The sequence below is a fragment of the Lampetra fluviatilis genome, chromosome 25 (assembly GCF_964198595.1).
Source record: "Lampetra fluviatilis chromosome 25, kcLamFluv1.1, whole genome shotgun sequence".
Classification (NCBI taxonomy): domain Eukaryota; kingdom Metazoa; phylum Chordata; class Hyperoartia; order Petromyzontiformes; family Petromyzontidae; genus Lampetra; species Lampetra fluviatilis.
The window spans coordinates 6,776,682-6,833,462 of NC_136299.1; the positions used below are offsets into that span (position 1 = coordinate 6,776,682).

Below are 56,781 nucleotides of genomic sequence, written 5' to 3' on the forward strand. Positions count from 1 at the left end.
ACACACACAAAGACAAAGATCCCCCATATAGCCATAACAGACTGTTGGGGAGAGTGGTGTTAGCGAGCACCTATGAAGGCCGGCACGGCACACGAGTGGGTGGCCAACACCACGCCCGGCCGCCTTTTTCTCCCCAGTGGTGAAGTTTACACACTACACCAGGTACTCATTTGAGGCTGAGTCGACCTATGGGAGGCCCAGGACCGGTTCAGATAGTCGTTCCTGGCGTTGGTGGCCGTGAGCGGGAATCGAACCTCAGGTCGCCGGGTTTGTAGCACAGCGCGCTAACCGCTACGCCACCGCTCCCCCGCACACAGGCACGCGCACCCACGCGAAAACAAGGACAGGCACTCGAAGAACTACACACGCGCTAAGTGAGGAGGGCACCATAGGAGGTGGGGTATCATCACCATCACCCATTGTAGATACCGCGACCCTCACGCACTGCAGCTCGGGGCGCCAGAACAAAGGGGCATTTGGGATACTCACCGATCGTAATTAAGGTCGCGATTTCCCACCAGATACAAAGTTCAAAAACAATGCAATACTGTATAGACGATATAAAAGTTCACTAACACAAACTCATCCATCCGCTTTACTCAATCATTCATCCACTCATTCATCTACTCACCAATCCATTCATCATTCCTCACCCAACCACTCATTCGCTCTTTTATTTAACTCAACCTCAACATCATCTATTATTGATAACGCACCTTCCACCCAATGCATGTCGGGACGCCAGCTTAAAGGGGCATTTGGGATAATAACTCGGTGAGAGCAGAGGCAAAATAAAAGTTAATAGACAATGCAGCATAGGCAATTTACACAACACACCAGCATGAAAAATGCTCATACCGGTTTTCTTGTATTATCTTAAGCGCTTCGAACAAAGGGGCTCTATGAATATCACGTAACATATCGGACAACGGACCATTTAATGGAACAGTAGGGTTTACAGGAGTTGCTTAGAACAATATTGTTGGGCCGATCATGGGGAGGGGGGCTGGGTTTGAGGCCCGGGGCAAACCCCAGTGTGTGTGCCCCCCGACGCCTTCAAACTAAACTGGTAGGTATTACTTCTGACACCGTGACGTTGAAACGCGAGCCCCCCCCTCCCAAGCGCGGGGCCCGGGACGGTCGCGCCGATTCGCCGTAACCTAGAAACGGCTCTGTACACATGACTAATACACAACTAGAACTATGTACAATGTAAATCTAGCGAGCGTTCAAATATACTGTGAATACGTTAAGCACGCCACTAGTGAGAGGAACTCGCACATGCCATATGCAATGGCATTTTAAACACGGCATCAAAGGGGAAATGGGTAACCCTGCAAAGCCGCCATTCACTCACTCACTCACCTACTCACTCACCCCCTAACTCACCCCCTAACTCACCCTCTCACTCGTCCACTCACTCACCCACCCACTCACCTACTCACTCACCCACCAACTCACTTACTCACCCACTAACTCACCCACTAACTCACCCACTAACTCACCCACTCACTCGCTCACTTACTCATACACCCACTCCCTCACTCACCTACCCGCTCACCCACCCAAAAACTTACTCAGTCGGAATGCGCCCGAACTCGACAGATCCGGGAAGCTAAGCAGGGTTGAGCCTGGATGATGCGCGAATGGGTGTGGAGCGCCGTGCACAATGAGACAGACACAGCAGTGTGCGATGATGTGGGCAGCAGAGGGCAGCGCAGTAAACACCCCCCCCCCCTCCGTGTCCCATATCTTTATCCACAATAGTGGTGCGGGGTATGGCGTGGTGGTGGTGGGGGGGGGATTCTTTGATCCACCAGCGGATTGACACCAACGCTTTGTGTGGTTGTTGTTACCCTCATCTCAGCCAGCCGATCCCATTGCACCCTGGGTCTGTCCCGTGACCTCGTGCCAGCGGGCGTTCGACACTCCACGCGTGTGGCACTTAAAAGTGCACCTGGCCTGGCACCACAAGCGTCGTGGTGACGTCTCGGCCACTTAGTGGTGAATGGCGGTTGTTGTTAAGCCAAAAAGCCCGGAGCGGTGCGGTATAAACCACACACACACACGTGGTGGCTTTTGATTGATGCGTAACAACAATGTGAGTTGGTGGCAGGATACGGGAATGAAAACATCTCACAGTTTGTACACTTCTCATAAGGCTAGCAGCAACAGCAGCAGCAGCAGGATGGCAGTCTTCGTGCGTGGTGACGCCGAGTGGATCTCATGCGTCAGGTGAAAGAAGAAGCCGTGAAGACAAGTGACAGCAGCAATATGCAGCAGGGCAGTGTGAGGCAGAGGTCGCAAACGAGTTTTGATTCCTTATCCGTACCCGTACCCGGCCGCACCAGGGTCGCAAATGGGTACCCGTACCCATACCCGGCCGGGTACAGGTAGCCGTATCGTACCCGTACCCTGCCCGAAATGAGTGACAAACGGTGACTCACCAGTGACTCACGGCCTACCCGTACCCGTACCCGGCCGCACCAGGGTCGCAAACGGCTACCCGTACCCGGCCGGGTACGGGTAGCCGGGTATAGGGTAGGGTACGGGTATCGGGTACCCGGTTGCGACCTCTGGTGTGAGGAGATGAGAGTCAATCAACACACTTCAGAGTATACTTTGATAGTGCCGCTGTCTTTGAGCTGTGTACGCCTTTTGGCGTCCTCTGGTCGAGCACCAATTGGGTCGAGGCTCAAAAGAAAGCCGTCCCTTGGTGTGGACCAATCAGTTTCAAGGACAATGCCACAGATATTATCATCGTGTGTTTTTGGTTGCATTTGACTGCAAGCATTGTGGTTAATGCAGACATGAATCCTTGTAAAAAGGTTTCAGTTTTGTTGCCAGAAAAAAGGGGAAAACCCCTATTATTATAATAATACTTTAGAGTACTCTACTGCAGTTCGCCCCGCGAAGGTAACCTCGGTGGATTCGTGGAATGGTTGCGATTTTTTTTTTTGTCCGGCGGCTGCTTTCATCCAGCAGTGGACTGAACATGGCTGACGGATTGCACCGCATAAAACAACAACGCACGCGTGGACGTCGCGATGTGCGTGGGCGAATCGAGACGCGAGGAAGGCGTTACCCTCATCCGTCTCACCGAGCCCCAACTCTACCCACTGACCCTGACCTGCGATCACCAACGCCAACTCGCTAAACCTCGCCCCTCACATCCCTCGCCCCTCGAATCCCTCGCCCGTCTCCTCGAGCCCGGTCCTCGACTCTTTACCCTCGACAACCCCGGCGCTTTGCGGTGTCCCGAGAGACGCGCAACCGTCACGAATGCCCAGTGGTTCACGGGTACACATACACCGCACACACACACCCCACACACACCGCACACACACACACCCCACACACACCCGACACCCCACACACACCCACACACCGCACACACACTCCCACACCCCACACACACACCCCACACACACCCACCCCACACACACACCCCACACACTCACACACACCCCACACACCCACACACCCCACACACACCCCACATCCTCACACACACACACACCCCACACACACACCCCCCACACACACCCACATACACCCACACACCCTCACACTCCACACATCCTCACACACCCCACACACACCCCACACACCCCACACACACCCCACACACACACACCCCACACATCCACACACCCTCACACTCCACACATCCTCACACACCCCACACACACACACCCCACACACACCCACATACACCCACCCACACATCCACACACCCTCACACTCCACACACACCCACACACACACCCACACACACACCCCACACACACGACGCGCACACCCCACACACACTCACACACCCCACACAACCTACACACACCACACACACACAGAGCCACACACACACACATAGAGCCACACACACAGAGCCACTCACACACAGAGCCACTCACACACAGAGAGCCACCACCGCTTTAGACACAATTGGGGGGGGGGGGGCTTTCCCATGTTTCTGCGGTAAATCGCACGAGATGAACAACAATGATGGCGCCGAAGGTAACCTTGGCTGGGAGTCGAACCCTCCACCTTTATACTTCCTCCTCGCTGGCTGGCACCGTGCCAAGTTCCCCATCGCCTGCTTTTGCGCGCAGTAAAACACCGTGGCGGTATAAATAGCACGCCCACTGTACCAAACCCACTGTGCCTCTTCTGCACAAAACGAGCCGAAACAGACAAAAGGGGCCCGTGTCATCAACAGGAAAATATATTATAGGCGACGTTTCGGGCAACGGTCCGCATTCTCTGCTATGTTTACACGCCGCACCGAGTCTTTCCCAATGGTCGAGGCGAACCCCATTTACGCACTGAGACCCCCTCCCGCCCCAGCAGCAGCTCTGGACTGGTTCAGACATCCCTTGTCCACTGATCCAGTTCGCCGTGACAAGGGCCAAGGGGTCAATCGAAATCGGGTCACCGCCATCAACGCAGGCAACGCAACGCACAGGCGCGCGTGGCACACAAGGAACACACAAAAGATCAAAGTTCCCCCCGTGTAGCCCTGCACGGGCTGTTGGGGAAAGTTCTGTTCGTGAGCACACGCATCACAAGGGGGTTGGGGCAGCACCACGCCCGGCCGCCTTTGTCTCCCCGGACCAGATACTAGTCATTTTTAGGCGGAGTTGACCTATGGGGAGGCCCACTACCGGCTCATGTTTATCGGTCGTGGGCGGGAATCGAACTCGGGTGGCCGGGTTCGTAGAGCAGTACGCTATCCACTCCACTACCGCTCTAGGTCCTGGGTCTCCCATAGGTTGACTCAGCCTTAAATGAGTACCGTACCTACATTGAGTGAGGGGTGTATGCATTAGAAATGCAGGAGAGAAAGGTGGCCGGGCGTGGTGCTGGCCACACCCGCCCTCTCGTGTGCCGTGCCGGCCTTCACAGGAAATCGCCAACAGCACACGTGGACACGCACACACACAGCTGCACAGAAGAGGGCAGTTACACGAAACGTCGTATATTATCCGTGTTTAATAATCTGTTCAGTGTTTTTGACATTTGTGTTTTTGCACCACTGGCAACGAAGCATCATCAGCAGCAGCTCATTTGTATCTGGTGAAGTTTCATTGACCTTGGGGCCAGGGTCAGGATAAACCAGCCCGTTCTCGACCCGTCCGGACAAACGTTGCTGGGTAAATTCCGCGACTGACGGAGACAATGCAACGACGTATGACGACGTAGAGTTTGAATACAAGTGTGACAGTTTTGAGTTGAACAGGGAGAGAGGTCTCCGTTTAGGTAAACCGGAGTAACGCCTTCCAATAACATCATTAGCTGGCAGGAAGCGTGGAGTGTTTCACAGGCCAGATGTTGCTGATGATAACACCACCCAGAACAGTCAAAGCTAGACGAGATTAACTATTGGCTCCTTGACGCAGAGGGGTAGATATGTTGTTTTTTTGCGTTAGTGTATCTTTTCGCAACCTCCTACTTTTCACGGTGCGAAATAAGTTCAACAGACATACTGTACATACATCACCACGTGCGCGCGTATTAAATAGTGAATGAGGCCTGCAGACATCTGCGAAGCGATGCTAGCCGAATAACTTAAACATCAAGCGAGTCTACCGCGTATGCACAACAATGAATCAGCTTATAGACAGCGTGGACAGAGACGACCTGAAACGGGGAGCTGCCCCTCCTCTACCGCCCCCCCCCCCACTTCTCCTCCTGCCCAATAGCGAGGGTTTCCCAACTTCCATAGCTCACCAGCCCGCACCACGGCGTGTCAGACACTCCGAGTTCACCAATCTAGTGCAAATCCGTACGAAACGTGCAGCATAGCCGAGGTCGTCACACGCGGCACGCGTCTGATGATTGAAATACAATCGGGCGCTCGCTGCTTCACGCGCGACAAGCTAAAAGGCAAAGGTCACCCCAATGGAATTGTAACAGACTGTGGGGGGCAAGTGCTGTTAGCGAGCACCTAACAAGGCCGGCACTGCACAAGCTGGTGGTGGTGTGGCCAGCACCGCGCCCGACCGCCTTTGGCTCCCCAACGATGGTGATTACACCGAACGCAGGACACGGGGTCCGCAGTGCAGTGCGCCAACCACTGTGCCACCGCTCCCACAACACACGCACACAAGGTATCTGTCTCTCTTAATTCGAATCGGTGCTCTCTACGTCACACGGGGACGAGTTTAGCAATCATCAGGCGCGTGCAGCCTACAACGACTTATTTAGCATTTCCGTTCCACAGTTCCCTCTCTTTTTGTTGCCGAGCAGTCGCCCACAGTTACTCAAATTTAATTTGACCACATCCTAAGTTGGACACCAGAGGACTACGCTGTAGTTCTTGAGAAACTGTCGATGGTTTTTGCGCAATGCGCAGAGGCCGCATTCTGTATCTGCACGTGACTGCGTGTTTGTTTGAAATGTACGGGGTATGTCCACGGCGTGATGTCACAGCACTCAGGCAGAGAGGCAGAGTGCGTCTCCAGGGAGCCGGACGGACGAGAGCTGGAATGGTAGTCGAGAGGAACAACCTTTGACGGCCACAACAAACACCTGCTCATTCGAGACCCAAACATCACAACCTCCTGGATTCCACAGTCCTCCTTTAAGAAGAAGACGTCGGTGGTGGAACCATCATCCGCGTCAGAACATCACCAGCAGGCCGATGCGCACATCTCCTCCGTGAATGCAAAATTAAAGATGCAGTCGAGCGATTGTGGCCATGCAACCGACGCAATGGACCGTGCAGTAAACCCACAGTGGTGCGCGCTCCTTCAACGGATCTAGGAGGAGATACATTGAAACGACACCACACAAAGTCTCTCTCTCTCTGCTGAAGTCCTCTCGTCATGGCCAGCAGCAGAAAGACCTCGACTTTGGCGTCGAGCTCCTAAACCACAACATTGCTGCTGCTGCTGCTGCCATCATCACAATGCAATAATGGAGCCGCAACGTTAACAACAAGACAGTAAATAATCGATTATGGAATCAACTCGCTCCCTGGCCCCAACCAGCCTCATCAGAACAAATATTTGAATCGCGTTGAGCGAGGATTGTTGCACGTCTACAAGCGAATGCGACAACGTAGCTACAGTTAAAGTATGTACACGGTTAACATTTTATGTAACTTGGCAAATATCCTTGAACCGTCATCTTTCAGAGCCCGATCCCCTTACTTGCCCCGATGATGTTTTTTACATACATTCAATGATAAAAAAAACAGTAAAATAATGTCGCCAGAGCATCACCGAGTCTCAAGGCCGCATTCTCAGGAGGGTTCTGCCGCACTCGAATGATTGTCCGCTTCTCGCACTAGAAAACCCATCGCGGTGCAGCTTGCGAGGGTTCACCAGAGGAGGCGCAGCTCCGTAGTCGAGAGCAAAGATGGGGTCCTCCAGCAACCCGCATGCTCGACTGCCATCGTCACCTGGGTGTACGGGGGGGGGGGGTCGCCACCTTTTGGGTACAAAACTCGTCAGGGGAGGGCGGGAGGGAAGACGAATCACGGGAAGAAGAATATCTCACGGATCCTCTGCAGGAGGGGAGCGCCGCGTGGATGGAGACGCCATCTTGGCCGAAGTCATCGTGGCGGCACGGCCTCTTCAATGCTCCCCATCCCTCCGCCAGGTATCCCGCAGCTGGTGCACAGCAGTGACACGAACGGCGACCTCCGTGACCCTGGCCCAGCAGTGTCCACTGCCTCTTCTGAGCTCGTCGCTTCCCCTTGGCCGCCAGACTCATGCCCTTGCGCGGTGCGTCATCGTCCTCATCGTTATTGATATTATTACGCAACTGACAAACACGGGGCCGTGCCAATTCCCGGGAAGTCTGACCGAGCTCCCAGGGGACGGCGAGAGAACGATCCTGGGGGGGAAAGCCGGGACAGGCGGCAACCCGACTACTTAAGCAACAAACTGCTCCGGCACGTTCTCGTCGATGTTCATCAGGTCGTTGTAGTTAATGTGCAGTCGGCCCTCCTGCAGCTCCCTGAGGACATGTTCAGCCATGTGGTCGTCGTCCGCCTCGAACGGCAGAACGTCCTCGAGCAGCGCGAGGTCCATCGCGGCGCGAGCGGCCTCCTCTTCCACCGCCACCTCCGCGGACGGCACCGGCATGGCCACGCCGGCGGGAGCCGGGTCGAGCGTGAGCCGCAAGGTGGCGAGGTCGCCCGCCAGCACGGAGCTCACGGGGCCCGTGTTCTGGGCGAAGATCTCGTCGATCTGCGCCACCTGGTCGTCCGTGAAGGGGGCCTCCGGTGGCGGGGCCACCTGCAGAATGCGGCCCTGGGACATGGTGACGTTGAGGATGGTGTTGGTGGACGTCACCGTGCAGCCCGGGCCGATGAACAGATCCGGGGGGCTCGGGGTTGAGATCGGGGGGCTCGGGGTGGACGAGGAGGTGGCGGTGACGCCGCCGGCTCTGCGCGGATTCAGGCCTCGGGAGGAACTGAGTCTCTTGGAGTAGCGCGTTGCGGGCGTGGAGGGCTTCGTGGGAGCGGCGATGGGGGCCGTCGGGGCGGGGGGCCCCGATGCACCTTCATGCAACGACACGACATCCACAGTTCTTACTCTTGCAGTTATATACAAAGATCCACCGTATAGCCTTTAACAGACTGTTGGGACAAGTGCTGTTAGCGAGCACCTATTAAGACCGGCATGGCACATGGGTTAGTGGGTGGCCAACACAATGCCCGTCCGCCTTTGTCTCCCTAGTGGCGATGTTTACACACTGCACTCGGTACTAATTTGAGGCTGAGTCGACCTAGAGGAGGCCCAGGACTGGTTCAGATAGTCGTCACTGGTATTGGCCGTGAGCGGGAATCGAACTCGGGTCGCCGGGTTAGTAACGCAGCGCGCTAACCGCTGCACCACCGCTCCCCACAAGTTATACACACACGCGCACGAACACGCACACACACAAACGTACCCACAAACGTACGTGTGTGCACACGTACACACGCACACACACAAACGTACCCACAAACGTACGTGTGTGCACACGTACACACGCACACACACAAACGTACCCACAAACGTACGTGTGTGCACACGTACACACGCACACACACAAACGTACCCACAAACGTACGTGTGTGCACACGTACACACGCACACACACAAATGTACACAAGAGTGGATGTGGGGGTACGCGCGGGTGGGGGGTACGCGCGTGGGTGTGGGGGGTACGCGGTGGTACCTGCGTGCATCGATCCGGAGTTCACAAACTCTTGCAGCTGGTAAGGCGTCTGTTTTCGTTTGCGCTCAACTCCAAACGCGTCTGTAGTGGGAAGAACAGAAGACAATAATTTTCTCTCTTTTAAAAATTAAATAATGTATTCCTTGGGCAACGGATGAGTGTTTGTTTGTACACACACAGGCCCGGCTGTTGTGAACCTTCTAGGAGGCGCAGTCGCGAACATAAAGGGGCAGAGAGGGCGCTACCTCAGCGCTGCCCACGCCAAGTGGGGCACACAGATCGCACGCGGCGACGAGGTGGGTTGTGACGAGGTGGGCGATGGTGAGGGAGGTGGTGGCGAGGTGGGCGATGGTGAGGGAGGTGGTGGCGAGGTGGGCGATGGTGAGGGAGGTGGTGGCGAGGTGGGCGATGGTGAGGGAGGTGGTGGCGAGGTGGGCGATGGTGAGGAAGGTGGTGGCGAGGTGGGCGATGGTGAGGGAGGTGGTGGCGAGGTGGGCGATGGTGAGGGAGGTGGTGGCGAGGTGGGCGATGGCGAGGTGGGTTGTGACGAGGTGGGCGATGGTGAGGGAGGTGGTGGCGAGGTGGGCGATGGTGAGGGAGGTGGTGGCGAGGTGGGTTGTGACGAGGTGGGCGATGGTGAGGGAGGTGGTGGCGAGGTGGGCGATGGTGAGGGAGGTGGTGGCGAGGTGGGCGATGGTGAGGAAGTTGGTAACGAGGTGGGTGGTGACGAGGTGGGTGACGAAATGGTCACCGCGCGGAACCAAAATCAACGCGGAAAAAAACAAACGGTGATCGCAGAGTCGCGCACCGTCCAGCTCGGGCTTGTACAGGAAGCTGTGCGGGTCGCTCTGCTGCTGATCCGAGGGGCGCCAGAGGTAGACGGAGACCTTGACTGGGGCGCAGATGCCCTGGTCGTGGAAGGCTGGTGTCTTGAAGACGATGGCCACCTGCTTGTGGACGTCGCCCGTCGAGAAGATGCCCTCGGCCTGCCAGCCGGCCAGCGAGAAGATCACCCGGATGTCATCTGTGCGGCGATGGCGGGGTCGTGGATGGGAGTGGAGGAGGTCGACGGGGGAGTGGAGGGAGGGGGACAGGGGAGCAGGGGAGTTGGGGGGAGAAAGGGGGTAAGGGAATGGATGGGACTGTTTTGAGGATCGCTGTAGCGGAGCGCAGTTGGCCCAAAGCGCCCAGCAACAAACAGCACTGTTGTAATAGATAAGGGGGTGTAAGAACACGTTTGCTGATTTGAGCGAGGTTACCGTTGTAAGTGTGGTGAGTGAGTGTGTGGGTGCGTCAGTGTGTGGATGAGTGCATCAGTGAGTGTGTGGGTGAGTGTGTGAGTGTGTGGGTGAGTGCGTCAGTGAGTGTGTGGGTGAGTATGTGAGTGTGTGGGTGAGTATGTGAGTGTGTGGGTGAGTGCGTGAGTGTGTGGGCGAGTGTGGTCGAACGTAGTATGGGATGAGACGAGACGGGCAGTGTGGTGCAGCAGTTCCCAATGCACTCTGATCTCCATGCCTCCTCCTCAACACATCTCCTCACCGGGTTCCAATTCCTCACCTTTCTGAACCTTCTCGCAGAACAGCATCACCTCGTCTCCTCCGTGCACGCTGCCGTAAGTTTTGTTCATGCGCGTGATCTTCAGTTGAGACGTGCACGTCGCCTCTACGGGGGGAGTCAAGGGTGAGATGCAGGATACACGCGGGTGAGACGCGGGTGAGACGCGGGTGAGACGCGGGTGAGACGCGGGTGAGACGCGGGTGAGACGCGGGTGAGACGCGGGTGAGACGAGGGTGAGACGCGGGTGAGACGCGGGTGAGACGCGGGTGAGACGAGGGTGAGACGCGGGTGAGACGCGGGCGAGACGCGGGTGAGACACGGGATACACGCGGGTGAGACGCGGGCGAGACGTGGGTGAGACGCGGGATACACGCGAGTGAGACGTGGGATACACGTGGGTGAGACGTGGGTGAGACGTGGGTGAGACGCGGGTGAGACGTGGGCCAGACGCAGGTGAGACGCGGGTGAGACGCGGGTGAGACACGGGTGAGACGTGGGTGAGACGCGGGATACACGTGGGTGAGACGTGGGATACACGAGGGTGAGACGCGGGTGAGACGCGGGTGAGACGCGGGTGAGACGCGGGTGAGACGCGGGTGAGACGCGGGCGAGACGCGGGTGAGACACGGGATACACGCGGGTGAGACGCGGGCGAGACGTGGGTGAGACGCGGGATACACGCGAGTGAGACGTGGGATACACGTGGGTGAGACGTGGGTGAGACGTGGGTGAGACGCGGGTGAGACGTGGGCCAGACGCAGGTGAGACGCGGGTGAGACGCGGGTGAGACACGGGTGAGACGCGGGTGAGACGCGGGATACACGTGGGTGAGACGTGGGATACACGAGGGTGAGACGCGGGTGAGACGCGGGTGAGACGCGGGTGAGACGCGGGTGAGACGCGGGTGAGACGCGGGTGAGACGCGGGTGAGACGTGGGATACACGAGGGTGAGACGCGGGTGAGACGCGGGTGAGACGTGGGTGAGACGCGGGTGAGACGCGGGATACACGAGGGTGAGACGTGGGTGAGACGTGGGTGAGACGCGGGGTACACGCGGGTGAGACGTGGGTGAGACGCGGGTGAGACGCGGGGTACACGTGGGATATACGTGGGTGAGACGTGGGTGAGACGCGGGTGAGACGCGGGATACACGCGGGTGAGACGTGGGTGAGACGCGGGTGAGATGTGGGTACCCGCGGGATACACGCGGGTGAGACGCGGGGTTAGGTGTGGGTGAGGCCCCTCACTCTTGTCGAAGATGATCTCGGAGAGGACCGGGGGCAGAATCTGGTTGCTGGGCAGCAGCTTTGCCTGGAAGCAGAGCCTCACGGCCGTGAGGTCCATCTCCTCGGGACGCAGCACCACCCGATCCGACACTGCGGAGGGAGGGTGTGCGGGCGGAATGAATGAATGGGGGAATGAGTGAGTGGGTGCATGAATTAGTAAAGTGTGTGAAGGAATGAATGAGTGAATGCATGAGTGGATGGGCGAATTAATACATTCGTGGGTGGTGAATGAATGGGTGGGTGAATTAGTGAATAAATAAGTGGATCAATGAATGAATGAGAGAGTGATGATGATCACCTTTGAAGGGGTTAATTTTTCTGATCTTATCTTCAGCCGAGCGCTGCACCATCAACTTCTTCACGCATTGAATCCCAACGTTGATAAGCCTGGACCGGCACCACATCATCACCATTATCATCATCACCAGCATCATAATCACCATAATTAGTATAATAACCATTATTAGCATAATCATCATCTTTAGCATAATCATCATCAAATACTACCATAATCATTAGAATCATCATCACATGTGGATAACACTACTGTGCTTGCAGGGATTTTCATGGTGAAGATGATGGTGGTGGTTATGGATGGTGATGACGACGCTGATTGTGGCGATGATGATGATGATGTTGGTGTTTGCTGGTGACACTGATGACTATAATGCTGCTGGTGGGGGGATGATGATGATGATGATGTTGACTCACTTCACGGTCGTGCGGCCCTGGACCACGATCTGCTTGAAGATGCCATCTTCGCAATCGCGGCCCACGAGGCTGTAGGGGTGCGGTCGGTGGGGAGCGTCGCGCATCACCAGGCAAACTTGCACCTCGGCCTTGCCCGTCAAGTTCACCAGCTGCCATCAACCACCACCAACATCAGTGGCATCACAGCATGAGCATTACAAAATCATGCACACACACGAATAAGTACAAAAACGATGATCGTCATCATCGCAACATCATCACAACATCACATCATCATCACTGCAACATCTTCACTTAAGATTGCTTTCCTTCCCCGCACCTCCGATTAGCACGGTTGGCTACGCACGGTGCGAAAGAAGTTCAACATCACTACATCATCACTACAACATCATCACTACAACATCATCACTACAATATCACCACCGGCCTAATAATCCGATGACGCGATGATTACCGTAGATCGCGTGCCCACCACCTCACTGCCTCATCCTCGTGACACCACCCCACCCCCCTCCCCATCGCGTAACCCCCACCCCCCCCCCGCGTGTCCGTACCCGCACGCTGGGGTAGGTTTTGTCGCGGTCCGTAGAGCTGGCGCCGAGCAGGGAGCCCGCGCACGTGCCCTCGGACGGGTAGCGGAACCTCATGCCCCGCGCCTCGGGCTGCTCGACCACCTCCAGAAAGGGGGCGGCAGGGCCGCGACCTGGGGGAGGGTTGTGGAGGGGAGAAGTCGGTGAGATGTGGGGGAGGCGGGGTGGGGGGGGGGACCCCCTCTATCCACGCATGGTTGAGGTGGGGAGGGGGGCACGTACGTCCATGATTCCTCTGAGCGCGCCGTATAGCGTGGAAGCTACACACGCGATCACAAAGATCCCCCCCCCCCCCCGCATATCCTCAACACTGTTTTGAGGCAAGTGTGATGGTAGTGAGTAGCAGCACCTCTATCTCACACTCAACTCATAGGCAGGGCTACATTTCAGCCAGAGCTGCCCTGGGCTGAGCTTCGGAAAATATCCCCCATGGAGATTTGGGAGTACGCACCGTGGACATACAGCCCTTTGTCACTCCACTGCTGGATGCCCCCCCCCCCATTCCTCTAGATTGCACAGACAGGCACTCGGAGATTAATTATATTTGTTGACGCGGGTGAGAAACATCGAGCCTTAACCATGACCCGCGGGAGGGGCCTTGGTAAAAATAAAAATAAGGAAGTTACAGCAAAGAATAAATCACAACATTGCAGACACTTGAGTGGCGAAGTCACTGGAAAAGAACATTGAGACGGTGCACCACCGGCCACTCGGGTGTCACCGTCAGCAGGGGACGTGCGCGTGTATCATCGACACTGCAGCACTCAGTCGCACCGGGCCACCGTCAGCCACACGCGGCGGGGGATGTCGCTTAGTGCGGATCAGAAATACAACGGCCACGTGGCGCGGGGGTTCGCTAATAACCACGTGTGCGAGAGAAGTGGGGGGGGGGAAGAGATATTTAATTGAGGAAGGAAATGGAAAGAGGCTAGCAACACGAGATTACGTCTCACCGTCGCCAGATTTCGCCGTGGGTGACATTCGGGAGAAGCGAGAGAAACGTTATGATGAGATCGGGCCGACCCGCTCGAACTTGGCTTCTGTTAATAAAAGAAAAAGCCTCATCGGTTTCCTCCTCCAGTCTAAAATAACTATTCTGAGGTCACAAGAGGTAATGATGAGCCGATCTGTTATGGAGGCCAGAATGGATTTCGTCGCCCCGCGAGTTGCTTCGTCAAAGCCGAGCGGAGATGGCGACGAGTCTCGGAGGACGTCCGCCGCCGATGGGAGACGGAGCGATGTGAAATCGGCTCGTGTGCGGCTGCCCGCTGCGTGGGATTCTCAGAAAGTCGTCGCGCGATGGCGACCTGATGGCGGAGGCTAGGCGGGAGAGCCTCCTTCATCCAGCGGTGGATTGGACGTTAGAAGTCGTCTCGTGTGTCCCGTTAGAAGTCGTAGTAGTAACGCCGGTGGTCCCTGTGTCTCTCATTCACCCTCCCCAGTCACAACACGTGCTGCCGACCTGCTCTGTGTATTTGCCACGGGGAATATGGCCCCAAAAAGCGCAAGTTTCACATGAGTATTATTCCACCATTGGAACCTCCTTTGCCAGAAGCAACCCCGAGCTCTCATACTCTGATGGTAAGCAACCCCAAGCTCTCATACTCTGATGGTGCATTGTGTTTGAGTTGTGCGTCTTTTGGTGTCATCTGGTCCAACACCATGTGAGACTAGGCTCTAAGGAAAGCTGTCTCGGGTGTGGACCAATCAATTTCAAGGACAGTGCATACATTATCAGAGTTGTGTTTTTTGTTTGCATTCCGACTGCAGGTATTGTAGTCAATGCAAAGATGACTCATTGTAAAAAAAGGTTTCAGTTTTGTTGCCAGATAAAAGGGTAAAAAAACAATTATCATGAGTATTATTATCTGGGCCCACATCGCAATGGCCCACGTGGCGATCCCAACACAAAATCAACGTCAATTCAGATCGAGGTGACTGAATCACAAATAATATGAATGGGTCGCTTTTGTTTTATTAAAGCAAATTGCATCTCAAAACGCTTCACATTTTGATCCACTACACCACACACACCAACAGCCTAAAATCAAAAACATGAACTGCATTTAAAAAAAAGTGGTTAAGAATAAGTAGACCCACAGATGAATAAAATAAAAAGCGGCAAAGGAGGGCACGGAAGTGAACAAAGCATGGACGAGGTGGGGGCTACGTGAAACAAGAGACGTTTTCACTGGACATAAACACAGACCAAAGACAAAAATCCCCCCCATATAGCCTCAACAGGCTGTTGTGGCAAGTGCTGATCGCACTAATGAAGGCACGGCACACGAGGGGGTAGGTGGCCAGGACCATGCCCGGCCGCCTTTGTCTCCCTCGTGGCGATGTTCACACATCGCACCGGGTACTCATTTTAGGCCGAGTTGACCTAGTGGAGATACAAGATGTTGGCATGCCTGACCGTGAGTGTGAATTGAACTTGGGTGGCCGGGTTTCGTAGCACAGCACGCAAACTGCTGCACTATATACACAAACACACATACAACAGCTGCGCAACCACTCCCCACATAAATAAATGTCACTACCATCATCATCAGTACAGTCATGGTAAACGCACCTGCTGGACGAAAACTCTCGCTCACCGTGCGATACGATATACAGTAATCCAGTTGCACCTCCGATTCGCACGATTGGCTTCGTACAGTGTCAAATTAGTTGAACATACAAAAGCTTCCTGCACGTGCCGCGAAATGTCGGACATCCTGTCGGTTGTACAGGAGGCGGGACAGCCTAAATGAGCACATTGTGGGAGAGAGATAAGGCAGCACAATCGCGCCAAATCCAGCACGTTTAAAGTCTTTTTTTTATTTGACCAGGTAAGGCCCACTGAGCATTCAGAAGCGACCTGGCTATTAATGATGGCTCAACGAAGTGCATTATCAGGTGTCAATTTTTAGCAGCCAAATATTCTAAACGCATGTTTCTAAATGTGGAGGGCAAAACTGTAAGGACCAGGAGAAAAATCCACGCGACAAACGATTATAGACACACGCAAACTACAAATATATAGCAGGCGTCGGGTTCGGGATCGAACTCACGACTTCGTGTATACCAGGCGAGGTAGTTAATATCTCGCCACCGTGGCGTCCTCGGTGGTGATGTGGCGATGCTGCTGCATTGCCAGTGTTGCAAAAGCAGTCAACAACACCAAAAAAACACACTCGACACATTCCGTGTCAATTAATTTTCCATAATTTAAAACATTTTGCACGTGCTGTGAAGGGCCATTGTCCGAAACGTCGCCTATTATTAATGAATGTGTTGAGTGGTGTTTTTGTGGACATTTTCGGAGCAGAGTCAGACCAGGTGACTCACTTTTCTCTAGGTCAGTGGCCGGCAACCGAAATAATGTGCCATTTTTGTTGAATTTGGTAAAAAAATTAAATATATATTCCAAAAGGCACAATGCATGTGAATACGAAGCAGTCCTTAAAGAGCCACGTGCGCCTCCGGACCTGCAGGTTGCCGAGCCCTGCCATATGGCCATTCATTCGTAGGGGACATGAGAAAAATATTGACCGAGTATTGTATTGTAAAAACAAAGGCATATGCCGTACATACATCAGCGGGGAATGCATTGCAGGTTTCCCTCGCTTTGTGCGATTTCTTGGAGCTGCGGCTAATCGATTTCTACCAAAAATTCGCGTTTGAATCCACTCCCCATGCGGCTATGCGGTCGGCCGTGGAACAACATTTTGTGAACCGTGTGTGTGTGTCCTGCGTGTGTGTCCTACGTGTGTGTGTCCTGCGTGTGTGTCCTGCGTGTGTGTCCTGCGTGTGTGTCCTGTGTGTGTGTGTCCTGTGTGTGTGTGTGTCCTGCGTGTGTGTCCTGTGTGTGTGTGTCCTGTGTGTGTGTGTCCTGCGTGTGTGTGTCCTGCGTGTGTGTCCTGTGTGTGTGTCCTGTGTGTGTGTGTCCTGTGTGTGTGTGTCCTGCGTGTGTGTCCTGTGTGTGTGTGTCCTGCGTGTGTGTCCTGTGTGTGTGTGTCCTGTGTGTGTGCCCTGTGTGTGTGTGTCCTGCGTGTGTGTCCTGTGTGTGTGTCCTGTGTGTGTGTGTCCTGCGTGTGTGTCCTGTGTGTGTGTGTCCTGTGTGTGTGTGTCCTGCGTGTGTGTCCTGCGTGTGTGTCCTGTGTGTGTGTCCTGTGTGTGTGTGTCCTGTGTGTGTGTGTCCTGCGTGTGTGTCCTGTGTGTGTGTGTCCTGCGTGTGTGTCCTGCGTGTGTACCCCGTGTACAATGTGTGCGCTACTCGGCAGGCTTCTGACCTCCTCGCGTGGTTTCGCTTTTTTGCGTCCTTTTGTTTTGAAACGCATCTACTACCCCTACCACGAAACCAAGCGAGGGTAACCTGTATTCACCCTCTCAGCTTGGCTGACCACACGCGGTCATTGCACTCTCAGGTCCCGTTGAAATGAACGGAAATGAAGCGTTGCAGTGATAACTTAGCAAAGAGAAGCCGCGTAATGGCTGGGCAGAGGTCGCGTGGGCATCGTTCGGCGAACGATTGCAGAGACGGCGGCGGTATCCGTTGGAAGGTCACGGATGCCCAGGGACACGCGGACACACCGGTGGTCTCGAGTCGAGTGAACCCGGAGCAGGCGATATTGAAGGCGCTCCGGGATCAATACCGAGGCGACGCGGGCAGTGATTTTGTAAATCTGAACTTGAAGATTTTTAAAAATGGAAAAGTCGCACGTGGACGCATTGTTGACGTAGAGGCTGTTGTCGAAGAGTGAAAAGTGCGCAAAGCAGCAGGAAGTTTGAGACGCACGCGGGGAATGAGATTGTGGGACTCAGAAAGAGGACACGCGCGGGTTTATTGCATCATCCAAACTATGAAGCGAGTGGCTGGTCACGAATAACAAGAACCACAGCCACCTCGAAGTGACTGCCAAAGGATGGAATGCGCTTCCGCCGTGGAGATGGAACGATGCGAAAGCAGCCCGCAAGGGTCGCGAGAGGCCGGTGACGGCATGGGGAGGAGGTATTTCATCCAGCAGTGGATGGGTCATGGCTGATGACATTGACGGAACGCGACTGAGCGCAATGAATCCGTGAAATGGACGCAGACGGCGATGAGAGCCACAATGGCGGCGCGACTCTGCGAGCCATCCCTTTCACTTCCTCCAGCCATGACCCATCCCCTCCCCCACAGCACCGTGGTACCCCCACGACTGCCCCCAGCTGCAATCCCCTACAACTCCCCCCAGCTCTCTCGGGAATCGACGAACTCGGGTCGCCGGGTTCGTAGCGCATCGCGCCAAGCGCTAAACAATCGCTCCCCACAAACACTCACCCCTCCACGACCCTACGGAAAACGCCTTTAACCACGACAACCCGGTGTTGAACCTCGCGTGAGACGAGGGAGCCGGACTTTGATGCCTAAGCAGCTGCAGCCATGTCTCCTCCCTCGGATGAATCGCAACTCTAGGATAGAAACCTCGGCGTGGTGCCCCCCGCTCCCCCCCAGCTGCCCCCCCCAGCTGCCCCCCCCTCCTTCGGCCAATGTTGTTCCTCTTAAAGCTGCACGGGGTTAATTAAAAAAAAAATTTTGAAAGAGAGAGACATTGAACGTACTTCGTAAACCTACTGTACAGGGTGGTCCAGACCGATATAGCTCAGTGGGCATTACCCGGTCAAATACAAAGAGTTTAGTTTTCAATATAAAAGGCGACGTTTCGGGTAATGGCCCCTTCTTCATAGCACATAAACAGAGAGGCCGGTAGAGATACAGAGGGGGTCACATGAGCTGGAGGTCTGCGCGTGTCTACACCACGGGGCCCGATTAATGTGTGTCGTGCACCCTCCTCCAGCCGACGCGGGATGAACGAACTCGTCACGTGGTTCCTGCATTGTAGCAGCAGCAGCACCGCCCGTGCTCTGCTGGGCAGCGATCTCGCAACATTTAACAAAACAAAAACATTTACAAATGGGTACAAATGGCCTGATCAGGATCACATTTTAATAACGTTATATTATGACCGTTTTTTTTTTGGTAAATATGCACATTGACTATTTTACCAGGTAAGGCCCTATGCAGCTCTTTTTTTCAGAAGCGACCTGGGCTTGTCACAAATGACAGCTCAACGACGTGGTTTGCCACGTGGAAATGTACAGCAGCCAAATAATATAAACGCACGCTTCTAAACGTAGAGAAAAAATAACCGCAGGATCCGTATGAATATTTACACACTAATAGTAGCTATTGAGTACCAAACGGACCCCTTCAATGATCACATTTACTGAAAATCCTCATTTGCATGAAAAGTAAAGTCACAAAATGTTGCCAGCTCATTGCATTACGGAAATACCATTTCTCTGGCCTCCCTGTCCACGTACTCTGCAGAAGGGTCATTACCCGAAGCGTCGCCTCTATTATACCTTTGCCTCCGTTTTAAGGCCATACACGTGTAGGGGTGTTACGGAGGAGCTGTATGTGTAGGGGTGTTAGAGAGAGAGCCGTTATGCATGGCAGCTTATGGGAAACAAACACAGTGGGCGGGGCTACGTGAGTGCACGGGGGGGGGGGGTGCTCTCAACGACGTCCGCACCAGGCAGCCCGGGGCCCCACCCCTCAGCGGGGGTGGAGTATAAAGGGGGATGTGTCAGAGGGCTCGGGGCAGAATGTTTAAGTAAACTCTTGAAGACCGAAGACTGCCTAGCTAGAGCCCTGGACTCCCCTGGGACGCCGCCCTTGTCAGGGCCGCGCAGGACCGAGCCAGCGGCGTGGTCCCGTGAACCAGAGCCAGGACTCTGGGACTCCGGGTACCGTAGCCCGACTGACCAGTGTCGGGCCAGACAGCCTCCCCTAGCCCAGTATTTGGAGGATTAGGAGGCAGGCTAGGGGTAGCTAGCCGTGTGTTCCCAGCTATCCGGGTGAGGGGGCCGATACCCCCTCCAGTACTGTATGTCCCCAGTGACTGTTGTGAAATAAATACGTGTGCCTCTACTCGGGTGTCCACACGTCCTCAACGGTACTACACACGTGTCATTATTGAGGCTAGTGTCGAGTTTTCGTTCCACCTTCACGGTTTTATTTCGCAGGTAAAACAGGTTTGCGCGGTATCGTGCGGTTACATTCAAATAATCACCGCACCTGTCGGGCAGCACCACGTGATGCTGGTAATTAGACCCCCCCCCCACTTCTCTCCCGCCCCCCCCTCCCCGCCCGCAAGTGGCGTCTCGATAACGCCTCTCAGGACGCAAAGGCGAATTTCATTCACAGTACACACCACGCAATTCAACACAAAACCCCAACCAGAGCTCAACACGCTCGTCAATGAGAAGAACACTATCCTCTCTGTGCGAGTGCATCCTTGGAATGATATGCAGTCAAGTTATCTAGAAATAGGCGAGGTTTCTGCCAACGGCCCTTCTTGTTGTTTGACTTGCATCCCACTGGGATTTTTGCACACAGCGTTGGTGTACGGTGTTTTTTCTGCAATATTTTGCTGTCTTTTCTTGGATTTTCTGTTTGCACTTAGTCACATATTCACTTTAAGATGTTTTTTGTTCATGTTTTTGTTTTTTGTTTGTTGCGGTTGCACCCGATTCAAGAGCCGAATGGCTCAGAGGGCTATACCTAATAAATGAACTTGAACTTGAACTTCATCGCACACAATAAATGGAGAGGCCAGGAGAGAGAAAGAGGGCGCGGGTAGGAAGAGTTTTGAGAGTGCAATCGTTGATTCTCGCGGGTGATGTTCTCGAGGGTGCGTGGCGATGGATGCAATTGCACCGTGGAACCAGGTGTCGGAGGGGCCTAAGGTTCAGGGCTGGTGAGGGCAGTGGGGAGAGGGCATACTGCCCACGTTGTGTTGAGTCCCTCGGGAGCCATGCGAAAATGCGGTGAGCCACATGTGCCGAGTCAGTGGCGCTTAGGGTGGCGTCCAACGGCTCTGGCACGAGCGGACCGTGATAATCATTCTCCCTTCTAACATAAACGCTGCTGGCTATGATGAATGTTCTTTGAAATTTCATAAATTCTTGTTAACGATGTTTTGGTAGTTAATACGAGTTTGTTTAGGAGCAACCTGCACATTCTTTGAGACGTGACTTACCGTCCGTGTCAACCAGCCAGGCAAACCTTTTGTTGAATGCTCTATAGGATAAAATTGAGGTCTAAGTACGCATGTTGAACTTCGTTCGCAATGCTCATAGCCAACCATACTAATCGGAGTTGCGGGAGAAGAACGACAACAAACTAAGCACACAAAAGCAGTTCTAAAGAAATGAGTTTTCAATCTAGATTTAAAAGTGTTCGAGTGGTTTTTTTAATATCGGGAGGAAGAGCGTTCCAGACGACCGCAGAAGCGCGAGCCAAAACGCTGCTGCGAGGTTGACGGGAGTTCGCGTGATGATGGTTTATGCTCCTTGACGAGATCGGCCAAGTTGTTGTGGCGGTTCATTTGCGGCAAGCACTCTTGTCGTGTGTGAATGAGCGCGACCTCACAATGTGTTCGCTCAGCGACCGGAAGCCAATGCAGCCCGGCGAGCACCGGACGCACACGGTCAGATCTTGCAGGACACGTCACGACACGTGCCAAGGAATGTTGCTACTGACGATGATATTTATCCGTGGTGAGTGTAGCCCTGCACCTTGCAGTATAGAAATGGACCTTACCCCGAAGTGTTACGATCGGGTTTCTCTGGACCGCAGCGGTGGGGCAATTGCTCTGAACCCGGCGTCCTGTGGTTAGATTCCCAGCCAGGGCGAAACACGAGTGGAGCGTGAGTCATATCTGATCCGTTCATAGACAAGCTCGTCCTCCCTTCCCACCCCTATCCACCTTCAGCAACCCGCACTGACCAGCGTGGTGAAGTATGGTCAAGCAACTCCAATTAATGACACCACGAGAAGAGGCCTTCATCCAGCAGTGGAATCACAGAGAGTTGCAAATCAATAGCATGAGAAAATAACGTGTCGGGCAATGGCACCTCTTCATGAATCATCGGTGTGTGATAAAGAAGGGCCATTGCCTGAAACGTCGCCTGTTATATTTTCCCCCTTTTAAGAGCCACAGTGGTATTGACACTATGTGTTGAGTTATTAATTTTGCTTGTGCAACACTGGCAACACAGCATCAGCAGCATCGCCACAACCACCGTATAACTATAATAGGTTGAACATTTGTCTTAGTTTGATTGTTTTATTCTCGTTCATCATTGCACTTAATGTCCATCTCATCGTAAAGTCGTCGCACCGTCGCGTTGCGCTCCACGTCTTCGCGTCCCAGGTCTCCCTCGCGAGGAGACGAACTCGTCTGGGGGAGGGCGGGGGGGGGGACAATGATCCTTCAATGAGGGGGGGGGCGGGGGGTGAAGTTCTCCAAACAATTGTTATGATCGCTTACACTGTTGTTGAAAACGTATCACATGCTGGTTGTCAAGGGGGCCCCAACTCGTAGCTTTGGCCACCAGGGGGGCGGGGGGGGGGCAAGGTACCCCCCTGCCTCCCACGCTCATTACCCGACTGCCTCCCACGTATTCCTCCGCCACGATGGGAGGGAAGGGGGTGACGGAAGGAGTGGGGGGGGGGCCCTACGGTAGTTACTGTACCACGGCGAGCACGCTGCAACTTCCAATCCATCGTCAAAGCAGTCACCGCGTTCTATCGGCCTCAGCGCCACACTCCACAGGAGGCGAACCACTGGGTTCGCAGGCATGGGGGGGGGGGTATTTGTCTGTGTGTGATCGTCTAGCGCAGTGGTTCTTCACTTTTACTGCAGCCTTGCACCCCTTTGCTTCTGAATCGTTACGAAAAAAATGCAATGTTAATAAATACATCGGTTTGATGAAATGAAGTATTTGTACTGACGTGCTCGTGCTTAATTTGTATTTCGATGATTTACCTTTAAAAAAGACTAAATCTGGCCATGTCTCGTACCCCCAGAAAGGGCGTCTCGTACCTACAAGGGGGTGCGTGCACCCCCTGTGGGTGCGTGCACCCCAGGTTAAGGACCACTGCTCGAGCATGAGGCTCCGAGCAGCAGCAGCAGGTGTGGAACTCTCCACCGAGCCGGACCTGCGAGGAAAGCCATTCCACCGCATCCGCGATCCCATTGTCCGGGACATAATGTGGAAACATTGTCAATTTCCCACGCCCTCGCATCACCCAACTAAACCTTGACATCGTACGGATCTCTCGCCCTTTAAGAACACGAGTAGAACTCACATCACTCGGCCGCTCACTCAGCTGTAGTCCTTCTAGAACACGAGTAGAAGTCACATCACTCGGTCACTCACTCAGCTGTAGTCCTTCTAGAACACGAGTAGAACTCACATCACTCGGTCACTCACTCAGCTGTAGCCCTTCTAGAACACGAGTAGAACTCACATCACTCGGTCACTCACTCAGCTCTAGCCCTTCTAGAACACGAGTAGAACTCACATCACCCGGTCACTCACTCACCTCTAGCCCTTCTAGAACACGAGTAGAACTCACATCACTCGGTCACTCACTCACCTCCAGCCCTTCTAGAACACGAGTAGAACTCACATCACTCGGTCACTCACTCACCTCTAGCCCTTCTAGAACACGAGTAGAACTCACATCACTCGGTCACTCACTCAGCTGTAGCCCTTCTAGAACACGAGTAGAACTCACATCACTCGGTCACTCACTCACCTCCAGCCCTTCTAGAACACGAGTAGAACTCACATCACTCGGTCACTCACTCACCTCCAGCCCTTCTAGAACACGAGTAGAACTCACATCACTCGGTCACTCACTCACCTCTAGCCCTTCTAGAACACGAGTAGAACTCACATCACTCGGTCACTCACTCAGCTGTAGTCCTTCTAGAACACGAGTAGAACTCACATCACTCGGTCACTCACTCACCTCTAGCCCTTCTAGAACACGAGTAGAACTCACATCACTCGGTCACTCACTCAGCTGTAGCCCTTCTAGAACACGAGTAGAACTCACATCACTCGGTCACTCACTCACCTCCAGCCCTTCTAGAACACGAGTAGAACTCACATCACTCGGTCACTCACTCACCTCTAGCCCTTCTAGAACACGAGTAGAACTCACATCACTCGGTCACTCACTCACCTCTAGCCCTTCTAGAACACGAGTAGAACTCACATCACTCGGTCACTCACTCACCTCTAGCCCTTCTAGAACACGAGTAGAACTCACATCACTCGGTCACTCACTCACCTCTAGCCCTTCTAGAACACGAGTAGAACTCACATCACTCGGTCACTCACTCACCTCTCGCCCTTCTAGAACACGAGTAGAGCTCACATCGGTAGCTCCCTCGGCGTTATAACCCTTCGAGAACATTAAAATTGACAAGACACGCATAAACTTTCTAGCCCTTCTTGAAAATCCCAAATTTGGCATTGCTCACTCAGCTCGCCCTTCGACATACAGCACGATTAGAGCGTGCATCGGCCGCTAACGCGCGTGTTGGTTCAGTAGAGAGCTGAGTTCTATCAATCAACACGGTTGGTGTTTACACAGTGGAACTCAAAGCTACAACCGTCGCCAACGCTCACCCGAGGTATGCTAACACATATACGATCAGTAGTAGTAAGCAGCAGCTGCTGCTGCAGTGTGCCCATATCGAGAGCCTCCACAACTACGATTCGTGCACAACCACAACCATGATCTCGCCCACCTCGTCTTGCTTCACTCATCTTTTTCCATGTCCCATCTCATCCTCTTCTTCTCTCTCTCTCTCTGTCCTTCGTTATCCCTGTGTCCAATCCCGTTTCCGAACTTTCTCCCTCCTTGCACCCCTCCACTGGAATCAACTTTCCCTGTACATCGAGCAACACTGCATATAGACTCTACACTGCACATAGACTCAGCACTGCCCATAGACTCAACACTGCACCATAGACTCAGCACTGCCCATAGACTCAACACTGCCCATAGACTCAACACTGCCCATAGACTCAACACTGCCCATCGACTCCACACTGTCCATAGACTCAACATACACTCCACACTGCCCATAGACTCAGCACTGTACCATAGACACAACACTGCACCATAGACACAACACTGCACCATAGACACAACACTGCACCATAGACACAACACTGCCCATAGACACAACACTGCACCATAGACTCAACACTGCCCATAGACTCTACACTGCCCATAGACTCAACACTGCCCATAGACTCTACACTGCCCATAGACTCTACACTGCCCATATACTCAACACTGCCCATAGACTCTACACTGCCCATATACTCAGCACTGCCCATAGACTCAGCACTGCCCATAGACTCAAAACTGCCGACAGACTCAAAACTGACCATAGACTAAACCCCACATAGACTCTACACTGCCCATAGACTCAACACTGCACCATAGACTAGACACTGCCCATAGACTCTACACTGCCCATAGGACTCAACGCTGCCAAAAGACTCAACACTGCCGACAGACTCAACACTGCCCATAGACTAAACCCGGACATTGACTCAACACTGCCCCTGTCCGTGAAGCAGTCCCCTTCCTGAACCTCCTTCCGTTCCTCTCTTAAATCCTCACCTATTCTCCATTTCCCATTCCCTTCCTCTTCCCCCCTCGCCCCTCCACTCCGTTTCGTCACCCCCCTACCGTTCCGTGACCCCCACATGCCCTCCCTGGCCATCTCTCTCGTTTTGTTACCGCTTTTGAACTCTGTTATAGAGAGCCACCGCCTTGAACCGAGAGCACCGCGCGCTCTATAAATATATATCAATATATCAATTGTATTGGTTATCATTGACATTGGTAAGGCGCATTTCATCCGTGAATGTGCAAAGCATGCTTTTTTTTAACGAGCGTGCAGAGACAAATGTGTGAAGGAGACGTAGCGTCTATTTTAATATCGATAAAGAAGGCCGCAGAGTTAGGCTGACGGACCAAGTTGCTACCTGCCATGAACCTTTTGATATACACGATACATGCGTACGCTGTGGGGAGGGGCCATTGCCCGAAACGTCGCCTATTTAAATATATTTTGAAGGCCACAAACACAGCGGTTATTGACGAACGTGTCGAGTTTTTCAGGTGTGATTGGACACTCGCCCTCGAGACATCGTCGACCAACACAATGGGAACGAAAGCGGAAAGAACATGTTGACAGCGCCAGACACGGAGAGGGGTTCGTGTGAGTGAGTGTGCAGCGGTTAGCGCGCTGCGCTACGAACCCGGCGACCCGAGTTCGATTCCCGCTCACGGCCAACACCAGTGACGATTATCCGAACCGGTCCTGGGCCTCCTCCTAGGTCAACCCAGCCTCAGATGAGTACCTGGTGCGGTGTGTAAACATCGCCACTGGGGAGACAAAGGCGGTCGGGCGTGGTGCTGGCCACCCACCCCCTCGTGTATCGTTCCGGCCTTCATAGGTGCTCGCTAACAGCACTTGCCTGTTAAGGCGGTCAAGGCTATATGGGATAATCTCTATCTTTGTACAGCACGTTGAACTTCCTTCGCACCGTACGTAGCCAACCGTGCTCATCGGAGGTGCGGGAACGCGTGCGGTAGAGGAGAAGTGCTGGAGCCAGCGAGCGACAGACATCGCCGCATTGACGGCTGAGACGACGGCTGGGGGCTCCCGGTGTAACAGGCTAAAATAACCCCTGCCCCGATTAAACCCGGGTATAGTTTGGCCCAGGCCAGAGTATACCCGGGGGGATAAAGTGTCCTCGGCTAAACGATACCCACCGGGGGTTTAAACTAGACTGGGCCAGACCATACCCCTACAAGCCAGACTATGCCCCATGTGAAAGTTCTAAGGCAATTATCCATACAGAGAACAGCCGACAACGAACTTCAATCGATATCTAAAAAGCGTATCAATGGAAGTAAGAATCTCAATTTGATCAATTGAAGCATTTTTAGGGTTAGGGTTATTATTAAAGTTTTTCTGGTTTAAGCAATCAAAGTCTATGTGTTTACAATTTTAAATAAAATGTTGGAAAAATGTAGTAATTCATGTGTATATCGCTCAACACGATTACTATCATGGTGGTATGATTTGGCCTTGAGGGGTATAATTTGGCCTAGGCCATAATATACCCCAGAGTATAAATTGTCCTGGGCCATAATATACCCAGATATAATCTAGCCTAGGCCGTTTTAACCCCGGGTATACTACGGCCTGTGGATATACTACGGCCTGTGGATATACTACGGCCGGTGACACCGGATCTCGATAACGCTGCAGGGAGCAAAGCCATAGACCGCCGGTCATTCCGCCTGCCCGGGCGCCGGGTTTGTGCCACTCGCGGAATGGATAAAAAAAAAATTTACAATCGTCCCTCCAAACAAAAAATATATTTTACTTTCTCATACTCGCTCGTGTTCGGTTTTGGACCGTTACATATCTCGTTTGTTAGTTGTGTCATATTCCCGAAGGACCCTGCTGTACTTAATCGCTGCAATACTGTAGTCATGTTGTTTTGTCTCTGTGCTGATGCTGCTGCTGTGCTCACGCAGCACCACGAATCTCCTGTGTAAAATATCCGGGTAACTGGGCTACTAAACGGGACCCTCATCCTTGTGTAACAAATCAAATAAATGTAAACTTCTGCATGATAATGCATTTGGACACGGCGAATCGTTTAGTTCAACTGTGTTTGTTACACGGATGACCCAATGTAACCAGTTTCCCGGTTATTTTACACGGGGGATTCGTGGTGCGAATTGTACGTCATGTTTATATCTATGTTGGACTTATATTCTTGGTTCTTTCGGTAAAGCCACGTAGAAGGGAAATAATAAAATATTAAAAATATAAAAAATACAATTCTCAGGACGGCTGCTTGCGTTGTGGCTGAAACGTCGTGAGAATTATTTTATTATGTTTTCTTTTTATTATTTTATTACTTCCCTTCTACGTGACTTTACCGAAAGAACCAAGAAGAAGAATTCTCACGACATTTCGACTGCAACACAAGCAATCATCATCAGGTGTGAAATCCACAATTTTCGTGCTGTCGAAACGTCGTGAGAATTTTATTGTTGTATATTTTTATTATTTTATTATTTCCCTTCTACGTGACTTTACCGAAAGAACCAAGCATATGAATCCCTGCAGTCACGACAGCTTTAAATAAAATGTATGTTGGACTTCTTTCGCACCGAGCATAAAGCCAACCTCGCCAATTGGAGTTTCGGAGTTGAGCACCTCACAGATAAGCAGCATCTGAGTTGCAGCTCCAATAGCCGATCGCAGTCGGCCGTCGCGACCATGAGGTTCTGATTGTTATGATGGCAACAGCACAGGACGCCAGAGAGAGAGGGAGAAACTCCCTTCCTCGTGGGAGTCGAGGAGGAAGTCGACGGACCCTGGACTGCAAGGAAGTCTGCGGTTACGGCGAGAGTGTATGAACTAATCTCCATCTGTGGCATCTGTGTGGGGTAGACGAGTGTTGATGCACCTCCCCAACCTCTCACTTCCAAACTCGTACTCGTTGGTTTCCTCCCACGTCTACGAACTCCCGATATAATCGGTTGGAAATATTTTCATCTACAGTATAAGTAGTTTCGTAAAGAACGCTGCTGTATATGTAAACCCTGAAGATTGCTTTTTTTAACTTTCACAAACGCCTGCATTTTGGAAAAGGACACAAAAAGCTGCCCTATATATTCTAACACAATTTGAGAACCAAAAAAAAGTGGATTTTAGTTTTTTTCGAACGAGTCGAGTTCTTGCTCCGACTCCATAGACACTCAACCAGGGGCGGCCCTCAGACTAGATGCCAGCAAGTGGCAGGTAGGGCCCTAGGGAGAACCACGCAATCGGTGACCCCCAAACCCCCCAAACCCCAAGGTCAGATCTAGGCTGAGCTTCTTGGTAACTGGTAAACACTCATTGTTTTTTTCGGTAAAGTCACGTATGTAGAAATAAAATACAACTAAATAAAATACAATAAAATAAATCACGACGTTTCGAACGCAACACAAGCGATCATCATCAGGTGGAAATGGGGTAAAACACAAAGCAAGGGAACACACAGGGGGACATCACGCACATAGCGCATATAGAACGGCAAATTGCACGGAGGCAAAAACAACAATAAGATCGGAGACGAGAATTATTAACTGGGAAACATTTTGCCCCTATTTTCGGTGTAATGTTTTTTATTCGTATTTTTTTTTTAAGCAGAGGCATACTTAGTCGGATTGTCTCTCCGTCCAACCAATACATTCTCAGAAATGTTGAGAAATGAATTATATCTTATTGGTTCTTTCGGTAAAGTCACGTAGGAAATAATAGACCTGTTCTTCACCTGAGGACGGCTGCTTGCGTTGTGGCCGAAACGTCGTGAGAATGATTTTATTATGGTTTATTTTTATTATTTGATTATTTCCATTCTACGTGACTTTACCGAAAGAACCAAGAAGATGAATCCCTGCAGTCACGAAAGCTTTAAATCGAAATTTAAATGAATTATAATTCATTTTCCCTCGGGAATTGAAATAATGACATCTTCGTTATTTTATTTGTATGTTTTTTATTTGTATTTTTCCCACGAATTTGGCGCCCCACTTATCTTGGCGCACGATGCGACCGCCTTACGGTAGTTCGCCTATAGTCCTATACGGACGGGGCCGCCCGCCCCTGGACTCAACACAACCGCGACTCGAACACAGCCAACTCAACGTCCCGACGGGAACACGAGAGAAACTGGGGCGAGCAAGTTTGGAGTTAGGAATCTTTGCTCTCAAGACACCAGGGCAGACCCACCCTCCCAACAACCTGTTATGGCGCACACACAAAGACCCTCTGTGTAGCCTTAACAGACTGTTGGGGCAAAATGCTGTTACGGAGGACCTATGGAGGCTGGCGCGGCACACATCGAAACGTTTTTTGGTTTGGCCATGTTTGTTTGTTGTAGAACGGAGTTAGACTGATGGCCTTAATCTAAGTTGTCTTGTGGTTGTTGTTGTTTTTTGACTTACATCCCACTGGGAATTTTGTACACAGCGTTGGTGTACGGTGCTTTTTGTGGAATATTTTGCTGTCTTTTCTTGGATTTTCTGTTTGCACATAGTCACTTTAAGATGTTTTCTTGTTCATGTTTTTGTTCTTTGTTTGTTGCAGTTGCACCCGATTCAAGAGCCGAATGGCTCACAGGGCTAGACATAATAAATTAAACTGAGAAACATGAGGAGGAAAGTGTGGCAAGGACAGCACCCGGCTGGCTGCCTTTGTCTCCCAAGTGGGAGAAAAAGGCGGGTGGACGTGCCGCATCTGGGACTTATTTGAGGCTAAGTCTATCTAGGGGAGGCCCACGACCTGGTTCAGATAATCGTGACCGATGTTGGTGGCCGTGAGCGGAAACCGAACTCGGGTCACCGAATACTTAGCGCGGCGGGCTGCCGGCCCCCACGCTCGCACACAGAAACATCAGCGTATGGTTTTATAAACGCGGAACCTTCCATTGTCCATACGTGGACATGGTAAACATTAAGGCCCTGCAATAGCTCCATGCACCCGAGGATGGTCCAAATTAAACACTCATCGTGTAAACGCAGCTTTCCTCATCCTTCATGAGGACAAACATCGTCTTTTGTTTCCGTGGGACCCGATGGAGTTTAGCCTCGGCTTCTGGACAATAGTCCCATTTGCTGTCACCCCCCCCCCCTCGTAACCCCCCCCCAAGCCCAGCCCTGGTGGTTGAGCAGGTGTTCGATAAGAGCTTCGCAAGCCCAGGGTTGAGAAGTCATTGCGGGCCTCCTGGCTGCTGTCCAGTCTCACGTGTCACCCTGCACCAGCTTCCCGCAGCTGCTCCACAATTCACGGTGTGGGCACGTGGCCCACGATCGCTGTCCTGGAAGCCTCCAAACATCGGCCCCTTGGATAGACTCACAACCACTGTGGTGGTCTGCGCTCCTTCAACGGAGGAAACAAGCCACACGAATTTCGATTTAAAGCTTTCGTGACTGCAGGGATTCATCTTCTTGGTTCTTTCGGTAAAGTCACGTAGAATGGAAATAATAAAAATAAAACATAATATAAGAATATAATAAAATAATATTCTTTTATAATGTTTTATTTTATTATTTCATTATTTCCATTCTACGTGACTTTACCGAAAGAACCAAGAAGAAGCCACACGAACTCTCTCTCTCTCTGCTGCTGAAGCCCGCTCGTCGTGGCGAGCAGCAAGCAAGGACCTCGACAATGGCATCGCGATCCTGAACCAAAACATCGCTGCTGCTGCTGCTGCTGCAATCGCTGCCGTCATCAAACAATTCAAGAACAGAATATCAATTCTGCGAACGTCTCAAGATGTTGTTATTAATAGTTGTGCTCGCTTGCGCACCGCTGCCAACGCGGAATCGCCAAATGCGGAATTGATGATGATGCTGGTGATGTTGTTGTTGGTAATGTTTCTGCCAGAGAGGAGATGGGAAGAAGGCTCCATTACACGGCCTTATGCGTGAACTGTTGGCTATCTGGAGTTAGAGAGACAAACCCACGCCTTGGCAACCATCCAACATTCTATCTCATACAGCCACAACACACGTCTTGCACAACGAAAAGCAGCTTCCATGCCTCCTCGTATCTCTTCTATCGCCACTATGGCTGCAGGGTTCTGGTGGTTCATGTTGTTTATGTCGTTTATTGTGAAAATTCCGTCACAGTTTCTATGATCACTGTTTCATTGCTTTAATGGCTTTATTTTGGTGATTTCGAAAACGTTTTTGGTTTGGCCATGTTTGTTTGTTGTAGTACGGAGTTAGAATGATGCCTTAATCTAAGTTGTCTTGTGCTTGTTGTTGTTGTTTGACTTATATCCCACTGGGATTTTTGCACACAGCGTTGCTGTACGGTGCTTTTTCTGCAATATATTGCTGTCTTTTCTTGGATTTTCTGTTTGCACTTAGTCACATATTCACTTTAAGATGTTTTCTTGTTCATGTTTTTTTTGTTTGTTGCGGTTGCACCCGATTCAAGAGCCGAATGGCTCCCAGGGCTATACCAAATCAATTAACTTGTACCGCGACAAACACCGTATGCCCCCACGTTGCGTTCGACCACCACCAACAACAACAACGCGGGTCACACAGCACGCCCCCTGATGTTTTCCTTGCATCTTAAGTCGCCTCTTCCCCCCCACCCAACTTCTTCGTTGTGCCATCTCGCAAAAAAAAACACTCAAAAGCGCACGCGGATTGCCCCATTCGAGATAACTCGTTTTGTGGCGCTATTAGACGCCGGACGGCTTTGCATTTTTGGAACGGCAGGAACATGCTCAGCAACCGCGAGATAGAGGTAATAAATAAATAAAATAAAACCGTGCATGCTCTATCCACTGCTGGATGAAATCGCTCAAGTCCGTCCTATCTCACACGGCTCGACGATGATGTCACAACGCAATCTGGCCCGTGGCGGCATCGTCGTTGTACCTCCCTCGGCTCGAATCCACAGTACCGTCTCCCAAAATCAAAACACGTGGGACCTGCCACGGCAGGCAACGTGCAGGGGAGGGGGTGGGACGCGAACTCCCCGTTACTCACCGGCCATCGCGGCAGCACGAGGAGGCGACGTCTTTGCGCCGGTGGTGTCACGAGTTGGAATAATCGCGCGCACGCAAGCGGCACGCGCACGACTTGACGACGATGAGCGTCACTGTCACCGTCAACACGCGCGCTGGTTTTATACAACATCCAGACCCCCCCCCCCGACGCAACTCCGCCTTGAACAAGGCCCCCCCCCCACTAAACCCCTCCCATTTCCCGGAAAACGGAGGGATTCCCCTCCGTGACATCAGCTCGCTCTGCGCCCACGTCAGCCCCGTGGCGGGCTCGCTTCGTCGAGAGGGGTGGGTGAGGCTGGGGGGGTGGCACGCGCGCCTGGCACTCGGGGCCTGGCACGTGGCGGGGATGGCTGACGGGCGCCACCGCGTGGGGCAGTGGACGCGAACATTGACGGACGAACGAGGGGGGGAGGGTTGCACTGATATGGATGGAATTTACAATTGGTGGGGGGGTGTGTGGGGGGTAAATTAAATACAAACTCGATCACTCGAACGTATACACCCGTACGTGTGCGTAGTGTGCACGGTGATCGAATTCCAATTAGAGATCGCCAAATATAGTGCAACATTGAAAACGTATTTCTTTCGAAGTGCGTTTTGTGTTTAATTGGTTTTCCTTCCGCCCCGCACCTCCAATTAGCACGGCTGGTTACGTACGGTGCGAAGGAAGGTCAGCACACGTACATACCATAGTCATCAGCATCAGCCATGGTACAATCCACCGCTGGACGAAGGCTTCCTCCCCAAGCCGTTGCGATTTCACGATCCTGAGATGGAACGATCCACCCAGCACCTGGAACGCGAGCTGGTTGAAGCGCTCCATCTCGCCCGGCCGACGTTCTCTCGAGTGCGTTGCATTCCTCGGCTGCCGCTCCGCATGTGGCTCTCGACCACAGTCCCCTTGTGGTAGCGACGGGTCCCTTTCAAGCCCCACTTCACCTCTCCCAAGTGCGTTCCCTCATCCACGTGTTAACGTTTCCTTCTCTCGATGCACACGCAGCCGCTCCGCGCTTCAATGCGCGCTTTTCATCTCGGTTCCACGTTCTGCTGTTGTTGCTGCTGTTGTTGCTGTTGCTGCTGTTGCTGCTGCTGTTGTTGCTGCTGCTGCTAATGGGGCCTGCCGTGATTGACAATCGCCTAACGCCCATCCGTCCGGCCCTCTGCGGTGCTGCGTAGATCGGACGCGAGCCGAGAGCGCGCGCGTGGCCTTACGTTCCAGTTGCGCGAGGCGCGGTGTCAATCCCCTTCGTGTTCTAAAATTACCCCACCGTCGCTGTGGCTGGTGAGTGGGAGGGAGGGAGGGAGAGATGGGGAGAGATTGCCTCACTCCTGAAAGCCGACTGCAGCAAAACGCCGGGGGAAGTCCCACAACTGTGCTGTGCCCCGGCGGCATTTGTTGTTTGTTTTGAACGGCGCGAACCTGACGTCAACCATGTGTCCATCTCTAACCCCAACCAAGGCTCTATCTAGGCTAACCATAAACCGAAGATAGCCAGACCCCTAGCCATAACTATAGCAATAGCCTGAACCTTGAACCATAACCATATCAATAGCCAGACCCCGTGACATAACCTTAGTAATAGCCCGAACCTCTAACCATACCCCTAGCATCGCTCGAACCCCTAGCCATAACCATAATTATAACCATAGCCAAAACCTTAAACCTAGCCCTAACCATAAACCTAACGCGAAATCAAACATCTAACTCGAATCCTATCCCGAGCTCTAGTCCAAACCCTAACCCAAAAACACTGAACATAGCTGCTGCATGAGCCCTCACTTTGGACCCAATCTGAACTCTAGAACCCGAACTCTACTGACTCTACCCGAATCCTACCTCAGCTGGAGCCCGGCGCGTGCTTAGCTCAGCAAAGGTTTGTGCACAAAGACAAAGATCCCCCGTATAACATTTAACAGGCCGTTGGTGGAAGTGCTGTTAGCAAGCACCTATAAAGGCCGGCGCGGCAAATGATGAAGTTGGTGGCCAACACTGCGCCCGGCCGCCTTTGCCTCCCCGGTGCTGATGTTTGCACAGACGACATCCCTGTCGCACCTCAAGGTGAACAGCGAATGGCTCTGACTCCTGGTCACGCAACTTTGCCCGGGACTGTCCACCGTCATGAAGGTCATTCAAGATTGGAGATCAAAGGGTCAGGGACTCCGAAAGCACAACGAATAATAGTATTTGGTTCTTTCGGTAAAGTCACGTAGGTAGAACAATAAGAAATAACCTCTTGTTGTAACAGCTTTTTCGCTGGTTCAGCAGTTCCACTGCTGGATTATATTTTCCGCCTGAGGACGACCGCCTGTGTTGCGATCGAAACGTCGTGATATATTATTTTTTGTTTTATTTTATTTATCTACCTACGTGACTTTACCGAAAGAACTAAAGAGCATGACTTCCTGCAATCACTAAAGCTTCAAATCAAGATTCACAACGAATAACTTGGAGCCCTTGCGCGTTGATGGTATCATAGACCTTGACCAGGTCAATAAAGCAGACATGTAGGTCCTGGTGAAATTATCTATCCCTCTGCGTAGCAGACGGACAGAGAATATGGTGTCCGTGCAGTACTGAAATCACATTGGGGCTCAGCCAGCCTATCAGCGTGCTGCCTGGCAAGGGGGGCGATGTTGAATAATCCATGCCAAAACTTTTCCCTGCACACTGAAGAGGAAGATGTCCCAATATTTGTTACAATGAGTATACGGTGCCTCGTGTTACAGAGATGAACCACCGGGGCATCCTTCCAATCTTGCGGAACCCGTCCTGTAGTCATGTAGGGCAGCCTCTACAAAATCGCCAGCTTACCTCTGCAGTTCGCTTTGGAGATCGCCTCTACCCGGCACCTTTACCTGGTCTCAGGTTCCGGATTGCCCCTCGTACTTCAACAGATGGCACATCAGTAGGTCACTCACAGGGGGTGGCTACTTCCTTCACTATTTGAGGCACAAGAGCAGGGTCAACCCCACCTTGCCCATTGATCTTTTTTGGGCTGAGGGATTTCCCCACACCCCCAAGGCTTCACAAAAATGCTCAGCGGACCTGCAGGCCTTTTCTTAGGGGGTCGGAGATCGGGTCACCGCTCTTTCCCATTCGGTAATAGGCGCTGCAAGTTACGTTTTGATGGAATTAAGGAGTGATTTGTGATCGGGAGCTGCTGAGGCAATTCCTATTTCCTCAGCAGCGAGCGTTCGGACATTGCGCGTGGCCAACCTTCAGTGGTTTATTCTTCTGGCTCTGCCAAACGGGTGGAGGGGGGTGAACAGGGGACGTCATAGGCGCTTGCCACCCAAGGAGTGCCGAGTTTGATCTTCACATCGTTGGGAATTGAATTGAAGGTGGCGGGGGTCACCAGCCCCGCGCACCCGTCCACAGAACCTCGTTGGCCACTGTGGCAGCTGCGAGCGCCATGAGGGTAACAGCTGCCTGGCCTCGGCCTTCTACCCCCCCCCCGCTCTTCCCCGAGTGGCATTGTCTATAACCACCTCAGCGTTGTCACCGATTGGCAACCGCCGAGGAGGTGAGGGTTGTTTTGCCAGTCCCAACTTCCCACACGCCACTCGCAAAGACAAAGGTCCCCCATATAACCGTTAACAGACTGTCGGGGCAAGTGCTGTTAGCGAGTAGCACTTTTGAAGGTCGGCACGGCACACGATGGGGGTGGGTGGCCAGCACCACGCCCGGCTGCTTTTGTCTCCCTCGTGGTATGTAAATGTATACCTGGTGATGTTTACGCACAACACCAGGTATACATTTGAGGCCGAGTCGACATAGGGGAGGCCCAGAACCGGTTCAACATAATCGCCAATGGTTTTGTTGGCCGTGAAGCGACAATCGACCTCGAGACGCCGGGTTTGTTTGTGGCGCAGCGCGCTAAGCGCAGCACCACCGCTCCCCGCACGCGCGCTCACTCACGTATACCAGGTGACTCAGTATTCCGAGTACTCTATCAGCGCAGGTGTGCACAGACGCCGACACGGGGAGGGGGGGGGGGCTTCACCGCGCTTCGCACGAAAGAGAACAATGAGGGAGGGTGAATGATGCTCAGGTAGAAACACCTGGGGGCTGTCGGGGCTGCGCGCTATACCGAGAACCAACGCCAAGCCCTTCCCACCCCGCTCTTTCGGGGGATGCCCCGCATCGCTCCCCAGTGACCGCCCCAGTCCCACCCAACGCAGCCGCGCAGTCTGTGTTGGGGGGGACCTCAGTGGATCGGCCTGTCGGCCTGCCTGCCACGGCGCTATTACTACCCAGCAGAGGTGTTTGGCAAGGGCACGCGTTTAAGCGAGCAACACTCGGGGCGGGTTTCGATCTCTATCGGGTCTCATCGGCATGCGGAGGTCGGCATTGTCGAAAAACACGCGCCTGCTCATGGATTTACCGAGGCGTTGTGGGCGAGAGGGCTCCATACACATTCTGCCCCCCACTCCACGCTCAAAGGGCAATAACGCACAACGCGAACTCGTTATATGTTGCACTGGAGGGTTATGGGTAAAGTCTAGGATTGCCGTGGTGCATTATGGGGGGGAGCGGTGGCGCAGTGGTTAGCGCCCCGCGCTATCGAACCGAGTGACCCGTTTACTGACGAGGCTGATCATAAGACGCAGTTTTCCTCCCCGCCCCCCGTAATTTAGGGGCCGTCCATAAATGACGTCATGCGATTTTGGACGATTTTTGACCCCCCCCTTGTCACACGGCGTCACAAAAAGTCAGACCCCCCCTTAAATATGACGTCACAAAGCTCTGCCCCCCCCCCCCAAATAAAACATGCTTCAAATCGCTTTAAACTATTGTCATTGTAGTGCGTATTTAATGTGGCGCTGTACTCAGATGTTGTAGGAGAAAACATCTATTAAAAAGTCTATTTAATCAAGTAGAACGTGTTGTCTATATGTATTTAAAGTTGCGCATTTTGATGTGACGTCACATTTCTCAAACACCCCCCCCCCTCGTCACAAATGTCTGACCCCCCCCCCCTAGGTGTGTGACGTCATTTATGGACGGCCCCAAAGTTGTGGGTGCGTCTTTATAATCCGGTTGTTGTGGGTGCGTGCCTGTTGTCTGCGCGTGAGGCCAGAAATGTATAACTGTGTTAACGAAACGAGTTTCGAGCACACGCGTGCAAAGACAAAAGTCCCCCAGGTAGCCGTCGTGACTGTGGGGTGCAAGTGCTGTTAGCGAGCACCTATGAAGGGCGGCACGACACGTGACTGAGTTGGTGTGGCCGTTACCACGCCCCGTCGCCTTCATCTCCCCAGCGCTGATGTTGAGACACCGCGCCAGTGATTCATTTGTGGTTGAGTCGACCTAAGGGAGGCCCAGGACGGATCCAGATATAAATCGCCACCTATGTTGGCTGTGAGCTGGAATCGAAATCATGGGGTCAGCCGGTTCAGAGCGCAGTGCGTTAACCACAGCGCCACTGCTCCCCACAAAGACAGAGGTCCCCCGTATAACCTACACAGGCTGTTGGCGCAAGTGCTGTTAGCAAACACGAGGGGATGTGGCAAGAACCACGCACGACCGCCTTTGTTTCCCCAATTGTGATGTATACACACTTAGGAGGTGCTCGTTTGTGACTGAGTCGATCTAGGGGAGGCCCAAGGCCGGGTCAGGCATATGCCAACCGATGTTGGCTGTGATCAGGAATCAAACTCGGGTCGTCGTTGTCGTAGCGCAGTGCGCTTACCACTACACCACCACCGCTCCACACACACACAAACTGGTCACGTGTCCACACACACTGTGCACGTGTACACACAAACTGTGCACGTGTCCACACACTGTGCACGTGTCCACACACACTGTGCACGTGTCCACACAAACTGGTCACGTGTCCACACACAAACTGGTCACAAACCTGTCACGTGTCCACACACACTGGTCACGTGTCCACACACACTGTGCACGTGTACACACAAACTGGTCACGTGTCCACACAGGGACACGCGTGCGACGTTGACGACGTCACTGAGCAGTGCGGTCAGCAGGGGGCGACTGCGCTCCCTGTCCACACGTGACTCTGGGGGACCGGCCCCCACCTTCCCCCATTCACCCGCCCCCCTCCACAGCCCCATACCTCCCTAATCCTCCTCCCCTCGTTGCCCCCCCCACCATCTCCCTCCCTCTCCCTCCATCCTCTCCCCCTCCCCTCTCGCCCTTTCTCCCCCACGTCTCGCCTCTCCACCCACCTCGCTCGGCTCCCACCGCCGTCTCCCCTCTCGGCTCCCACAGCCCCGCCCCCCTCTCCCTTCCTCCCTCCCGTTACTGCGCAACGGGGATCTCGAGGTCCCCCGAGGCGCCCCTCCCCCTTCACCAGATGGGAAGGGGGGAGGGGGCGTGCAGGGTCAAGGTCAACCAGCCCCTCCCCTCTTCCACCACCACCACCCCTTGCCTCCCTCTCTCACCCTGCACCCTCCCCCTCCCCTCCCCCTCCTGTGTCTGACTTCCCCCCCCTCCCGCCCCTTGCCCGCGTCCTTGGTGATAGATGGATGACCGAATCGCATCACCGGCAATCGGATCGGATCGCGCCGCGGAGCGGAGGATGAGGCGTGGGGGGTGGGGGTCAAAGGGAGGGACGGAGGAGGGTGAGGGGTGGGGGTGGTGTCAGGCGGGGGAGGTGGTGGATGCAGGGAGATCGGAGCCACCTTTTTGCTTAGGGACGCGGTGAATGTTGGATGTTTATGCCTGTCAACATCACCGCCATCATCATCGGCCATGATCACTCCACTGCTTGGTGAAGGTCTTCTCCAAACCGATCCACCCAGCTCGTGTACTCGAGCTGATGATCTCATCGCTCCGTCTCCTTGGTGGGCGTCTCTCTCGGGCGCGTTCCATCCCTCGGCTGCCGCTCCGTTGCTAGTCTTGACCATCGGATGCATGCGTGTGTGCTTGCATGTATTCAATACGCACGTGTTCGTGGTGCCTGCATTTCTCTTCACCCAGTGTACAGATTGTGTACGTGTTTTACACACGCGTGAGCATTCAATATACGCAAAGCCATGATGTATGCGACGTGATAGCTTGGGGAAGACCTTCATCCAGCAGTGGATTGATCATGGCTGAGTGATTGCGTCATACGCTAGGCACTATATGTCATGTGTATGTGTGTTATTTATGTAAGCATGTATGCGTACAGTGTGTGGAGTACGTGTGTGTATATGCGCATGTGCATGTGTGCGCAATATGCACACGTGTGCATTGTCAATGCGTTCGTCAACATCATCATCACTATCACCATTACGGTCACCCCCCCCCCCCATCAATCCTCCTCCTCCTCTACATCACTTCTCTCCGAACCGTGTCCCATCACCTCCCGCTTCGTAATGGGTGATGTTGGTGATGGGATATGTTCGTGATGGGAGATGTTGGTGATGGTAGATGTTGGTGATGGGAGAAATTGGTGATGGGAGATGTTGGTGATGGGATATGTTGGTGATGGCGGATGTTGGTGATGGGAGATGTTGGTGATGGGAGATGTTCGTAATGGGAAATGTTGGTGATGGGAGATGTTGGTGATGGGAGATGTTGGTGATGGGGGGTGTCGATGGGAATGTTGCTGGTGGTGGCTGTAGGGAAGAGGGTGGAAGGTTGCACGTGGAGGGGGATGAGAGCGCTAGGTCCAGGGAGGGATGATGATGATGATGATGTCGGAGTGAGATGAGGGGAGTTTGAAAGGAGGGGGGTGGGGGAGAGAGAAGGGGCTCTCCAGGATCCGTCGCGCGCGGGCATGGGAGAGGTCACCAGGATTATGTCTCGAGACGAGAACACAGCGGTGCGCACACACACGTGTACACACACGTGTACACACAAAGATCTGTCAGTATAACCTCAACAAACTGTTGGGGCAAGTGCTGTTAGCGTGTGTGTACACACACGTGTACACACGTGCGCACGCTTACACGATGTCATTGTACGTGCAGAGAGTTGTATACGGTATTATCATCCAGAGAGCCTCACTGAGGCTTTTTTCTTTGCAACTTTTAGCGCACGTGTACATGGAACCCGGCGCCGACACACAGTGGCCCACTCTTGCGCATGGCGTCACTGCGTCTCAAGCGTCCACTGGTGAAGCGGGCGGCGCGCACGTTTAATTTGGTTGTGACGGTAATCGCCAGGGCGGCCGCTGAGTTCGAACCGTAAACCATCTGCAAGAAGCGGCGATATCCGCCGGGTCATATTCCGTCTCGACACGCGGGGGCGCTGCAAGAATAGCTTCCACACACACAGACAAAGACCCCCCACCCCCTGCTCATGTGGCCGTGAATAGACTGTTTCGGGGAAGTTTTTTAGCGAGCACCTATTAAGACCGGCACGGCACACGAGGATGTGGGTGGCCAGTACCATGCCCGGCCGCTTTTGTCTCCCCAGTGCCGATGTTTACACAGCGCACCAGGTACTCCTTTAAGTCTGAGGCAACCTAGGCGAGGTTATGGACCGGTTCAGATATTCGTCACTGATGTTGGGCGTGAACGGGAATTCGGGTCGTCGGATTCGTAAGCACTACACCACACACACTGACAAAGCCGAAGACCCCCGTATAGCCTTTAACAGACTCTTTGGGCAAGTGCTGTTAGCGAGCACATGTGAAGGCCGGCAACGACACACGATGTCTTTCTACACCCACTGACAGACACACGGGGCACACGTTCCGTCAGGTGTTTGTTGTACATCCAGGTGAGCGCCCAAGGAGAGTGAACGACATTGAACACCTCTCTTGCAATGGGGCAAAAACAAGTGGAGCGGAAACACAAGAGGAAGACCAATCATGCAGACGCATGGATTCCGGAACCCTTTCCTACGTGCGTGTGCCTGTTACTTTCACACATTATTATTGAATTTCGATTGAAAGCTTTCGTGACTGCAGGGATTCATATTATTGGTTCTTTCGGTAAAGTCACGTAGAAGCGAAATAATAAAATAATACAAATAAAACATAATAAAATAATTCTCACGACGTTTCGGCCACAACGCAAGCAGCCGTCCTCAGGTGAAGAACAGGTTTGTCGGAAAGAGTATTTTTATTATTGTATTATTTCCCTTCTACGTGACTTTACCGAAAAAAACCTAAGAATATGATTCCTTGCAGTCACGAAAGCTTCAAATCTAGAAATACATTATTATTGTTTTGTTTAAAGTTGACAACGAGAGAGAGAGAGAGAATCAGAGAGATGACAGTTGGAGCGAGACGACAGTGGGTCAGTCGGAGAGAGTGAGGAGGGTGTGTGAGAGAGAGAGAGCTAAGGAACCAGATTAGAGAGCGATAAGAGAGCGAGTCAGAAAGAGAAAATGAGAGAGGCGAGTCAGAGGGCGGCATTGAGCCGTGCGCCCGCGCCGTGAACCCCGTCTCCATACACGTCCTCCCCACCACCCACGGGACCCCTCCCCGTGCACCTGGTAACACGTCCCCCCCCACCACCACCCCCACCCGGGTTCACTTCTCCCCCGTGTACCAAGCCGCGTGTGCACGATGATTCACGCACATTCGCGTGACCGCCACGCACGTGGCGACGCGCACGCAGTCACATGCAAGGATACACACAAACGCACAACGACTGTAGGGGCAAGTGGTGTTAGCGAGCACCTATTAAAGGCCGGAAGGGCGCACGATGGGGTCTTGTGGCCAGCCCCCACGTCTGTCCGCCTTTATCTCCCCGCCGCGTTGATCTTTACACACCGCGCCAGGCAACCCATTAAGAGCTGGGTCGACCTCGGGGAGGCTCGGGACTGGATCGTCTCTGGTGTTGACACGTGAGCGGCAATCGAACCAGGCTCGCCGGGTTCGTACAGCAGCGCGCTAACCACTGCCCATACACCTCCAGAGGTCGCAATCGGGTACCCGATACCCGGCCGGGTACGGGTACCCGTTTGCAACCCTGGTGCGGCCGGGTACGGGTAAGGAATCAAAACCCGTTTGCGACCTCTGCTACCCTCCCCACTCTCTGGCGCATCCACACAAACGCACCCCCACCAACACACACGTGCACCACCGGCACGCACGCACACGCAGGCAGCCGTAGTCTCGCTGTGTGCAGCGCGCCCTCTCGGCTCGCGGGAGCCTAGACGGTTTACAGCCGACGGCTCTCCACTGCTGCGCGCTCTCCCGTCCCCACCACCATCAACCACCTGCCCTCTCCCCCCGCTCTCCCCCTTCTCCCTCTCCCCTCTCTCCTCTCTCTCCCCTCTCTCTCTCTGCCCGTGCGGCAGCCGGCAGTCACCTCCTCCCACAACCCCGCCGCCCACACCCCACGCCCCGCCACCCCCTGCCCTCTCGCCCATCGCCCCCTCTCCCTTGTTCCCTCTCCACCCTCCCCTCTCTCTCTCCATCAGTGCAGCATCTGGCTCGCACAGCGACCGCGCAGCCCCCTCTCTGCCACCTCTCGCTCCCTCCCCACTGCCCCCCCCCCATTCTCCACTCTCTCCTCGCCGCCGCCGCCGCCTCGCCCTCTCTCCCTGTCCGTGCACCACATAGCGAGGCGGTCACCTACCCCCAACCCTCCCTCACCGGCCCAGCCAGCACACGACTGTGGCTCGCTGGCGATTCCACGAGAGGGCGAAGTGGAGGGAGGGGGGGGGAGGTCGTCATCCCCCCCCCAACCCAGCCCCGCCCCTCCACCACCGACCCCCCCCACCCCGTCCTCCTCCCCCTGTCCGCACGGCCCCCACTCTCCAGTGACGTCCCAAGTTCGCGGGGCTCCGCACGTCACGTCCGCACTTGAACTTGGGGGTCATAAGCGGCGGCTGCTGCGCTCCGCATCGCACAATCCCTCCTCCGCGCGCGCTCGCCGCCATCTTCCTATTCTCTCTCTCTGTGTGTGTGTGCAGCCGGCGGGGCAAGGGGAGAGAGAGAGAGGGGAGGGGGGAGACGCAGACGGAGAGACGCGGAGGGGGAGGCAACGGGGGGGGGGGGGAGGAGGAGAGGACAGAGACGCGGGGAGATCATCGGAGGGAGCGGGCAGAGGAGGAGTAGGAGGGGGGGTGGGTGGGAAGCAAGGAAGAGCGCGAGAGACGCGCGCAACGCAGTCGGCTCCCCGCGCGCGCCGCGCCCACGAGGAGCCGAGGGGGAGCGCCTCGCCGCGATGTCCCGGCGCAAGCAGGTGAAGCCGCTTCACCTGAGCAAGCGCGACTTCCCCCGTGAGTAGCCGCACGGTCGGCGGTGCGTCGTCCTCGGATCTCTTGACACGCGCGTCAAGCTCGTCAGCTCGTCTCTGGCTCTGTCTCGCTCTCTTCTCTGCGCTCGCATCCGTTTGCTTTGCCTCTCTCCTCATCCTCCTCTCACTCCTTTCTCTCTCTCACTCTCTCTCTCGCTTCCTCGCCTCTCACCATATCTGCTCCCCCCCCCCTCTCTCTCTCGCTGTGCTCTCCGTTGCTCTCCCCTCCCCGCGCAAGGCGCGCGCTTTACGCACGGAAACTCCGCGCGCGTCGCCACTCTGTCTCGGCGGGTAAACACCGCAGCTGCTGCTGTTTGTGCTGTCAGCGTCTGTGTTGTTGTTGTTGTGTCTGCTGTTGTGTCTGTGTTGCGTCGCTGTCTGTGTTGTTGTTGTTGTGTGTGCTATGTCTGTGAATTGCGTCTGTGCCTGTGTGCTCCCAGACTTAATGCTATTCCGCGTCTCCCTCACCCCCCCCCACCAACACCGCCATCCCCACCCCGCCGCTCACGTCTCTCTCTCTGTGGCTGCCCACGGGGGGGGCTGCCCCCCACCGGGCCGCCCGCCTCACCGCGCACCCGGCCACGGCTCCCGTCGGTGCCGCGGCTCTCGAGAGAGAGAGACGCGGAGTTTCGTTTTCGCCGCGTTACACCCCCACCCACGTCCCATCGCTCCACGATATGTCCTCGACTCTCTCCCTGAGCGCCTCTCTCCTCCTCGTCTCTCTCCCTGAGCGCCTCTCTCCTCCTCCTCGACTCTCTCCTTCTTGCCTCCCCCTCCACGCGTCCATTCGTCTCCCCTGGCCGCCGTCTCCTCTTTCCTTCGCCAGTTCGTCTCCCCTCGCGTCTCCCCTCCTCCTCCTCGCGTCTCCCCTCCTCCTCGTCTCCCCCCACATGTCCCTTCCACTCTCGTGATCTCCCAGCGTCTCGCCGCCTTTCTCCACTTCTCTCCGTGCGGCATCGCCTGTCGCCCGTCTCCTCCCCTCTCGACCACTCGAATCTCCCACCGCCCGCCCTCATCCTCGTCTCACACCGCCTCCTCTCGTCTGTGTCCTCGTGTTTCTCGCCGTCTGCCTTCCCCCCTCTCCTCGCTCCCTCCGTTTGCGTGAACCCAGGGAGGCGAGGGAAATGCATCTCGAGTCGCATCCCAATCACAGAGTGAGAGTTATCCCTGCGTGTGTGTAGTGGTCCGTGAGTGTGTGGGTGTGTATGTATTGGTGTGTGTGGGTGTGTATGGGTGTGTATGTATTGGTGTGGGTGTGTGTGTGTATTGGTGTGTGTGTGTGGGTATGTATTGTTGTGTGTATTGGTGTGTGTATGTGTGGGTGTGTATGTGTGTGTATGTATTGGTGTGTGTATTGGTGTGTGTATGTGGCTAGTGTGCTGCGCTACGAAACCAGCGACCCGGGTTCGATTCCCGCTCACAGTCGATAGCAGAGACAATCATCTGAACCGGTCTTGCGCCTCCCCGAAGTCGATTCAGCCTTAAATGGTACGGTGTGTAAACATCAGAACTGACCGGGCGTGGTGCTGGCCACCCACCCCCTCGTGTGCCGCCGTGCCGGTCTTAGTAAGTGCTCAATAACAGCAATTGCCCCACCAGCCTGCGTAGACTACACGGTCGATATTTGTCTTCGTGCGAAGGAATGAGCCAGTTGGTTGTATGAGTGAATAGGTAGATGGGTGAATATGTAGGTGGGTGACCAGGTGGATGGGTTCATGAGTAAATGGGCAGCTGGATATGTAGCAGAGTGTGTGAATAGGCAGACCCAGTGGTGGAGACGGGTCGGTCTACGCCAGAGCGGTTCCTACTCCTTTGGTGCGATGATGTTTCCGCAGACGGGAAACGGTAGAGATTGCGAGAAAGGGTGTGTGTGAGAGTGTGTGTGAGAGTGTGTGAGAGAGTGTGTGAGAGTGTGTGAGAGAGTGTGTGAGTGAGTGTGTGAGAGTGTGTGAGTGTGTGTGTGAGTGTGTGTGAGAGTGTGTGTGAGAGTGTGTGAGAGAGTGTGTGAGTGTGTGTGTGAGAGTGTGTGAGTGTGTGTGTGAGTGTGTGTGAGAGTATGTATGTGTGAGTGTGTGAGTGAGTGTGTGAGAGAGTGTGTGAGAGAGTGTGTGAGAGTATGGATCATGGGTGGGTGAGTGTGTGAATGAGTGTGTGTGAGTGTGTGAGTGTGAGAGTGTGTGAGAGTATGGATCACGGCGTGGGTGAGTGTGTGAATGAGGGTGTGATGGTGTGTGGTCTCCTACCGGCACTTTTACGTGCAGATTACCACCACTGGGTCGATTGATGAATTGTTGATCGATGGAGGGACAGATCGGTGTGTGGATGGAGGAAGGGATAGATAGGTGTGTGGTTTGATGGGTAAACGCACGTCACGTGTGTGAGTAGGTTGATAGGCGCTCGCTAACAGCAGAAGTATGTTGAAGGCTATACGTAGATGGATGTATGATTAGGTATGTGAATAGGAATGTAGATGAATAGATGCATGGTTATGTGAATAGGTTGATTTTTAAATTGACGTGCAGGTGTGCGAGTCGGTGTGTGGATGGATGGGTAGATAGTTGGATCGGTAGATGGATTGGAAGGTGTGCCAGTAGGTAGGTGGATGGAGAGCTATAGAAGGTTGGATAGGTATATGGATGGGGAGGTGTGTGAGTACGTGGATGGATGGTTGGGTAGGTGGATGGATGGGTAACTAGATGGATGGAAAGGGGTGTGAGTAGGTGGATGGATGGCTGGGTAGGTGGATGTATGGGAAGGTGTGTGAGTCGGTGGATGAATGGGTAGGTTAGTGGGTGGATGGATGGGTAGGTTAGTGGGTGGATTGATGGGTAGGTTAGTGGGTGGATGGATGGGTAGGTGAGTGGGTGGATGGATGTGTAGGTTAGTGGGTGGATGGATGTGTAGGTTAGTGGGTGGATGGATGGGTAGGTTAGTGGGTGGATGGGAAGGTGTGTGAGTAGGTGGATGGATGTGTAGGTTAGTGGGTGGATGGGAAGGTGTGTGAGTAGGTGGATGGATGGGTAGGTTAGTGGGTGGATGGATGTGTAGGTTAGTGGGTGGATGGATGTGTAGGTTAGTGGGTGGATGGATGAATCGTTTTGCCGCCATGCGTCACTCGCTCAGTGTCTCGGCGACCGTGTTAGTAGGCCACGTGGTGAACGGCGCGTGCGCATGGGTGAGCAGTGAGTGGGCCGTGTGCCGGGCGACGAGTGATTGGTGAGTGTGGTCTGTGTGAATGAGGAGCGGTGGCGCAGTGGTGAGCGCACTGCGCTACGAAACCCGCTGGCCCAAATTCGATTACTTGAACCGGGGTGACAAAGGCGGCCGGGCGTGGCGTTGGTCATCCACCTTTCGTCGTGTGTCGCGTCGGCCTCAATAGGTACTCGCTAACAGCATTGGAGTAATGCGTGCGTGCGAGTGAGCATTGCATGCTGGCGAGCGGTGGGTGGGTGGTGAGTGCTGGTGAGTAGCGGTGAGGGAACCCGTGGATGAACACGTGGTGCAGTAGCCCCGGAGGCACGGGGAGACGCGCATGAAAACACAGACGCCAAGAGTGGGGGCGACGGGGGCACGGCGCCCCTCCCCCTCCCTGCCCCCTCCCCCCCTCCCCCCTTCCCCCCTCCTAAGTCTCCCCGACCTCCCCTCGCCTGATCCCCCTCGCCCCGTCTCCCCCCCTCCCCTCGCCCTCGCACCGCTGTCATCCCTCGCCGCCGGGGCATGGGGGCTCGGGGGAGGTGTGGGGGGCTGTCGAGGACGCGGGGAGGGGGGGGTCAGGGGTAGGGGGGGAGGGGTGGTGGGGGCAGGAAAGGGGGAGGGAGGGAATGCGAGGAGTCAGGTTCATGTGGAGTCGCTTCCAGGCGCTGCCACACGATGGCGACACTTTGAAAGCTGTCGGCGGTGATGCCATCAGTAGCGGCTGATCAGCCCCCCTACTGGCTGACGTGGTGAAGTATGGTCAAGCAACTCCCCAAACGACAGCGCCGTCACGTACTCGGGGACGCGATGTAACATTGCCAGTTGAGGTGTAAAATGTAACGCTCCTAAACACGCTTACACCAGCACCACGCCCGGCCGCCTTTGTCTCCCCAGTGCTGATGTTTACACACCGCCCCAGGCATTCAATTGAGTCTGAGTCGACCTAGTGGAGACCCAGAACCGGTTCAGATAATCGTCACCGGTGTTGAGAACCGTGAGCGGGAATCATACTCAGATCGTAGCGCATTGCACGAATCACTGCAATACCGCTCCAGATACGTACACACAGAAAGACAAAGACCCCCCGTATAGCCTTAACAGACTGTAGGGGCAAGTGCTGTTAACGAGCACCTATGAAGGCCGGCACGGCACACGATGGGGTGGGTGACCAGCACCACGCCCGGCCGCCTTTGTCTCCCCCGTGGCAATATTTACACATCGCACCAGGTACTCGTTTTAGGCTGAGTAGACCTAGGGGAGGCCCAGGGCCGAATTAGACAATCGTCTCTGGTTTTGTCCGTGAGCGGGATTCGAACGTGTAAACACACCCACACACGCATAGATACACACTCAGCCCAGCTTGTTGGTATCTTGGGTATATGTGGGTGGGGGGGGAGACTGATCGTGTTAAACCTGACACCTGCGCCCCCCCCCCGTCCATAACCCCCTACCCCCCACGGTGCCCCAGGTGCCACTGCAGGTGTTGATGCTCTGTGTAGCGCGTAGGCGCAGTGCTCGTCATTATTAGAGACCCACCACTTGGGGGACTGCATTGGCGGGGAGGTTTTATCGGCACGGATATGAGCGCACTGTACACATCAACACTCCATCATCATCACAATCGTCACCATCATCACAATCGTCACCATCATCACAATCACCAACATCATCGTCACAATCAAATACTGCCGCGATTATCATCATCATGAACAATACACATTTCATCAACGTCGTCGTCAACTTCACCATCAAACACTTCCCAAATCATCACAATCATTATGGACAACGACCAATGAGAACAATACTACTACTTAATCGTCATCATAATTATCATCATTATTTCATAAATTATATTAATCCACCGAATGCTCACGGAGTTAAATGTGTTTGGCGATACGGAGGCCGGCCCCGCGTGTCTCTTCCAAGTGTCGTTTGTTTGCGAGTGCGCGTTGCGAATTAACTCGCTGGTGTCTCCCCTCTCCCTCCCCTCGCTGCCCCCCGCCCCCCGCCCCCACACGTTCCCACGCTCATCGCACGCGCGCCCGTGGCGGAAACGTGAACGCACGGACCAACATCCTACACGCACCAACATCCCACACACACCAACATCCCACACACACCAACATCCCACGTGCACACCAACATCCCACGCGCACCAACATCTCACGCACACCAACATCCCACGCGCACCAACATCCCACGCACACCAACATCCCACGCACACCAACATCCCACGCGCACCAACATCCCACGCGCACCAACATCCCACGCACACCAACATCCCACACGCACCAACATACCACGCACACCAACAACCGACGCATACCAACATCCACGCACCAACATGCACACCCCCACACACACGCACACCTACACACCCCCTTCACACTGACCTCTGCATTCACACACACACTTTCCTCTACACTCACACACACACACCTCCACACACACGCACACACACGCCTCTACACACACCCTGCACACACACCCAAGTCCACTCGTCTCAAGCGGGAGCGGCGCTTTTAGGGGAGGAGGAGGCGGAGGAGGAGGAAGAGGCCGAGGAGGAGGAGGAGGATGAAGGCGATGGTGGTGGAGGCGGGGAGGAGCAGGAGGAGGGAGTCGATGATGCGAACGGCGCCTCGACCCGAGCCGTCACCTCCACGGCCGGGGACGAAGCCGCGGGGGGCACAGCGGCGGCGGCGGCGAGGGGGGCTCGGGGCTCGGCAGGGGTCGGATTGGGGGGACCTCCGTCTGAGGGGGCAGGCGACCTGTTGACGTGTGGCCGGTGCCGCGTGGCGTTCCCGCTCGCCCACATCGTCCTCTTCATCGAACACAAGGTCCGGCGGTGCCAACCCGCGGGGCCCTCCCCGTGCCGACCCCCCAAGGGGACGCCCCCCCGGGCTGGACCCCGCTCGTCCCCCGTCCGAGGGGGTTCGGCGGGAGCCGCGTCAGCGCACCCCGGGCCTCCGCCTCCTCCCGCACCGTCTTCGGTGTCGCTCCGAGCGAAGCGCAAACAGCATCATCAGCAGCAGCAGCGGCGACAGCAGCAGCAGCATCATCATCAGCTGGAGACCCAAGTGGACGGACGGGACAACGAGGACGATGGGTACGGAGATGATGACGAGGACGATGCAGACGAGCGGAAGGAGCGACTGAAGAGGAGCAATGACGGCGTCACTGCGGGTGAGTGTGGGGATGGTGGGTGGGTGAGTGTGGGGATGGTGGGTGGGTGAGTGTGGGGATGGTGGGTGGGTGAGTGTGGGTGAGTGTGGGGATGGTGGGTGGGTGAGTGTGGGGATGGTGGGTGGGTGAGTGTGGGGATGGTGGGTGGGTGAGTGTGGGGATGGTGGGTGGGTGAGTGTGGGGATGGTGGGTGGGTGAGTGTGGGGATGGTGGGTGGGTGAGTGTGGGGATGGTGGGTGGGTGAGTGTGGGGATGGTGGGTGGGTGAGTGTGGGTGAGTGTGGGGATGGTGGGTGGGTGAGTGTGGGTGAGTGTGGGGATGGTGGGTGGGTGAGTGTGGGGATGGTGGGTGGGTGAGTGTGGGGATGGTGGGTGGGTGAGTGTGGGGATGGTGGGTGGGTGAGTGTGGGTGAGTGTGGGGATGGTGGGTGGGTGAGTGTGGGTGAGTGTGGGGATGGTGGGTGGGTGAGTGTGGGTGAGTGTGGGGATGGTGGGTGGGTGAGTGTGGGGATGGTGGGTGGGTGAGTGTGGGGATGCTGGGTGGGTGAGTGTGGGGATGGTGGGTGGGTGAGTGTGGGTGAGTGTGGGGATGGTGGGTGTGTGAGTGTGGGTGAGTGTGGGGATGGTGGGTGGGTGAGTGTGGGGATGGTGGGTGGGTGAGTGTGGGTGAGTGTGGGGATGGTGGGTGGGTGAGTGTGGGGATGGTGGGTGGGTGAGTGTGGGGATGGTGGGTGGGTGAGTGTGGGGATGGTGGGTGGGTGAGTGTGGGGATGGTGGGTGGGTGAGTGTGGGGATGGTGGGTGGGTGAGTGTGGGTGAGTGTGGGGATGGTGGGTGGGTGAGTGTGGGTGAGTGTGGGGATGGTGGGTGGGTGAGTGTGGGGATGGTGGGTGGGTGAGTGTGGGGATGGTGGGTGGGTGAGTGTGGGGATGGTGGGTGGGTGAGTGTGGGTGAGTGTGGGGATGGTGGGTGGGTGAGTGTGGGTGAGTGTGGGGATGGTGGGTGGGTGAGTGTGGGGATGGTGGGTGGGTGAGTGTGGGGATGGTGGGTGGGTGAGTGTGGGGATGGTGGGTGGGTGAGTGTGGGGATGGTGGGTGGGTGAGTGTGGGGATGGTGGGTGGGTGAGTGTGGGTGAGTGTGGGGATGGTGGGTGGGTGAGTGTGGGTGAGTGTGGGGATGGTGGGTGGGTGAGTGTGGGGATGGTGGGTGGGTGAGTGTGGGGATGGTGGGTGGGTGAGTGTGGGGATGGTGGGGTGGGTGAGTGTGGGTGAGTGTGGGGATGGTGGGTGTGTGAGTGTGGGTGAGTGTGGGGATGGTGGGTGGGTGAGTGTGGGGATGGTGGGTGGGTGAGTGTGGGTGAGTGTGGGGATGGTGGGTGGGTGAGTGTGGGGATGGTGGGTGGGTGAGTGTGGGTGAGTGTGGGGATGGTGGGTGGGTGAGTGTGGGGATGGTGGGTGGGTGAGTGTGGGGATGGTGGGTGGGTGAGTGTGGGGATGGTGGGTGGGTGAGTGTGGGTGAGTGTGGGGATGGTGGGTGGGTGAGTGTGGGGATGGTGGGTGGGTGAGTGTGGGTGAGTGGGGATGGTGGGTGGGTGAGTGTGGGTGAGTGTGGGGATGGTGGGTGGGTGAGTGTGGGTGAGTGTGGGAGCGGTAGTGGTAGCGGTTAGCGCTACGCTGCACTGCGAACCTGGCGACTCGGGTTCGATTCCCACTCACGGCCAACACCGGTGACGATTATCTGAACCGGTACCTGGGCCTCCCCTAGGTCGAATCAGCCTCAAATGAGTATCCGGTGCGGTGTGTTAACATCGCCACTGGGGGAAAAAAAGGCGGCCAGGCGTGGTGCCGGCCTTCATAGGTGCTCGCTAACAGCACTTGCCCCAACAGTCTGTCCAGGTTATATGGGGGATCTTTGTCTTTGTGTGGGTATGATGGGTGGGTGAGTGTGTGGATGGTGGGTGGGTGTGTAGGTGGGTGAATGTGGAGATGGTGTGTGAGTGGGTGGGTGAGTGTGGTACGGGTCAAATATGAGTCGCGTGACGGTGAAACGGCACCCTTCAACTTTTTTCACGCGTTGCGGTGATGGGGACGTTGGCTGTCACGGTGCTGGTGCCAGGAGAGGTGCCCTTCGATGGCACGAGCAGTAGCGGCGGCGGTGTGCGTCCGCGCGGGTTTCACAGGGGGTGGCTGTGGTGGTGGGGAGCCGAAGGGTCACGGGGGCGTTCGCACGAATGTGAGTGGCCACTGACGTCAGATATCCAAGTCGCTTCTTCGAGAAAACTTCCGGCACGGTGGAAAGGTGTCGAGTCCAGGTGGACACGTTCACCCGCCTGACATTTGACACCACGCTACGATTCATGAAGAAGATTTGAGAGACCCTTGCCTCTGTGAATGCGGTATTGCTTGGTGGTGCCAGTACGGGCGGTCATTGGCACTGGGGACGTCGATGATTTTTTGGGGAAATGTTCGCTCGGGTGTTTGACCCGACGCTTAAAGATGATGATGATGATGGGTCAGCCACTCTCTCTGACCCTCTATGGTGAGGTCAGGTGGGCTTGCGGTAGAGTCGGGTCCAGAAACACGACCCAGCTCTCCCTCACCAGGAGGAAGCTGACTTCGCTTCTCCATTTTCACCACCCACGTGCGCGCGCTTGTGTGTACACGTGTGTGTGTACACGTGTGTGTGTGGAGGGAGCGGTAGTGTAGTGGTTAGTGCGCTGCGCTACGAACCTGGCGACCCGGGTGCGATTCCCGCTCATGGCCAACACCGGTGACGATTATCTGAACTGGTCCTGGGCCTCCCCTAGGTCGACTCAGCCTCAAATGAGTACCTGGTGTGGTGTGTAAACATCGCCACTGGGGAGACAAAGGCGGTCGGGCGTGGTGTTGGCCACTCACCCCATCGTGTGCCGTGCCGGCCTTCATAGGTGCTCGCTAACAGCACTTGCACCTACAGTCTGTTAAGGCTATACGGGGGATCTTTGTCTTTGTGTGTGTGGAGAGCGGTGGCGCAGTGGTTAGCGCACTCCGCTATGAACCCGGCGACTCGTGTTCGATTCCCGCTCAGGGTCAGCACCTGTGACGATTGTCTGATGCCGTCCTGGGCCTCCCCCTAGGTCGACTCAGCCTCAAATGAGTGCCTCGTGAGATGTATAAGCAACAGCACTGGGGAGGCAAAGGCGGCCGGTTGTAGTTCTGGTCGCACGGCCAATCCCTCGTGCGCCGTGCCGGCCTTCATAGGTGCTCGCTAACAGCACTTGCCCCAACAGTCTGTAAAAGGGGTGCGTTGTTTTTGTATGGATGAGCATCCACGTGTGTACTTATGGATATGGGCAAATGGGTGTGTGGGTACACGCGTGTGTGTGTGGGTACACGCGTGTGTGTGTGTACACGTGTGTACACACGTGTGTGTGTGTACGTGTGGGTACACGTGTGTGTGTGTGTACACGTGTGTGGGTTGCACGTGTGTGTGTACACGTGTGTGGGTGCACGTGTGTGTGTGTACACGTGTGTGTGTACACGTGTGTGTGTGGGTGTACGTGTGTGTGTGGGTGCACGTGTGTGTACACGTGTGTATGTGTACGCGTGTGTGTGTACACGTTTGTGTGTACACGTGTGTGTGTACACGTGTGTGTGTGTACACATGCGTGAATGAACCGAGTAATTAACAAAGCTCCTCTACACACGCTAATTGTGTGAATGAACTCGGTCTTTCGGCCGGGGTGGGGGGGGGGTATCAGTTGGCCTCCTGCCCCGGGTCTCTGGCGACGCAACAGCTCAGAGCGATCCCGCGCGAGAGGCAATAACCCAGGCAGCTGGCAAGCAGCAATTCCAGCCAAAGCTTAGGGCCCCCAAGGAACTCAAGGGGCGTCCGAATTCACAAGTAAATAATACCATCTATGGGTGCGTTGCGTAATCAGCTCAATGAAATGTTAATACGAGTAACAATTTGATGAGTACTTTAAGTAAAGTGTGTCGTACACCCTCCTCCACCGGACACAGCCGACGTATTTTTTTATTTATTATTACTGCTTCAGCAGCGCTGGCGGCGACACGTGTCCCGCCTCCTGTGAATGAATCAGTGAATGAATTCACGAATGAAAGAATCAGTGCTTAAATGCACACGTGGATGAATGCACCAACACACACGAGTGGATTAAGGAATCAGTGCGAAACTGAATATGTGATTTAGCGAATGAGTGAAGCAATTAATGGATACGCAGCAATGCAATAATACGCGCATGAATGAGTACATCTGTGAATGAACGCTTGAAATACATGCAAGAATGAATATACGCTTGAATGAATCACACGAATGAAAACGAATCATTAGCATATGCACGAATGAAAGCATGAATACGAGGCGAGACACCAGACCCCCCCCCCCCCTACCACGCGTTCTCTCTCCCACGTGTACACGCGTGTGTTCACACTCTCCCACGTGTACACGCGTGTGTTCACTCACTCACACGTGTAAACGTGTGTGTTCACTCACCCACGTGTGCACGCGTGTGTTCACCCTCCCACGTGACCACGTGTGTGTTCACACTCCACGTGTACACGCGTGTGTTTACTCTCTCCCACGTGTACACGCGTGTGTTCACTCTCTCCCACGTGTACACGCGTGTGCGTTCACTCACCCACGTGTGCACGCGTGTGTTCACCCTCCCACGTGTACACGCGTGTGTTCACTCACTCACACGTGTAAACGTGTGTGTTCACTCACCCACGTGTGCACGCGTGTGTTCACCCTCCCACGTGTACACGCGTGTGTTCACCCTCCCACGTGACCACGTGTGTGTTCACACTCCCACGTGTACACGCGTGTGGTCACTCTCTCCCACCTGTACACGCGTGTGTTCACTCTCTCCCACCTGTACACGCGTGTGTTCACTCTCTCCCACCTGTACACGCGTGTGTTCACTCTCTCCCACCTGTACACGCGTGTGTTCACTCTCTCCCACGTGTACACGCGTGTGCGTTCACTCACCCACGTGTGCACGCGTGTGTTCACCCTCCCACGTGTACACGCGTGTGTTCACCCTCCCACGTGTACACGCGTGTGTTCACTCACCCACGTGTGCACGTGTGTGTTCACTCACCCACGTGTGCACGCGTGTGTTCACCCTCCCACGTGTACACGCGTGTGTTCACCCTCCCACGTGACCACGTGTGTGTTCACTCACCCACGTGTACACGCGTGTGTTCACTCTCTCCCACGTGTGCACGCGTGTGTTCACTCACCCACGTGTACACGCGTGTGTTCACTCTCACCCACGTGTACACGCGTGTGTTCATTCTCTCCCACGTGTACACGCGTGTGTTCACTCACTCACGTGTACACGCGTGTGGTTCACCCTCCCACGTGACCACGTGTGTGTTCACTCACCCACGTGTACACGCGTGTGTTCACTCTCTCCCACGTGTGCACGCGTGTGTTCACTCACCCACGTGTACACGCGTGTGTTCACTCTCACCCACGTGTACACGCGTGTGTTCATTCTCTCCCACGTGTACACGCGTGTGTTCACTCACTCACGTGTACATGCGTGTGTTCACCCTCCCACGTGACCACGTGTGTGTTCACTCACCCACGTGTACACGCGTGTGTTCACTCTCTCCCACGTGTGCACGCGTGTGTTCACTCACCCACGTGTACACGCGTGTGTTCACTCTCACCCACGTGTACACGCGTGTGTTCATTCTCTCCCACGTGTACACGCGTGTGTTCACCTCACTCACGTGTACACGCGTGTGTTCACTCTCTCCCACGTGTGCACGCGTGTGTTCACTCACCCACGTGTACACGCGTGTGTTCACTCTCTCCCACGTGTACACGCGTGTGTTCACTCACCCACGTGTACACGCGTGTGTTCACTCTCACCCACGTGTACACGCGTGTGTTCACTCACCCACGTGTACACGCATGTGTTCACTCTCTCCCACGTGTACACGCGTGTGTTCACTCTCTCCCACGTGTACACGCGTGTGTTCACTCACCCACGTGTACACGCGTGTGTTCACTCTCACCCACGTGTACACGCATGTGTTCATTCTCTCCCACGTGTACACGCGTGTGTTCACTCACCCACGTGTACACGCGTGTGTTCACTTTCTCCCACGTGTGCACGCGTGTGTTCACTCACGCCACGTGTACACGCGTGTGTTCACTCTCTCCCCACGTGTACACGCGTGTGTTCACTCACCCACGTGTACACGCGTGCGTTCACTCTCACCCACGTGTACACGCGTGTGTTCACTCACCCACGTGTACACGCGTGTGTTCACTCTCTCCCACGTGTACACGCGTGTGTTCACTCACCCACGTGTACACGCGTGCGTTCACTCTCACCCACGTGTACACGCGTGTGTTCACTCACCCACGTGTACACGCGTGTGTTCACTCTCTCCCACG

General features: G+C 54.6%; 2 protein-coding genes across 3 annotated transcripts in view; one reads left to right on the top strand and one right to left on the bottom strand.

The window, feature by feature from the left end:
* Positions 1-3,810: 3,810 nt before the first annotated feature.
* Positions 3,811-33,596, bottom strand: LOC144941727 (transcription factor p65-like). 2 transcript variants are annotated; one of them, XM_078868123.1, is made up of 9 exons: positions 33,526-33,596; positions 13,284-13,432; positions 12,730-12,878; positions 12,317-12,405; positions 11,980-12,108; positions 10,732-10,836; positions 9,983-10,198; positions 9,175-9,255; positions 3,811-8,512 (listed from the first exon to the last, which is right to left on the bottom strand). In XM_078868123.1, the coding sequence occupies exons 1-9, from the start codon at positions 33,545-33,547 to the stop codon at positions 7,881-7,883; spliced, it is 1,572 nt and encodes a 523-aa protein (XP_078724249.1). In that variant the 5' UTR covers positions 33,548-33,596; the 3' UTR covers positions 3,811-7,880. The 2 variants fall into 2 exon arrangements, with proteins under 2 accessions (XP_078724249.1, XP_078724250.1); XM_078868124.1 differs by lacking the exon at positions 33,526-33,596 and adding an exon at positions 32,818-32,942.
* Positions 33,597-43,785: 10,189 nt separating this feature from the next.
* The window catches only part of LOC144941617 (uncharacterized), a 41,847-nt gene continuing 28,851 nt past the window's right edge, over positions 43,786-56,781 (top strand). Inside the window, exons 1-2 of the mRNA XM_078867938.1 lie at positions 43,786-43,974; positions 49,680-50,369. Of these exons, the coding sequence (XP_078724064.1) occupies positions 43,920-43,974; positions 49,680-50,369 (745 nt within the window). The 5' untranslated portion in view covers positions 43,786-43,919. The remainder of the gene's footprint in view (positions 43,975-49,679; positions 50,370-56,781) is intronic.

Bases quoted from the DNA above. Each gene is read 5' to 3' on its own strand.
- LOC144941727 (XM_078868123.1), bottom strand. From the start codon at position 33,547: ATGGCTGATGCTGATGACTATG. The intron at 12,879-13,283 runs GTACGGACACGC...GGTTGATGGCAG, and splicing joins AAACCTACCCCAGCGTGCGG to CTGGTGAACTTGACGGGCAA. The intron at 10,199-10,731 runs GTGAGGAATTGG...ATCGCCGCACAG, and splicing joins CTGCGAGAAGGTTCAGAAAG to ATGACATCCGGGTGATCTTC.